Genomic DNA, 60,550 nt, shown 5'->3' with positions numbered 1-60,550 from the left:
CATATTTAATTTATATGTCATTATCTAATGTTGTAGGAATGGGGGTAGGTGTATCGTAGATATTAGAATGATGAAGGAGACAATAGAATATTATATTGATCTTACTCCTGCAATTACTTCTAAATGATATTTTATTATCTTTCTTATTTGTTGTTTTGGTGTAAAAGTATAAGCTACAATATTTATTATATTTTTGAGAAAATTATATAATTTATTTGTTATCAATACATTTTAGCCCTCAATTTTCAATCTAAAAAATTATTACTTTTTTTATTACTGAATTTTAGAATTCATGACAGATCTAAAGCAGATTTGGATTTTAATTTTTTTTTTTCGGATTTGGAGCAGATATAGATATTTATTTCTTTTTTGGATCTAGATATGGAGCGAAAAATATGGATTCATGACGGATCTGGAGCAGATACGGATCTTGATTTTTATTATGGATTTAGATCTGGAGCTGAGTAGATCCAACCCATATCTGCTCAATTGCCATCCCTAAACTAAACAACTAGTCGTATTCTGTGCAACTATTGTTGATTATTGCAGGGTATAGTACTTGATTGAATTATTGGCTGGTTCATTGGAATTACAAGTGAGATATTAACTGATCAGATTATTGGGAGTATAAGTAACACTATGTGACAGGAGCATTTTTTTAAATGAAAAGATTTATTGAATAAATGGTTATATGTTCAAGTGACTTTTGACTAGAAATTGAATGAATAAAAGGTATTATTGTTAAATATTTTCTTAAGTGATTATTTATTGAAAATAGTTATTATGTTATGACTTAACTCATTATAAGTTTTATCGTATTTATGCAATAAATTGTAAAATGATTACTATTTCCTAATTTTATGGTTCTTTATAATAATTATTATGTAATTGTTGGTCTATATATTTATATATCGTAACCATTATTATAAGTGTTCAAAATGATGTCATATCAATTTGTACTTGATATATGATTTCAAATTGCTTAATTATTTTAACGTCTGAAAGACTTAAATGCTTATTGTTTAAATATCTAAATGCTTCAATAAATAGTTATTATATAGTAGATAGATATAGGACAATGTTATACATGGATTTACTTACCAAATTGATAGCTCACCCCTTATCTTTAACATTTTGCAGATGCAGTTTATAAATGAAATTTTTTTGTTGGCAGCTTCAATATGTTATTGTGCTAGGCTCTTTGAATGAGTGAGTTTCCATGTAGATGATAATAACAAAATTTCTAAAATTCAGTCATGGGTCGGACGTCAAGCTCAGATTATGGTTTTTATTTCTATTGTTTTTTAGGTTTGAGGATGACCAAATGGATTGTTTCGTATATCTCAGCTCCCAATGACCCTGGGGAGCCGGGTGTTACATTATGTATGTAGGAAAGCATACTATGAAACAAAAAAATTCTAATTATTAGACATTTCCTATTATTTTTCCGGTGCATATTATTCAAAAATTAAGATTTTTTTTTGTGCAAATTCTATATTTGATAATCTTCATCTCATAAATAAGATTTAATATTTAATAATATTCACCTTGAAAGTAAGATTTATTTTTAGAAATTTCATATTTTAAAACTTTATGATATAATTAACGATTTTAACAGTTAATTATTTTTTATTAATCTTTTGAAGGAAACAAATTAAATGCTTTCCAAAAATGAATGTATCAAAATTATAAATGGTAGGATCTAAGCCAAATTAATTAGTTAAAATAGCTCTAAGCAGCCTGACTGTTCTCTGTCACAAAAATCAATTCAATTACGGAACAAACAAAGAAACACTAAGAAAAGTCTCACATAACAGTAAATAATAAAAAAATAGTAGAGAAAATAACAAAAGAAATCTATGTGGTACGGCTTCGTTAGGCTTACATCCACGAGGACATACACACTCTTGTCGAGTTTATTAATCACTAAGGATTTTACAATGAAAATACACTGAATCTCAAAAGTTACCCAGCTTACAATTTCCTCCTCTGTCCGAACACTATTCACCCAGTTCTCTCGAGTGTTTCCCATACCGCAACCACTTTAGCCTGCGGTTGCACCTTTGCCTGCCTCCTTGTCTCCAAATTGTACCTTGTCAGACCTCGTGGCTGCTCCTTTGGCTATCTTCTAACAACCCCTTTGGCTTGCCCCTTTGACTGCCTTCTTTGGCTACCCCTTTGGCCTGCCTTTTGGCCTCTCTTTGAAATAACTCCATAATTATTTAAGTACCTAAATAACTACCACATTAATTACATAATATCGTGGTCAATTATCCAACCATTGAGTGCTATAGGTAGTTATTTAATCACCATGGGCAATTCCAATTATGTCATAAAGCTTAAATAATTTATGTGCAGCTATTTAGTCATAGTGTGCGACGTAGATTAGAACTCCAATGCCAATCAACTTCCTCTAAAATTGGTGCATCCAGTTATCAATGTACCTCAGCTACCTGCCACATTACTATGGAATCTAAAATTTAGAACCATAATCTTATAATAAACGTTAGAATTAACATTGAATCAATAATAATCTCATTTAAAAATTTTATTACTCTCTTCTTTATAAAAAAAAATTCTTTTATATGAAATTTATTGCCATAATTTGATCATCGTATTGATCTCAATTAGTTAACTTTCTAGATGCTAACATTCTAATGTTAATATTTAAATTATTATTGATCTTATTTTTAACAAATTATTTTTTTAATATTGACATATGGCTTGTATAATGTAAAAAAGTAAAATAAATTTTGAGGTATGTTATATTCTTTATAGAGTTGATGTTGAGTGTAGCAAGGCCTTTAAAAAAAAAAAATTGGCTGAAGCTCTGAATCCCTTAGAGCCGAACCTGAAAGCAGTCCCATTAAGAGAATCATCACTCATCACTTCATCAGAATAAAAAACCTCGAGGAGTTGAAATGAAAATCTAGCGAAAAAAAACTAAAAATATGAATGAAAGGAAAAGGACGTTGGCTGGAGCGGGGAACTCCCTCCCCGACTAGAAACAGTGGTTGCTTCTGGATGCATTTTTTTTTGGGGGGGGCTTAATTAAACTGAAAGGGATAGGACATTGAGAAAATATGTTGATAAAACAAAGCAATTAAATATTATATAATGGGAAGTTTCTTTAAAAATGAAAAATAGCGGGGGGGCCGGGGCCTTTTAACAAATTTGACTATGATATTTTACACCATAAAAATAAAAGTTTATACCAAATGTGGATAATTTTTTTATAGTCCCCGCTGGTCATTCATTGGGTCTGTCACCGGGTGCAACGATAAAAAGATGAAAATGATGAGGATTTTTGGCAGTTGGATTTGCTGTACGTTGATCAATGGTGGAAGTTAATAGATTTTCTTTAACAACATGAGAATTTTGATGGTTTTAAAATACTTATAAAGAAATGATGAAGGCTTCATCTGTGTAATTTTTTTAAATATAGCTTATTTAATTTGATTAAAAAATTAGTTATTTAGTTGTCAATGAGAGATTGTATTAAAAAAATTATAAAATTACTTTAATCGATAAGTTTTTTTTAAAAGTTAATTAAAGAAATAAAATAAGATTGACAAACAAGTGAAAGTTATTTAAGATAATTTAACATTTCAAATAAAAAAATTTCAATATCTACTCTCAAAATTCTAAAATTTTAACTTATTTAGTTGATAACTTATTTAATTCCCAACACTCTACTCAATATATAACTAAAGAGTAATGATATAGCCACAAACTCTTGTACAAATTTATTTTGTACAAACTGATGTGGCATGATAAAATTGGTTGAATTAAATATTAATTGGCCCACATGATTTGTTTTTATTATTTTATATTTTCATTCGACCAATAAATTAATGTCACGTCAGTTTATACAAAATAAGTTTGTACAAGAGTTTGTGGCTGTATCATTACTCATAACTAAACAATATAAAAAATATTATGTAAATAGTTTTTTAAATTAAATAAGAACTTTGGCTATTAGACAAGTCGTACTAAATTTGCATTTAGTAAAACAACTTTGAGTTCAATCATTTTGCCAATAAAGAATCTTTTGGAATTCTTTCAATTGCTCGTAATTACTATTTGTATATGATTATATTTATTCTACATTTTCTCAATGATTTTTTACTTAAAAAAAATTCATTTTAGTGTTTTGAAGATGAGATGATTTATTTTTTTCTTGATTTCTTTTGAAACAATAGATTTTGTATAATGGTGTATTGACTTTTTAGCTACCTAGAGGTTTCTGACAAATTCTTTGTAATTTTGGAGGAGGAATTCGATGATTATTAACAAAAAGTTTATATGTACATTTTTTTTATTTTAGGAGAGAAAACGAGAGTCTGCTCATATTTCAATAAATTTTCTCAAAAAAATGACTAAATTTATACACATAAAGATTATAAATATGGGTCCGCCTATGTTACTACTGTGGTAACGTACCACACTTTTTGTCTCCATTGTAGACAGCCGTTGGATGTAAACTAAACAAATCTAACGCTTCAAATTAGGTATGTGATAAAGGCAGTATCAACCAGTAACCGTTGAAGCCAGTTCCACAAAAAATCATCCAATTAGATGCAGATTTCTTATGAAAATAGAAATTAGGGTTTAACGGCTCGTGGTTGAGAAAGAATATACAAACACCTAAATTGATTTCCTTACATATGTTGCAATTTGTTGGGGGAGAAGATCTTCATGATTCGTGTATGTTGCATCCTGGGGTGGGTCTGTAAGGCATATGAATTAAATGGCGAATTTGTTTGTGCAATGGGTGTAATTGATTTTATTTGATAATTGCATCGTTGACAGCAAAATTGTAAGAACACAATTGCAAAGCACTGGGGGAAAGGATTTGGATGATTAACATATTTTTGTGTGTTATCTTACATTTGAGTTGAAAAGAGCTTAGATATATTTCATGCCTGCTACCTGTTTGACAAAATTCCACAGAGAAGAAAAAACTAAAACAAAAATAAAGAAGAAAAATACAGTTTCAGATGCCATTCTTGCTAAAGAGAGTTCAACAAAGGAGATATATTTCGGGTATTAAACATAAAAAAAGCAATAAATAGAAAATTAATTAATGACAACTTCTGCAAAAAAAATCTAATTGATCCAGTGCACGCGAGAAATTGACTCTATTATGAGGCAAGTTATGAGGCAAATCGATGTTTGTAATTCCTAAACTCACACGACCGCCCAATATCTTTTCCGATTAGTTGCCACCGTCATATATCGGCCGTCAATTTTACTTACGTCATTTATGATTTTATCGGGAGACACCAAAACTAATTGCGATTTCTGGGGATGAAAAACACTTCAATCATCGGATTTTTTGGGGGTGGAAAAGATTTCGATGATCTCAATTGCAGGGGTGTACAAAATCTTTGGATGGACGACTCTCAAACTAGAGTCAATATTTCTTCAAAAAACAAAAAAAAAAAACTAGAGTCAATAAATTTTATACAGTACATGTCTACAACCGGCTATAGACCTTTACTCCTTTTTATTTTCAACCATTAGATTCATTTAGTTTACATCCAATGGCTGTCTAGAATGGAGACAAAAAGTGTGGTACGTTGCAACTATTGCAACATAGGCGGACCCTATAAATATCATGGATAAGAAGTTTAATGCTACCAATTTATAACAACAAAAAAATATTTTATTTTATTTTATTTTCGAAATTGAATATATTTATTTATTTTTGAGATGATATGAGAGATTTTTAAGTTGGAGGCTTTTTGGAATCAAGATTGAGACAAGATTTGATTTAAATTTAAGGATATTGAAGAAAACAGACTGCTAAATCCTAATTTAAGAAGCTTCCATTCAAAGTGGTGAAAAGCATTCCCGTTCTAAGATTGCAAAGATGAGTTTTAGCCTTTTAGGTGACGTGGCGTGGAACATTACATAGTGCGCGTTGTATTGAGTTATTACGCATTTGAATTTTGATGACGTGGCCAAGACTAATTCAAATCAACACCTGGATTCTCACCGAAAGTTAAATCAAATGCGGCAACTGAACTCGCCTTAAATTCATTTTCTACCGTTGATTGTCTCGACGGCCATCTAAAACGTTTATTGAATTGAAAAATAAAATTAATTAAAAAAGGGTTATTGACATCCAAGTTCTGCTGGTTTTCTTAAACCTATAAAACCGAAAGTTTTCTTGAATTAATCAATCAGGTCCTTACTGTATTATGCTGAGATAGGAACTAAAGTGATCCTTCTATACACAATTTTAGCACATTATGTGCAAAATTATATAGTAGATGCCAAATAGCTTAACTGGTACACTTTTTTGAGTTTTTTTTATCGACTCATATTTCATAAGATAGAATGTTGTTTCCACTCAATTATGAAATAATTAAAAAATGAATTAAACCCCCACAATATTTTATGGAGACTCGAACTACTACTCTCACATATCTAACCACTCGGTCAAAGGTCTCAAAAGGCTATCTTATATCTAAGTCTATTATGACATAGTCTAAATTTCTGTCCTCACATTAGTGGAATGGTGAGAGAGTTATTTACTTTACTCATACTAGTGAAAGATATATTTACTTCTATCCAATTAAAATTAGGAGAAGAATATGAGTCCCAACTATTGTTGTGACTCAATCATGTGCCCTTAAATCTTGAAAGCACAAGTATTGCCAATCGACTTCGTAAAATTTCTTGAGTTGATAGGGGTTTTGAGTTTTGAACTTTAATGATCGGGATTATCATTTGTCATCTTATTGTTGAATTTACTAGAGCTATATTAGTTGGACTACAAAATTTTTATCTTAAATCTATAAGTATATTAGTATTGAAAAAAAAGTATTGTTTAACATCTTTAATATTAATTTTAAGTAGGTTATACAATAATTTTATGACTCATTCAATAGCTTAGTTCTTAAGTAGTGTTTTTTTTTTAAATTTGAATAAGTTTGAATTTGGCTAAAGAATAAATAGGTTTGAATACCGATATCTTAATTACATACTTTTTTTTAATGCCGGAATATAAGTGGCATTTTTTATTTTTATAAATAAAAGAATTTAAATATAAATATATTTGTAATATAATGGGTCAGTTTGAGATTGCAATGATTGATTAAATAAGTTATTTCTTTTGTGTGGCCGAAATAAGTTGCTGATAAAAAAAAGTAGCTTGGTGTTTGGTAAATGATGTTGTTGAGTTTATTATGAGTTTGAAAAGCAATATATATGTGTTTAGTAAATTTTATTATAAAAATATATTTTATTATATAATGACCAAAACATGCATAAATTTAAATTATCTTTTATTTTTTGTGTATGTTAATAATGTTTAGACATGCCTTTTTCTTTTAAAATACACAAAATTATATAAAGTGAACAAAATTAATTAAATAAAACCTAATGAACTTTATATTCTGGTACATAAAATATGATAAAAGTTCATATTAATACATAATCCAAATGAAATAAAAAAAATAATATGCGTTACATTCACATTAAACTTATTATAATAAACACCATGACTATAGAAAAAATACAAATATGTTGAAAGTTAAAAGCCATGGTTATGAAATTGATTTTAAATGTTACGGTTAACTATCATGTAAAATTATTTATAGTTCAAAGAACATTTATGGAATTATATATAAGTCTTATTTAAAATTATAATAGAAAATAAAAGTAAAATATAAAAAAAAATGAACCTACTGGATCAAATATTTAATATTGGAGAGAACATAAAGTAATTGTGGGGGTAATTTAATTGTAATGATAATATAATATCTAGTGGCTTATATGTTATGGTGTGTAGAAAAATAGGACATAATTAAAATATTAAAGTTAAAATAGGAACTTTAAAAGGGATGGTCACTTATTTAATAAACTACTTATGAAAAAAAATTCTTTATTTATTTTTAAAAACTGCTGTCAAAATGAAAAAATTATAAAATAAGCAGATTTTACTACTAAATGTTATTTTTGTTGAAAATTATGAAATAAACAGTTTATTGATTTTTAACCCCAATTCTAAGCGAGGTCAATATTTATTTCCATTCAAACATTTTTTCATTCATATAAAAGTAACAAAATTTTATTTTTATTTATATGTAAATGTTTGAAAATTAGACATAACTTACAAAAGCATACAATCAAAATTAAAAAATAATATAAACTAATAAAATTTCACATTTCAAACATTTATCAAACAAGTTCTTAGTCTCCTATAAACTATAATAGTATATTTAAGTAACCCATAAACAAACATTGAAACTTAAAAATAATGATTTTGATGGGGAAAATCTAATTCGTACTATTATTAACAAAAATATAATTATGATTGAATAATTTGGATTGCTAAATCTTCTTTTTGTGTTTATTGATCATAAAAGTCTAATTAGCTTTTAGATGGGAGAAAAAAAAACTTGTTTATAATTTTGTTTCCAATTTTTTTATTTGAATTGTAGAGGATAATACTCATTTTAAATTCAATTAAATAAACTATCAATTTGATCAAAGGTAAAACAATGAGAAACTTCTAAAAGTTTGTAGTAAAATGAAATTAAGAGGGACTTCACTGTAAATAACCCACAGCAGCAACAAACACTAGAATAGTCTCCAACCGTCCTCACAAGTCACAAGCTCCACCGGTCCACCGATTAAGGAAACTGAAAATTTGAAAAAAAAAAGAAATTAAAAAAAAAAAAAAAACAATCGCGTTAGCACAAGATTCAAAAACAGCAGCAAGAGAGAGTAGAAAATTCAATTCAATTTCAAAACACTAGAGAGAGAAAAGAAAGAGAGAGGATTCTTCTTCATTTCTTCGCCTTGTACGTCGTCGTCTTGTCTCTTCTCTTCATTTCATTTCTTTTCTGTTCCTTTTCCTCTCTCTTTCTCGCCCTTTTCAAAACTTTCACAAATCTTCCCCAAAATCACCAGATCTAGGGTTTCTGATTCGATTCGGTTCGATTTGATTCGATTCAGTCGAATTCGAATCGATCGATCTCCTTTACTGACTTTGAACTATCAGATTTGGAAGCTTCAGTAACTTAATCAATGGAGGCGATCGAGGAACTGAGTCAGTTGTCGGATTCGATGAGGCAAGCTGCGGCTTTACTTGCCGACGAAGATGTTGATGAAAACTCTAGTTCGAGTTCTAGAAGGAGTTCAACTTTTCTAAACGTCGTCGCTCTCGGCAATGTTGTAAGTTCATATTTCTAAGGGTTTATGAGTTGTTTGATTGAGTAATAATAAGGATTTTTGATTGGATCTCTGCTGGAACTGTAAATATCTGATGCGATCAAGTGAATCTAACCGTTTTACTTAAGTTGATTTGATTGTAAGTCATGAGAAATTACTTTTAGTTGCTGCGGTTTGGTTCGGTAACTGCTGATTAGTTGAGTGTTTTATATTCACTAAAATTTTGCTTTGGACTGGTGATGCTTTCAGTAATTGGTGACTCTGGGTATTTTTTTCTTCTTTGTTTTTGCACAAATTTGTTAGGGAGCTGGGAAATCTGCTGTTTTGAACAGTTTAATTGGCCATCCGGTTCTGGTAAGTTCGATTTCTTGAGGGGGTTTAAGCTAGTTTTTTGAGTTTTACTTTTGATTTGAGTTTTTATTTTTGTTTCTATGCAGCCCACTGGTGAAAATGGTGCTACACGTGCTCCGATAAGCATTGATTTGCATAAGGATGGTGCTCTGAGCAGCAAATCAATTATTTTGCAAATTGACAACAAATCTCAACAAGTTTCTGCAAGTTAGTAACAGCGCACGATACATCTTTATTATAGTAACAGCACATGATGTATCTTTTTTACTATGGTTCTTATTTATTGATTTATTTTTTTCCAATTTGATTTTTGGTTACTTGACGCTAGGAATATCAGACACCTCCTTTGAAAATTCACACTGTTCTGATTTGCTTTCTGAGCCACTGGGTTTCAAGTTGCAACTTGTCTCTACTGCGGTGTTTGTCTTATGATGTCGGCATTTCTTATGACTGCTACCTGAAAATTTTTAACTAGCCAATACAACCTTTTGGATTTTCTTGATTGATTTTATAATTGAAGCTAAACTTTATATGCATATGGCCAGAATTTTAATTGCAGTTGATCTCTAAGGAAAACAAATTTGATGGAGGGGTCTGTGGTGAAGTTAGGAGTAGTAGCAGATATTTTTGTGTAGGTTTCATTCAGTCATTTTCACATTCTATATTATCATTGTTTTGCAGGTGCCTTACGGCATTCTTTACAAGATAGGCTTAGCAAGGGTGCCTCTGGCAAGAGTCGAGATGAAATATATCTGAAGCTACGGACAAGTACAGGTGAGTCATTTGCTATTTACACTATTTTACAGCCTTCTCTCTTTCTCTCTCTCTCTCTAATCTTATGCTACTATCTGCATTATAGTTGTTTGATTATGTTTCCAAAATTAATTTGGCTGAATAGTTTTTTGTGCTGCATTATATTAAAAAATAGATGATCATAAAAGATAAGTTACTGTAATTGCTAATTGTTAATTGCTAATATGATTACAATATGTTGGTGCTAAGAGAAATTTTAAAATTAAAACACCCACAGAATAGAATGACCAGGTACCCTTGATCCTCTCGGCAAGTGTGTTGAGTGGGAGACCACGATGATGAAAGCACTAGAAATCTTGCGAATAGATCAATTTAATTTTAAGTCTTATTGACAGTTAATTTGTCATAGGCCTTGAACAAGGGTTTTTCATTTTTACATTTTAATAATTTGAGAGGTTGTTTTACGACAAAAAATATCAGATCGCGTCAGGGTGAAATTTATAGAAATAGAAGTGAATAGGGATTACGGAAGTGAACCAGATGTCGGCAAACTAAAATCTTCCCTATAGTGTAGAAGACCAAAAACCATCAAAACTTTGAAACAATTACATCAATGATGAGAATCTAATTGCAAATGACCTCCATTTTTGGAGATTAGATATTACCTTGTTTTTGATGTGTGATCGTTCATTTGCAAATGATCTGCAATTCTGGAGATTAGATGATACCTCATTTTTGATGTGTGATCATTCATTAGAAATACATTTGATTTTGGCTGAGTACTGGGTCAATTCTATTCAAATTGATAGTTGAGAGGCAGATTTTTACTAATTTTTAATAGATAATAATCATACTGAATGGAAGTAGACTGTTGAAGATTGTGAAATACTGCTTCCTCTTGGCCATCCTTTGCACTGTTGTTTCTAGCAGACCAGGCCACATGAGAACCTGCACGGGCAATCAAGGCTGCTTTACCCTAAGATGATTCTAGTGACCTCAAACTTCTGCAGACTTGATTTTTACATGGTTGAAGAATTGATTAGGGACTTCGATATGTGCTATATTGATGGTGATGATTAGGTCAGCTAATATTGATGATTCTATAGCTAAAGTTCTATTTGAACCTTAGAGAGCATATTTTTATTAATTTTTAATAGATAATAATCATATTAAATGGAAATAGACTGTCGAAGATTGTGAAATGCCGCTTCCTTTTGGCCATCCTTTGCACTGTTGTTCCTAGCAGACCAGGCCACCTGGGAACCTGCACTGGCAATCAAGGTTGCTTGACCCTAAGATGATCCTAGTGACCTCAAACTTCTGCAGACTTGGATCTTCCTCTTATGTTATCTTGAGCCAGAGGCTTGACTTTTTATATGGTTCAAAAATTGATTAGGAACTCTGATAAGTGCTATATGAAGGGCAGCTAATATTGATGATTCTATAGCTAAGGTTCTGTTTGAACTTTAGAGAATGTCTTGGACCATAATGCAGGTCGTTGCGAGCTGTCAGTGTTCTTTGTCTATATGTGCTAAAATAGGAAGTAGAATACCTGCTGGAAGAAGAGGTGGGGTTTATATTGCTATGCCCTAAGCCGTTGTCCTTTGTTGAGTAAAGACATTCTTCATGTGTTTGAACCCTTCTTCTTTTCTTACACTGAATTCTCTTGTTCTAATCTTCAGCTTGTTAGCCATCAAAAAGGTAATATGGGAAGGCTAAGCAATAGGTTGGGAATGTGGATGTTGGATCGGGCGCTCATGATGGATGATATTTCATGCTTTTTAAATTGAAACTTGTCTCATTGAAACTTGTCTCTTAATCATGTCTTGAAATTTTGTTTGAAACCTTTAAGAACAGGATTCTGTATTGCTTAAGATTTTTAATGAGTAGAAACTTTGAATTATGAGGGAGGAGGAGCTTCCACCTTGTGAGTCATCTATCACATCAAGGGTTCTTTCTTTTCTACAGGGTAAAATAACCACGTGACAACATGAACATTGGTGTGGTTTGAGGTTTTAAATAAGTTCTTAGCTAGCATCTTATTTATTCAATCATTTACAGAATGCAATGCTGATAAGAAATTCAAGTAACCATCATTGAATTGGAATTGACAGGTTTGGCCGCCAAATATTTGCTTAATTTATTATTCTAGTCCGTGCTTCCCCCACGAGAGTACTGCCCTTTATATAGTAGTTCTTTAATCATTCGTGAGATCGAGCTGAGAGGAAAAAGGAAAAAGTTGCATATTGTTAGCATGCCTTAGAAATTCAGAATAATGTCCAAGTGCAGTTGATAATCCTTGAATTATAACTTTTAGCATGAGAGATATTTTATGAGCATAATTTCCATCTTATCGTTTTTTTTTTTAAAAAAGCTCCAATTTTGGGGGCTCTTGTAGGTTAGCTCCATGAAGCATATCATCTTGTAGAATATCTGTGGTTTGAGTATTTTATAGAATGACTTTGGAATTGGGATGAACTGGCTTTGTTGTCAAGGTACAATTTATACTTTGAAATTTGGCAGTCTGAAATCATGTTGGTTCGGTTCTCTTCAAAATTGCCATATTGCATGCAGCTATATAAAGCTTTTGTAATCTGCTGTTATAATCATGCTGAATTTTAATCACTACAGGGACTGAGCTCCTTGTATGTGCTGTGGATTACAGTTGCTTGATTCGTTTAATGGCACGGTGTTTTGCAAATGGTTTATTAACTTTTTTGGTGCCTTATCTAATGGTTTTTTTTTTTTTTGGGGTCTTGATTTTGCAGCGCCACCATTGAAATTAATTGACTTGCCTGGATTGGATCAACGAATAATGGACGATTCGTTGGTGAGGGTTTGTTTAATTTTTTTAGACCTTGATGCTCTAAATATTGATGTGTCCCATTATATATTTATTTGATAGATGTTATTTGCTTGTGTTTTCAATGATGGAAAGATGTGGTCTGTTCTTTGCTTGTGAATTATGGTTGGTAACTTATAAGTTAGTAACAATAATTTTGTGATGTCCCTCATAGGTTAGTGAATATGCCGAGCACAATGATGCAATTTTACTAGTGATTATTCCTGCTGCCCAAGCGCCTGAAATTGCTTCATCTCGAGCTCTTAGAGTTGCCAAGGAATTTGACGGAGATGGTAATATGCTTAACATTTTTATACCTCTAATTTTACTGTCAAATTTTTTGATTTGTAAATCAAAAGATGTGCTATTTATGATTTTCATAATCTTTGGCACACTAGTACATTTTTTGGTGCATCCTTTGAAGTTGGAGGAATGTAACTCTACCTTCTCCTTCCTATTGCTATCATGACTGTTTCCTTGTTAATTCTTTATCTCGCTAATTTGGGAGCTTATTTTGTTAACGTCAGGAACCAGAACTGTTGGTGTAATAAGTAAAATAGATCAAGCTTCTGCAGACCAAAAAGCTCTTGCTGCTGTGCAGGCTCTCCTGTTAAATCAAGGTCCACCAAAAACAGCTGACATTTCGTGGGTTGCATTAATTGGTCAATCAGTATCAATAGCTACTGCTCAGTCTGGATCTGAGAGCTCCTTAGAAACTGCTTGGAGGGCAGAAAGTGAGTCTCTTAAGTCTATATTGACTGGTGCTCCTCAGAGTAAGTTAGGCAGAATAGCATTGGTGGATGCTTTGGCTCAGCAGATCCGCAAGCGTATGAAAGTCCGGGTGCCAAACGTCCTCTCTGGGTATTAAATGATTTCCACATGCTGCACGAAATGTTTTAATTTTACACATGTTTTAGTTTATCTTTGGAAAGTTGTATTCTTTTTTTCTTTTTTTTTTCTTTTTTGACGCATGAAAATGATTTTCTTGAACACACTTAGATCTTTGGAACTTGTTTTACTGTCACAAATGGATTGTGAGAACTTGGCAATAGGAAGTTCGAGATACATTTAACCATTAAAATTTCTCTTCTGCCTGGTAGGCATGTCATTACTAATCATCATGCTTGTACTTGTCTTCGATGGTTAGAAGACGATGATTATTGTTGTTATTATATATTATTATTATTTTTTAACTTCTATCACCTCTATAACTCTTTGTCTTGCACTTTGCATTGTAGTTAATAAACGCCGTTCAGTGGGAGTTAAAATTGAAAATAAGGATATCTTAATTCATATAATTAATTATTCCTTGACCCTTTTTCATGACCCAGCTTAATGAGTAAATATGTATTCAGTTTTTCCTTTATGAAGGATATGGGTACTTCTTCCAGTTATGGTAACTCCTTTATTACGTATATCTGTGCAGATTACAAGGAAAGTCTCAAATAGTTCAGGATGAGTTAGTGCGGCTTGGTGAGCAGATGGTCCAGAGTGCTGAGGGCACAAGATCTTTGGCTTTGGAGCTTTGTCGTGAATTTGAGGATAAGTTTCTGCAACACATTACAACTGGTGAGGTGAGTTATTTTTGTTTTTGTGCTTGGTGACTTTCATGTAGCACATGTCTTCTTTCTTGGTTTGCTTATATTGTTTTGATTTCTCAATTTGTTTTTCAATAATAGTGTAAATTATTGTGTACAAGAAAAAGCTCTATATAGAGATTTGAAGGAGGAAATATTGTAAGAGATGGGATTGTGATACTATCACCTCTGGAATTGAAAGCCTTCCATAAAATTAGATGGAAGTGAGCTCCATTACTTTTATCAATTTGTAATCCCTCTCATTGTAGAAGTTTACCTGGTCCTTGGACCTCTAATGAGAAGCTTCTTAATGTATAATGTGGATACTGCTTCTACCTAATGGAATGTGTGAAGCTGGCAGAGACTAGGGGTCTTTTGTAGGAGAAATGATTTTTTCAAACCTATTCAAGTGCTTAGAGGCAGTGCTTGTTTTTACTAAGTCAGCTGAGGAGGGGTTGATGTCTGCTTTGCTGTCATTGTAACCTTATTAGTTCCAGGTAGCTCCTCTAAAGTTGTTTTTGCTCTCTGAAGCTTTTTCGGTTGACGAGTGTGTCTGGTCATGGAAATGTAGGGGTTGGATTCCAAGTGTTGGAAGTTCATATGGTAGTATGAGGAAGGCCCTTTTTATGATCCAAATTTGGTTAACTAAAAATGGATCTAATTGGTAATTCATGCTTGTTCTGTTCCTTTGGTCTTTTATTATTTTTCCCTTTTTCTTACTTATAAGTTTCAGGCCATGTCTAATTGATAAATCTCTAAGTATCAGTACTTCTTCTAATTAAAATAGTTAATGTATCCAAACTTTGTTTAGTGTCCTGCTCTCTGTTTTTATTGGCTAGTGATTCTGGTCTTGCTTTTTTGAGTGGCCTACGGTATTTTCCTCCGTCACTAACTGAAAAGTATAGGATACTGATTTTTTGAGATATTAGTTCTCATAACATTATATCAATGCAGGGTTCTGGTTGGAAAATTGTTGCCAGTTTTGAGGGGAATTTCCCGAACAGGATCAAACAGCTTCCTTTGGACAGACATTTTGATATTAATAATGTCAAGAGGGTATGTTGGTGCTCTATTGCTTATATCTATTGTGTTCCTGTTGTGTATCTCATAATTTTTTAGATTTTGCATTTGCATTGATCTTCTCATATTCATTTCTTATCAGATTGTGTTAGAAGCGGATGGCTATCAACCATATCTAATATCCCCTGAAAAGGGTTTGAGATCTTTGATCAAAGGTGTCCTGGAGCTTGCAAAAGAACCGTCTCGTCTTTGTGTTGATGAGGTAATGGAGCCATGTATATAAAGATTTTACCCTTTTTCTCTTTTTATGATGTTGAATGTTAAATTTTTTGATTTGGCCTTAACATATGGTTCCTTCATAGTATTGTTAGTCAATAGTATGCTCTCTGTTGGATGCATGATATGGACATCCAAATGATACACCTTTTAATATTTTTCTGAGGCACTACATTTTATGTTCTTTTTGTTCCGCAAGAAAATGCTTAACTAATGACAAGGACTTCAGGTTCAATAAGAAGGATTTGTCAACTTTTATTTGACTTGAGAGGTCAGATATTCTTAAAATTTGTTTTTCTAGAATAGGTACATCAGGTCATTTGATGTCTTTTACCCAATTTTCTGTATGGATGGCAGTGAAAATCTCAAGCAATTATTGTTTCTGCTGACTGATATAGTTCCTGGCTGACTGGTAAAACAGGTACACCGTGTTCTGGTTGATATAGTTTCTGCTTCTGCAAATGCTACACCAGGCCTGGGAAGATATCCTCCTTTTAAGAGAGAGGTATGGCCGCTTTTGATTATGTGTCACAATAGTTTTTCTGCATTTGTACATGATTAGATCTATATGTGGTTCAAATTTCCTTTTCCGTGTGACAATAGTTGAATGGTTTGAAACTTTTACAAGGTTGTGGGCATTGCAAGTGCTGCTTTAGATGGGTTTAAGAATGAAGCAAGAAAGATGGTGGTTGCACTAGTTGACATGGAGAGAGCTTTTGTCCCTCCCCAACATTTCATTCGTTTGGTGCAGAGGAGGTATTCTCAAAATGTTTGGCTGGTTTATTTTACGTAGTTATGTCAAGCTGTGATATGATTGTGGTTTATTTTACGTAGTTATGTCAAGCTGTGATATGATTGAACTTCTTTGATATATTTGAGATATGTGCAACATTGTCTTCCGGATATCTGGATCTGAGTTCTTGTTGTGGGATGGCTTGTCAATATTGATTTCTGGAACATCATGCTTAGAAAATGCTCACACTACGAACTTTTCTGAAATTAATGCCATAGAGTTTATTTCTTCTCTCTCCCCAATTTTGCATGAGCTGAGTTTTGAATGCATGCAAATGCAACTCCACGAATTTAGAAAATTTGGTATTTATTAGTTTAAATACTATTGTTGGGTATTTTCCTATCAACTTAAAGCTAGCAGTTTTGTATTTGACTTTTGTTGTCAGTCGGCCTAGTGTTTAGATCCGATTGTGTTTGTGTGGGTTTGGTTCCAGATGATATCAAATTCTCTATGCATGAAACCAGTGTTTTTTAGTTTAAACTCAGTTGTTTGGGCCTCTTCTATTAGTTTAAGCCTTTGGGACTAATGGTTGCTTAGCATTACTATTTATTTCTTCTCTAAGTTCTTTCCTGAAAATCCTGTGCACCATGCTTATTGCGTAATCTATTTATTTTTTTAGGATGGAAAGACAGCGGCGAGAGGAGGAGGTGAAGACGCGATCTTCGAAGAAAGCAAATGAGGCAGAACAAGCAATACTGAATAGGGTACGATGTCCTTTTCCTGATGTAATTGGAGTATGACATGAGGAGGATGGGACATACTGAGGAGGCACTAGTTACTTTTAATTTCTCCTTAAGAAACACATTTAAATCTCTACTTTACGTTTTTCCATATATTCTCCTTCAGGCAACCAGTCCTCAAACAGGTGGTCAGCAAACTGGTGGAAGTTTGAAAGCAATGAAGGATAAATCCAGTCAAGCAGAGAAAGAAGCAAATGAAGCTTCTGCTTTAAAGACTGCAGGCCCTGAAGGAGAAATAACAGCAGGTTTGTGGAAAAAACTGTCTGCATCTTATGTTATTAGGCTTTACTGAATTTTTCTTCTTAATGTTGTTTTTGCTGTGTGTTGTGTGGTGTTTCATTATTGTGTCAATGATTACTGAATTCAGAAGGCTGTCTATCTTTTCCTTTTATTTGAGTGAAAGATCTTTTAGGTCTGGTTAATAGTCTCTTGACTTTCCGGAATTGTTATGATTTTAAGTCCTGATGGAGGCCTTCATTGAAAGATATTTAAACAAACATTTTTAATCTATTGAAAGAAATGATCATGGGTTACTAGATGGGCTTGAGTCGTTAGTCTATTAACCTTGAATGCATTTGATCTATAACAATACCTGTGGTACGTCATTGACTGGAATCTTTTGCATTCATAGTCATTCACCAGAATCATTTGAATATCACTATACTGCTTTCCGATTCTCTGGGGGTAACCTTGCTGTTGCTTGTGTTGAAATAAGCCGAGATTCATGGGGGTGGATGAAGTTTTGAACATCAAACTCTTTCTTGGCTGTGTCATGGTCTTCTAGCTTATGCTGCATTGGCTTGTTCATTTTGTTCCTTGGACTGCATTTGGAGGAATAGATGCCTGAATTCAGTATGAGCAAAGTTAAGAGTAGATAAAATACATCATATATTGCCTGGATGGAAAATTGTAGATTCCAATTTGTGGGACAAGTCTCTGATTGCTAAAGTAGTATTAAGTGGGGTTGGTCCCGGATGTGTATCTTGACATTGTCTTAAACCTTCATTACTTTTTCATCAAGCCATAAAGTGCCTGCATACAAGTTGAAAACCAGGAAACTTGCAACTGCTGCCCAATACTATATACTGTTGTAGCAGATAATTAGCTATTTAATAATTTTGGTATATCTCATTAGTATTTGTGGAATGCCTTTGAAATCCTTGCATGCATGCTTCATATCCCAGCAGTTTATGGATAAAGGCATGTTAATCCCCCTCTAGATGAAATTACTTAATTGCTTAAATGATTTTTTTTTCACAAATTTATATTTAGAAGTTTGTGACTATTTTTTGTTGTCCAGGTTTCTTGTTGAAGAAAAGTGCAAAAACTAATGGATGGAGCAAGCGATGGTTTGTTCTGAATGAGAAGACTGGAAAGGTTTGTAATTAACATTTTGTCCCATACGCTTACATTTTTTAGACATGGAGTAGTAATGCTATTCAGATGTTTTAGGTGCTTTTGGGCATGGTATCTAACCTTTGTTAAATGATTTTAGCATTATAAAATTTTTAAAATGAGTTACATTCTAGCCTCCATTCTCTTATTTTTTATGTTTTTGCATTAAAGAAATATAGGACACTGTTATGATAGGCATGATTTAATCTCAATCATCCTTTGTTTGACAGCTGGGCTACACCAAAAAGCAAGAGGAAAGGCATTTTCGTGGTGTCATTGCTTTGGAGGTATGGAGAATTACTACTCTGTTTCAGTTTTGGTATTATATTATTTATTCTATTGTCACAACCTTTTTTCACCATTTTGTAGTTTATTTCCATCTTACTGGCTGGGCAGGAGTAAGTTGTATATGAATAGGCCTATAAATAACCTTTATCAATGAAGTTTGCCTTATTACTGCAATAGGAACACTTTCTAAGTTAAAATGGATAAAGATGGCCAATAATAAATTTAACAAGTTAACAGTTGCCTCACATACTAACGAACTTCAAGTAAAATATTTTAAGCTTTTTCTTAGTTTTACAAACTGCTAGTAAAATTTTTTAAGCTTTTTCTTAGTTTTCTTTGGATACATGCTACCCAGTGTTCATTCCTTTGGATGTTACTTTCAATATTTTACCAAGTAGCTTCTGTTTTGAGCTGTTTTTCATCTTACTTCGCAATAATCTATGTACATTTGCTGGCGCAGGAATGTAATATTGAGGAGATTCCGGAGGAGGAGGAACCTCCAGCAAAAAGTTCGAAGGATAAAAAGGCTAATGGACCTGATTCTGGGAAAGCACCAAGTCTTGTATTTAAGATTACTAGCAAAATTCCTTATAAAACTGTTCTGAAAGGTATTCTTTATGTTTAAATCATGGAGTTCCTCTGGCGGTAAATTTTCTTTTTTTATTCATTTTTTCAAATTGATCTGCCTTTATCTTGCAGCCCACAATGCTGTTGTTTTGAAAGCTGAGAGCACCGCTGATAAGGCGGAATGGATAAACAAGATAAGCAAAGTTATTCAAGCTAGGGGAGGACTTGTTAGAGTTGCTGAAAGTGGTCATACGATGCGTCAGAGTCTTTCTGATGGTTCTCTTGTGAGTTTAAACTCTCTTAACTTTGCAATACAAATTTTGAAGTAAAGAGCTATGTACCTGTGAAGGATGTTGTTCCTTTTGCATATGCATAGAAATTGTGATCGAGTGTTAATTTCTTTTCTTGGTGGTTTTTCTAGGATACAATGGCTCGAAGACCTGCTGACCCTGAGGAAGAACTTCGATGGATGTCTCAAGAAGTACGAGGTTACGTTGAAGCAGTTTTGAATAGTTTAGCTGCTAATGTGCCCAAAGTAAGCTCATTCCTTAACTTTGCCAATTTAATATTTTCAGTTGGTTACTTAATAGATCTGATATTTTTGTCAATGGTTGAGCAGGCAGTTGTACTTTGCCAAGTCGAGAAAGCGAAGGAAGACATGTTGAATCAGTTATATAGCTCCGTCAGGTTGATGGCTTTCTTATTTCTCTCTTATCAATTAATGATCATTTTGTTTGTAGTAATTGTGCATGGATTCAATATATGGTAACATTATTGAAATTTTGTTTAGAAAGCTGATTGATGCTAACATAATTTGTATTTTACCTTGGGTAGTGCACAAAGCACGGCAAGGATTGAAGAGCTGCTTCAGGAGGACCAGAATGTGAAGCGTAGGAGGGATCGCTATCAGAAACAGTCTGAACTCCTGTCTAAACTAACCCGCCAACTTAGCATTCATGACAACCGAGCGGCTGCTGCCTCTAACTGGTCGGACGGTGGTGGTGGAGCAGGTACGTGGTCTTTTGTTCATATACCAAGTGGAAAAAATTGTTCAATTTAACATTTCCCTTTTGTCTGTTTAAAAAATTATAACATTGAACTTTTGAGTAAATATCTATAGTCTAATGACAGTGGATCTTTTCTTAACCTAATTGTTTGCTGATTTTGGAATTAAAAATTTTGTTCTGAACTTGAATTAATCTACTGTTTGATTATTGGAAAGGTTTCTCAGGTGACACTCAAGAAATGCTAACCAAACCTATTAATTGCTTGAACTGTCTTACTATTGAGCTACTTTCTGACAAAAGATTGTTAGATTGATTTGTTTGTACCATTGGATTTTAAAATTTTTATTTATTTGTACCATTTAATTAAAAATGTTTTTTTTTATAAGACCGTCATTTTGATTTTAAAATGTTTGTTAAATCTCTATTTGAAACATTTTGATGATGGAAGTATTGGGTTATGTAATATGCAGAAAGCAGCCCTAGAACAAGTGCCGCATCAGGTGATGACTGGAGATCCGCATTTGATGCTGCTGCCAATGGACCTGTAAGCCTTCGCAGCTACTCTCGGTCTGCATCCAATGGTCACAGCCGGCGTTACAGTGATCCAGCTGAGAATGGTGATGTGAGATCTGGTTCAAACTCGGGCAGTCGTCGTACTCCTAATCGGGTGCCGCCGCCTCCGCCACCAACACAGTCAGGCTCCAAGTACTTTTAGGTGGCTTACAGATTTTGGTTGACAATTCATATTTTCTCTGCATATTTTTAGTGAGTGAAGGCCTGCTTAACCACTCATGATTCCAGTAGTTGGTTAATCACTTCTTTAGAATCTTCAAAAGAGGGTGCTTTGTGTAAATAGGACTATAGTTCCTGAGCTGAAAGTCAGGATTTTACGGCTTGCCCCTTGTCAGAACTATGAATTCAAAGTGTATTTGAATTCCATTTATCATATTCTTCTATTCATTATTTTGTTTTTGTTTTTGCTTTTGCTTTTTGCTCCTCCCCTCATTTTTGGACGACGGTATAGTTGTATTTGTTTGTGTCAGTTCTGGATATATGCTTTTGGACTTTTGGACTTTTGGCTTTGTATCATTTGGAAAATTCTTGTAAGGGGAGAGATATAAAAATATTTCATATATCTACTTCTCTATTAAAGATGCAACTTTTTGTTGTATTTCTGAGTTGGGATGTTGCTTGGCGATTAGTTTTTTTTTTTTTTTTGACAGTAATTGGTGTCTCATTATAATATAACTAACTCTTTTGATTGTTATTGATTTAGTGAATCAAGGTGGCCATCATACGGGGCATATTTAATATGTTTTCCCTCTACATTATTTGTTTAATTTTTATTTTATTTTTATCAACTAATTTTTATGCACCTCAGTTAGTCTGTAACTGTACGAGTATAATGGTTTATTTATGTATTTCTTTTTTAAAATTTTGAAGTAATCTATCTCTTATCAAACTGCAACAAGTTAATAGATTATTTTCGTTAAGAGCCCGCGGACAGACGCAAAAGCCTATACACTAGACAGTCATTGCCGATGGTTATGACTTATGGTGCGAACAATTTGAGAATGACTGTAGCTCTTAGTGTTTCTCTCTTAATTTGCAATGATAGTTACAAGTAAATTTGAGATTTCTTCTTATAAAATGATTTGTGAAATTAATGTGTTCACTTAAATATTAATCTGGTATATTCTTTTAATATAATTGTTTTTTAATTTAAACATCCAAATTGATTATAGAATAAATGTAGTAGACTCCAATTAATTTTGTATTATATATATTAATATTTTTGTAACGTAATTTCGTGACTTGTATATGAACATTTTCCTTGTACAATTTCTTTTAATAATTGCAATATAGTATTGACTCAATCCTATTAGGGATTTATTTATTTCTTTTTCTTTTTTTTTCTTTTTAAATCTCGGCAAAGCTTAAAGAGGAGAGCCAAGAGAGCAAATTTGTTAAACAAACAAATTAGAAAAACGAAAGGCATTAAGGTAATAGCTGAAAATCATAAATAATTGTACTTTCTACATTGCGGCGTGGAAATATACGAATAAATTATGAAGCAAAAATTTTCAGACATACTGAAGCTAAAATTTTTAGACACATTGAGTTCAGACCGTTAAATAAAATAAATTAATTTGATTCCTTTTACTATAACCTTTTTTTTCGCAAAATTTTTTAAGGAATATGCACTAAAAAATGTAGCCATATCTATGATGGTACCTGAAACTTTTTCTCTAATCTCTCCTATTTTGTTCTTCAATTATTGCAGCTTTATAAATATTTGTTTAAGATGATCGAAAGAAAAAGTTTAGGTACTACAGATACTTTTAGTCATTAGATATAATTAATGTAATTGTATAACTGTAGATTTAACGACTAAAAATAATTGTGGTACTATACCACAGATGCAACATAATTTTACCCCGCTAATTGAGTGTGTTAAATAGGTGTTCAGAGTAATCATGTTATATTATTTACAATAAATTATTTTTAATAATTATTATATTATAGATGTTTTTATAATAATTTTTTAATTAAAATATAAGTATTTTTAATAATTTTTCAATTAAGTCAATCAGTCAAAGATCCAGTGGTTAGAGCAGCAACTGTTAAAGAGAACCGATGTATTCTGCATAGTCGCGATCATTTTGATTCAGTAATTGTTTTCATCTCATCAAATATCTTTCTAGTCAATTGAATTTTTGTTATGGCTGCTTATTCTTCTTCTCCTTCTTCTCCTTCTTCTCCTCGAAACCATAAGTATGATGTTTTTCAAAGTTTCAGAGGAGAGGACAACCGTGACAACTTTACCGGCCATCTTTATTCAGCCTTGTCTCAGAAAGGCATTGAAACTTTCATTGATGACCAGCTTAACAGAGGAGATGAAATTTCACAGTCGCTTGTGGATGCAATTGAAGCATCAGCTATTTCACTCATCATTTTCTCTGAAGCGTATGCCTCTTCCAGATGGTGTCTCGATGAACTTGTCAAAATCCTCACACGTGAGGTGGCGAACTGGGTCTTTTGGGGATTCATTTTTGAAGCTTGAAGAAATGTTCAAGGAGAATTCAGAGAAGCTGCAGACTTGGAGGAATGCTTTGAAGGAAGCGGCCGGTTTGTCCGGCTTTCATTCTCAGAACATTAGGTAATCAAATTTCTTTTCTCATACCATTATGGTGATGCAACAGAATGTTATTTTCTGCTTGATTAATTACCAGCGCCCCAGCCAGTTATAGTGAATTTTTTTTTGTCAAGTATGCTGAATTATGTACTTCAATTTTATTAGGCATCCTAGTGTCTTCCGGCAAGTGATTTGTGGAATTGATATTTGACGGTTACATTTGGTGTGCTAAATTCTGTATGTGTTAAACTCATTTGAAAGAATTTTGACAGAGTTATTGAAATCAGCATTTGTGTGTTTTCATTGGGTGTTCTTTCATATTTCAAGTAATTCCAATCTGTCACTCATATTCCTATTTAAGAGTTATTGTCATATTTTCGTGCAAATCCCTCCTATTTGAACTTATTATTTTACATATTTGCTAGGTCTGAATCGGAACTTGTAAAGGAAGTTGTTAATCAAATTTTGAAGAGGCTGGCTGAAGTCTCTCCTTGTAGTAATAAAAACCAGTTGGTTGGAGTAGAATCAAGAGTTGAGGAAATTGAATCTCTACTAGGTGCTGAGTCGAAAGATGTTTACGCTTTAGGGATTTGGGGCATTGGTGGTATAGACAGGACAACAATTGCTAGAGCTATTTTCAATAAAATCTCTAGTAACTTTGAAGGTTCTTGCTTCCTTCAAAATGTTAGAGAAGAATCACAAAGACCGGGAGGATTAGGTTTCTTGCAACAAAAACTTCTTTCAAAATTATTGCAGGATGGCATTGTGATTCCTGATATTGCCCTGAGCTTTAGACAGCTCAGCCGCAGGAAGGTTCTGATTGTTCTTGATGATGTGACTTGTTTCAGACAAATAAAATCCTTAATCGGAAGTCTTGATTGATACATGGCAGAGAGTTGAATCATAATAACAACAAGAAATCAACAAGTGCTTAGAAATTGTTGTGTCAAAGAGAAATATGAGATGAAGGAATTAGGAGATGATCATGCACTTGAGCTTTTTAGTCGACATGCCTTCAAACAAAACAATCCTCATATAGGTTTTGAGGAACTGTCAAGCAGGGTCCCACAATATGCTCAAGGTGTTCCATTAGCTATTGAAATTTTGGGTTGTTTTCTATTTGAAAAAGAAAAACAATTTTGGGAAAGTGCAATAAACAAATTGAAAAGAATCCCTAATATGGAAATCCAGAAGGTGCTAAAAATAAGTTTTGATGGTTTGGATGATGAAGAGAAAAATATTCTTCTAGACATTGCTTGTTTCTTTAAATGGAAAAATAAAGACTTGGTCATAAAATTTCTTAATGCTTGTGGCTTCACTGCACAAATAGGAATAAGTAGTCTTGTTGACAAGTCTCTTATTTGTATGCACGGCAACAATATAACAATGCATGATCTTCTACAAGAAATGGGTAGGGAAATTGTACGGCAAGAATCAACGAATGATCCAGCAAAACGTAGTCGGTTGTGGCATCATGAGGATATTATCAAAGTCCTGACATCTAATACGGTAAGCATTTTGTTAGAGAATATATTATTTTGGAATGCTATTTAATATTCAAAGTTTACTTATAATCGTATAAATAGATGGGTTTATAAAATTTATAAAAGATTGGCAATGATTAAGTGGGAAAAAAAAAAGAAAAATTGGAAAAAAGGAAACCAGTAGTACATGATGTAGCAATAATGTATAATTGCTATGTCAATTTGTATATAACAGTTTGCGGACAAGCATTGATAGTTTATACGTTGTCTGCATTGATAGTTTATACGTTTAGTATTACTTGTATTATCCTGTTTCTTTGTAAGTAGGTTTAGATTTACCAGTTTGATTGCCAAACAATAACTATCTACTTGAATTGTATAAATTTGATTTTAACATTATGGTCTTTTTATTGATTATTAGGGGACTGAAGCAATTGAAGGCATTTGCTTGGATATGTCTAAAGTGAAAGAAATCCATCTAAATCCTGATACTTTCACAAAGATGAGTAAATTGAGATTTTTGAAATTCTATTGCTCAATCCATGGTGAGAACAAATGTAAGGCATCTGATTTCTAAGGTCCTGTATTTGCTGAAGTGAGGTATTTTCACTGGCATGGATATCCATTGAAATCACTGCCTTCAAATATTCATCCAGAGAAACTAGTTTTACTTGAAATGCCTCATATTCAACAACTTTGGGATGGTGTCCTGGTATGTATATCTTAACATATGCATGCAATGTTTAAGTCATAACATTTAATTATCATAGCATGCTAATGATTTGTCTTGACCTCTTTTTTGTCTCAGCAGCGTTGTGTTTGAGAAGTCTTCAGTTAATGTTAGATAAGGAGATGGAACTACCACAAAATTAACTCCAAGTGAGGGACTAGTAAAGCAGCCATATATTTCCACACGCATTTTATTCAATTAATTAATTTATGATCACATCCCATATCATATTATTATTGTATCAACTTGCACGGTCGTAACAATTAACAGAAATTTTCATTAAAATTATTATATTAATTTTTTAATAGAAATAAGAAAAAATTTCTTTAATAGTGAAAAAACATGAGATGAAATCGGGTGTCCTTTGTCATGAGTCAACTTTTTAGAAAGAAATATACAAATGAGGGAATGTGGCGTGTGAAACGTATTGATGTACGACAAACATTTTCATTTTATTTTTATTTAACTTTCATTTATTTTTGAATAAGCTGTCATCAATTATTTGTTTCTTGCTCTGCACGTACACGACAAGACCGACTATTTGCACCCTTTCAACCTTTTTAGCTGTCATGCTCTATTTTCTTTCTTCACTTGGGACACGGCTACCATGCAGGGCCTAAAATCCCTGTATGGTGCAGGGGCTGACATTGAGCCATTGGATTTAGTTTATTTGAATCCAACGGTTGGGATTTTAATTTGAAAGAAAAGGAAAAAAACGTGAATAAAAGCGTAAAAAGAAGGGCAACCGGAAGAAAAGCATTTTCATCTCCCTCTTTCTCCCCCACCCCCTTGTTCTTCCTCCCCCCCGGCGGGAAAATTGAACCAGAAAATCCTCATCTTTTTCCCTCTCCATCCCCACATTCTTCCTCGCTCTCGCGCTCCTGCTCACACTCATGTTCCCGCTCCCGCTCTCGCTCTCGTGTTAAACACGTTCTCAGATGAATCACAAATTATATTAGAAAAGAAATTGCAAAACAAAACCCAAGCCTAATCACAAATTCGAACCGGCCGAGAGCTTGATATTGTGATTTTGATGGATTTGGAGTTGAAAAAGATAAAGAGAATGAAGATGATGAAGATTGAAAGAGATTTTGAGAAGCAACTTGAATAAAAAACGGCTTGAGAGTGAGAAATTTAGAGAGAGAAAAGTTCGGTTAAACCCTAGGATGAATTTGAGATATAGAGTTTTGGATGTTAAAAATGAATTTTACGGATGATTTTGAGTAAATGAAGTGATGGGGAATCATTTTTGAGACTCAATTTGATGCAAAAAAGGAAGAAAATGATGGATTTTGGAGTGAGATTGAGTGAGGAGTAAACGGTTTTTAGAGAGAGGGGGAGATTCGGAATGCCGAATGAGAGGAAGAAGATGAATAGTAGAAATAGGTCCCGTAACCGGTTTGTCGGATTTCACTAACCGGCTAGCCGGTTGTGACCAGAAGCTTACAAGCCGTAAACGGCTTGTCGGTTTTACTGGAATCGGAAATTCGGTTATGTTCCAGCAAGTCCTTCACTCGAATCCAGTTTTCCAAATATCACAAACAGGCTTGCCGGTTGGATCCAGAAGATAACACGTTAAAACCGGCTTACCGGTTTCCTTAACCGATTGGCCGAATGAATCCAGAATGCTGGCAAAGTGCAGCTCGAATCTGGATTTCCGAATTTACAGAACCGGCTATTCGGTTAAATCCAGTGAAGGCCATACGCGAATCCGGTTTTCCGGATTGATAATCCGGTTATCCGAATATTGACCTGAGAGCAACCAAAGAAAATGCGGCTCACCGATTTGGACAATTCAGTTATCTGAAATTTGTCCCGAGAGAAATCAATAAGAAAAACGGTTTTCCGAATGAGAAGAAGTGGTATACCGGTTTAGACTTGGAAATCTTTTTGTCTCTAATTGGGCAAGCTCTTATACTTGTATTACACACCATTTTATTTTTGACCTTTTAAAATTGATTAATTTTAAATCATTTTGAGATTTAAAACCTTTCAATAAGCCATTTAATGCATGAAATATAAAATTATAAAATTACAAGCATATCAAGCTATCTAATTCATGAAGCATAGATTCATATAATAACAAACATATCAAGCCATGTAGTAAAATATAAATCAAGATGCAACATTCATCATTCCAACAAACATTAAACAACAAACATGAAACATCTTACTTAAAATAGACAACAACGAACATAAAATATGAGTACATTGGTAACAGTGAACATACAATGTCAAACATGAAATGTAGAACATCAAACATGAAACGTGGAACGTAAACATGAAACGCGGGCAAAAAAGAAAAAATTTGGGGTATTTGAAAAATTATTACATGAAACATTAAACAACAAACATGAAACATCTTACTTAAAATATGCAACAATGAAGATAAAATATGAGTACCACGGTAACAGTGAACATACAACGTCAAACATGAAACGTAGAATAGCAAACATGAAACGTAGAACAACAAACATGAAACGTGGAACGTAAACATGAAACGTGGAACGTAAACATGAAACGGGGGCAAAAAAGAAAAAATTTGGGGAATTTGAAAAATTATTACATGAAACATTAAACAACAAACATGAAACATCTTACTTAAAATATGCAACAACGAACATAAAATATGAGTACCTCGGTAACAGTGAACACACAATGTCAAACATAAAACGTAGAACGGCAAACATGAAATGTGGAACGTAAACAAGAAACGGGGGCAAAAAAGAAAAAATTTGGGGTATTTGAAAAATTATTACATGAAACATAAACAACAAACATGAAACATCATACTTAAAATATGCAACAGCGAACATAAAATATGAGTACCTCTCTAACAGTGAACATGAAACATAGAACATCAAACATGAAACATAGAACATCAAACATGAAACATAGAACGTAAACATGAAACGGGGGCAAAAAAGAAAAATTTTGGGTATTTAAAAAATCAGTACATGAAACATTGCACAACTAACATGCAACAGATCACTTAAAATATGCAACAACGAACATAAAATATGAGTAGCTCTCTAACAGTGAACATGAAACATAAAACATGAAACATAGAACATCAAACATGAAACTTGAACGTAAACATGAAACGGGGGCAAAAAAAAAAAATTTCGGGGTATTTGAAAAATCAGTACATGAAACATTGCACAACCAACATGAAACAAATCACTTAAAATATGCAACAACAAACATAAAATATATGTACCTCCGTAACAGTAAACATAAAACATAAAATATGAAATATAGAATATCAAACATGAAATTTGAACGTAAACATGAAACGGGGGTAAAAAAGAAAAATATTGGGATATTTGAAAAATCAGTACATGAAACATAAAACATAAAATATGAAACTTAAAATGTTAAACATGAGATACATTTTATAGAAAATAAATAAAATTTTTGTCTTTTTGTTAACACATATTTTATTTTATTTTTTAAAATAGTTACAATAAAAAATATTTTTTCCATTTTTACTTTAATTATCCTTTTCTACTTATTATTATTAAAATATTATTCGTTTTAAATATTTTTTATTTTAATTTATTGAAATAAAAAAATACATATTAATGATAGCAACCGGCTGAAAAACTGATTGCTGCGAGTTATAAAAGTTATTTGGCTGCCAACAATAAAGGGGTCAATAAATTGACCCCCTCTATGATACAGGGACTCATCATAGCCGTGTCCCTTCACTTGGGATCAAACAGTCAGTAAAGCTGCATCTTCAGTGGAATTCTTATCCGCAGTGCTTGGAAAATGAGACGAAATTGATTATTACTCGGGACAGCTCAAATGACAAGATAGTGGACTCCGCTACCATATTACTAGTTTCTACATGTTTTGTTTGGATTGTAAATTACTTAAGTTTCAGGAAGATTCCCACTTCCAAGCATAATATATTCTGCCTACTGCCTAGTGATTGATTTCGAAATTTCGAAGTTGGTAGCTGCTTTTGTTAATTATATCTTCATCACTTGCAACCTTTTATTGCTTTTCCAAGTTAATTTTGGGATAATTATCAGAAACCTATTTTGAGGTTTGGTGTATTCTCAGTTCGATATATTATATTCGTGTATTCTCATATGCCTCCTCTAATGTTGGTATTCCATTTCTTTAACCGTTTGTTGCATTACAAAATGATCAAGTTACCCCAAAAAAAAATAACTTGTATACTGAAAATAAAGAATTGTGTACCAACATGTTTGTTTTGGCGCCAAAGAGATGTAAATACAATTAAAATATCAAATCATCCCTACTATTTTCCAAAATGACTTTGATGAATGAAACAAACAAAAGATTTGATCCCAGTATTAAATAAATATATATATATGAAAGGAGTGAAAAAATTTTGAACTTTAGAAATACTTTTTTGACTTTAGAAATAGTGTAACACTATTCACGTCAAAGAAGGAAGATAATGAAGCCAATTCCCCATATATAAAGCCAACAAAATTAAATTGAGTGAAGCCTTGCTTAAAAAACCCATTCCATGATCCCAGTCCCACCACGCACTTTGTATAAAATTCAATTTATTAGAATAATTGGAATCATTAGGAGAGGAAATATATTTGTGTGCTTAGGACTACATATAGTTCCTGATGAACGTTGGGATTTTTACGCGTTCCCCTTGCCTCTATGTCAAAACAATGGATTTAATTAAATTGCATTTGAAATCCACTAAGCATATTCTTCACTTCATTGTTTTGTTTTTTTTTTCTCTCTTTTTTTCCCCATTTTTCAATCCTATCTCATTTTTGGATGATATAATGAACATGTTTGATCAGTTCTGGTCGGTTATCATTTGGAAATATTACATTTTTTTTTATCCCAATGCGATATATTTTCTTCTCCATTGAAGATTCTCTGGAGTCTGGACGCTATTAACCAAAAAATGCAACTTTTTTTTCTGTTTATAAATTGCTTCTGTACCCAAAGTTGTAAGTACTTACCAATAACTTGATAAACTTCAATAATAAATAGGATTTAAAAAATGAACTTGAAACATCTATATAAAATATTGGAATTCAATGAAAAGAGTAGGAATATAAAACCAAAAAGTTGTGGAAAAAAGAGTTGAAGAGCTTAACCTAAAACTCGGAAAGAATTATAAAAAATCTGATAAATCCAACAAGAAGTAAGGATCAAAAAATAAACTCGAAACATTCACAAAAATATTGGAATTAAGTAAAAAGAGTAGAAATATAGAACAAAAAAAATAGTGGAAACAAGAGTTGAAGAGCATAACCTAAAAGTTTGAAGAAGTTAACAAAAATCTGATAAAGTTTAACAAGTAGTCGAGATCTAGAAAATGAACCTGAAATATCCAAGCAAAATGTTAGAATTCAATGAAAATAGTTGGAATATAGAACCAAAAAGTGGTGAAAATAAGAGTGGAAGAAGTTAACCAAAAAATTGAAATAGCTTAATAATAATTTGATAAATTTAAACGCGAAGTAGGGATCTAAAAAGTAAATTTGATACATTTACCCAAAATATTGGAATTCAATAAAAATAGTAGGAATATTGAACCAAAAGTAGTGGAAAAATAAGTTGGAACAACTTAGTAATAATTAGATAAAGTCTAATAGAATATTGAGATTAAAAAATAAACTTGAAATATCAACCTGAAAACTAGAAATTTAATGAAAAAAATTGAAATATAGAACTAATAACTGATGGAAAAATGAGTTGAAACAACTTACTAAAAATTTGATAAATTCCAACGAAAAGTAGGGATTTAGAAATTGAACTTGAAATATCCAAACAAAATTTTGGAATTCAATAAAAAGAGTAGGAATATAGAACTAAAAAATGGTACGAACAAGAGTTGAAAAAATTAACCCAAAAGTTGAAATGATTTACCAAGAGTTTAATAAATTCAAATGAGAAGTAAGGATCTAAAAACTAAACTTGATATATTTACCCAAAATATTAAAATTCAATAAAAATAGTAGGAATATAGAACCAAAAAGTGGTAGAAAAATAAATCGGAACAATTTATCAAAAAATAAATAAAATTTAATACATTACAGAGATATAAAAATAAACTTGAAATATACACCTAAAAAATTGGAAGTTAATGAAAAAAGTGGATATATGAAACCAAAAATTAGTGGGAAAGCGAGTTGAAACAACGTACCAAAATTTAGATAAATAACCATGAAAAATAGAAATTTGAAAAATAAACTTGAAATATGCATTATAAATATTGGAATGTAACAAAATAAGTAGGAATGTAATCATTTTGTGATATGTTAATATTTTTTATATATTTTTTGTAATATTTTTAAATTTTAAATTATTACAATCTTTTTCCTCATTTAATTACAATTTTAACCTTTTTTCTAATTTTTTCATAATTTTTTTACATTAAAAACAAATAAAAATATAATTTTCAGTATATTATCCGTAAAAATCGGTTGTACCAGTTGCATGCATGCACTGTATGAGATACAGGGCTGCATGTAGGTCAACTCATTGAAGTCTCATCAAGATTGTCTTCATTCGAGAAAAAGCAACTATGTTTAAGACTTCATTCGAGAAAAAGCAACTATGTTTAAAAGATCTTTAATAAAGTACTAATAATTATTAAAGACATGTTTGACTAGACTTGCAGTTGGCAAGCATAAGAGGATGAAATTATTAATTAATTAGAACACATGAAAGATTCCTCTTTTTTTTTTTTTTTGAAAAGAAAGTAAACCTTTCATTAAACTAAACTTTCAGCCATATAAAAAAACATCAGCTGGTAAATTGTTTCTCCAGATAACAGATTCTGAGCTACACAAAGCTCTTTTAGCTAAAAAATGAGCAAAACTATTACACTTTCTTGGAACATGTTGGAAAGATATCAGTTGGAAATCTTGTGTGCTCTTGTGGATGTCTGACATAGTCCACCAAATCTCTGTCCTGTTGCTAACTTTCTTATTTGCTAAGTCAGCTACATTTTTGCAGTCGGTCTCTATAATCACATTTGACAGACTAAGATCCTTGGCTACCTCCATACCCCACTTGACAGCATGAGCTTATGCTATAGCTACGTTCCCCTGGAAATTCATGCTTTTTACTGCTGCTGCTAACACTTGCCCTCGATGATTTCTGATGACCACGCCCAAGCCTGCACTCTTCCTATCTTCTTCGACTGCTGCATCAACATTGACATTCACTTTGTTGTTTGGTGGTGGAGTCCATATCTGCATCTTTCCCTCTACTTTATTTCCATGGCTCTCCCGTTCTTTAGCCTGCTGAGCCTGATACACTTCCATAACTGCTTTGCCCCTAGCCACTGACCCTAATGGATCTAACTTTTTTTCCTTGAAAAAGGAGTTTGCTTCTAGCATGCCAAGCAACCCACCAAATCGTGGCCACGTAATCTACCTCAGACTTAGCCCAATTATTCATAGTCCCAATCATGACACTAAGCATGTCTTCTCTAATGACGCTCTTCACCTCATTCTCCAAGTGAGTACATTTCCAGATTCTCCGAGCCACTCTGCATTCCATCAAGGCGTGGAAACCATCTTCACAACCCGCTTTGCATAAATGGCATGTCGGTTCCTTCGGCACTTTCCTTCTCCACAGATTTTCTGCCGTTGGCAGCAGGTTCTTTGCAGCTTTCCACACAAAGATCTTAATTTTCTCTGGTAAGTTTAGCCTCCAAATATGTTGCCAGCCCTGTGGAGCTCCTGTAGATCCGGCTGGAGATTCAGAGAACTTAATTTTGAGAGTTAGTTGATATCCACTCTTTACTGAGTATATACCTTTCTTATCATAATGCCATATCACCATATCTTCTTGAGGAGTTCTCGGTAAAGGGATATTCCTTATGATTTCAGCATCTTCCTTTGCAAAGTTTTGATTGATCATTGTTTCATTCCATTGGTGATTTTGATCAAGAAGCTCTGAGACTCTAGATTCAGTAGGCAAGGACTGTACCAGGATTGGTTTGAAGGTTGAGGGCCTAGGGAAAGATTCCTCTCATTGATTTCGTTGAAACAGACTTAATTTGTAATCAAAGTGAAAATTCGTCATTTTTCAGCGGTGGTTCCAACTTCTAACAAGCTCTGAGCAGTAAGTTTTCTGACAGTTTTATATTTACATGTCTCTTGTATTTGTGTAATTAGTCTCTCACATAATTCAATTTAATAGGAAGTTTTGATCTCTTGCTTCCAAGGCTCAAAACTTATTGCAACATTGCTGGCAATTAGTGTGGGTTTCGGCTCTTTAATTCAGCTTTGCTAGGTTTAAGTTCGACATCGAATTTTATGCGTTTAGTGCAGTATTTTTATGAACTATTTTTAAGATATTTTTAATTAATTCTTAGGTACTTAAAATAAACTTCTTGTCGGCATACAAAGGACTAAAAGAGTAAAAATTAACTAGAACACATAAAATCTTCTCATTAATTTCACTGAAACAACGTAAAAATTCATCTAACTGTGGTCAAATACTTGCATGTGTCTTGTATTTTCAGCTTATTTTTTGAACTTTTATATGTATGTTTTTTGTGACATATTTTAATCTTATTTGCAATTGAGATATTGTAGCTTTTAAACTACAGCGGCTATGAAAAAAATTGTAATTATGAAACAAAAGTTAATAATATATAATAAATATAAATTTTAAATAATAATTTTAATAAAATTATTAGAGATATAATGAATTTTTTATCGTATAAGTGAAAAATCATATCAATATAATTTTTAAGTTACAGCAATTAGTATTTACCAAATATTTTTATATTGTAGCTTAAATATCCACCCCCTATCCCAAAAGCACTCTTTATATAATTAATTTTTTCACATAATTCCAAAAAATCAATTTAGAGGAAATTTCGTTCTCTTGTTGCCAAGACATAAAAACTGGTTCCAACTCTGCAGGCAGTGTGTGTTTCTTGGACAGGAAAGTTGGCAGTGCAGGTTTTAAGTCTTCTTCAATTCGGCATTGATACAGCATCTAATTCTAAATTAGTTCTTAGGGACTTAGAGTGCGACTGTCGTGGCGTCAATTGCTCGCATCATGAGCATCCACAAAGTTTCTCCTTTTGTTCCTTATCCTCTTCCTCACTGGAAATATGACGTCTTCTTAAGTTTCAGAGGAGTAGACACCCGCAAAAATTTCACAGACCATTTGTACACTGCTTTGGATCAGAAGGGAATCATAGTCTTCAGGGATGACAAAGAACTTGAGAGAGGAGAATCCATTTCACCTGGACTCTTTAAAGCAATTGAAGAATCAAAAATTTCAATTATTGTTTTCTCTAGAAACTATGCTTGTTCGACATGGTGCTTGGACGAACTTGTTCATATTCTTGAATGCAAAAACAAAAATCATCAACAAATGGTTTATCCAATTTTCTATGATGTGGAACCAACTGATGTAAGGAAACAGTCAGGAATTCTTGAAGCAGTTTTTGCTCGACATGAAGAAATTCTTGCTCAGAATAAAGAAAAGGTGCAAAAGTGGAGAGATACTTTGAAAGAAGTGGCGAATATCTGTGGCTGGGAATTGAAGGACAGGTAGTCTTTCTTATTCTCAAAGATTAATTACCTATAATAGATTTGATTTGAAACTATGTTTACACTCACTTTAATTCAACAACACCAATGTTTTCTTAATCTTTTGCAAGCTGCAGGAATCAGTCTGAATTTATTTTGGAGGTTGTCAAGGTGATATCAAGTAAAAGTCCTATAATATCAGGGATTCTTAAGAATCTAGTAGGAATAGATTCACACTTGAAGAATCTGAGGCTTCTCATGGATAAAGGATCTAATGATGTTCGCATGATAGGGATATGCGGTATGGGAGGTATAGGGAAGACAACCCTTGCAAGGGTTGTTTATGACTTGACTTCTCATAAGTTTGAAGGAAGTAGCTTTCTTGCCAATGTTAGAGAAATTTCAAAAGAAGGCGGCCTGATCTCTTTACAGAAGCAACTCCTTTCCCAGTTACTAAAGCTTCCAAATAATGGCATATGGAATGTTTATGATGGTATCAACATCATAGGAAGTAGGCTGCACCACAAAAAGGTTCTTTTGCTTATCGATGATGTAGTTGATATCAAGCAATTAGAATGTTTAGCTGGAAAGCGTGAATGGTTTGGTCCTGGCAGCAGGATCATAATAACATCGAGAGATAAGCATTTGTTGATGACGCATGGAGTAGATGAAGTATATAAGCTCAGGGAACTACATGATGATAACGCTCTTCGATTATTTTGTAAAAAAGCCTTCAAAACCCATCAGCCTAAGAAAGGATATGAGCAGCTGTCTGAATGGGTTACAAAGTATTCAGGTGGTCTTCCATTAGCTCTCAAAGTTTTGGGATCCTTTTTATATGGTAAAACAACAAAAGAATGGCAAAGCGCAGTAAAGAGACTGAAAAGAGATTCAGAAAATGAAATCTTGGATATACTTCAAATAAGTTTTGATGGGCTTAAAGAAACAGAGAAGGAAATATTTCTTGACATTGCGTGCTTTCATCGAGGGGAGAATAGAGATTATGTAACAAAAATTCTTGATTACTGTGATTTTGACCCAGTTATTGGAATAAGGGTTCTTATTGATAAATCTCTCATAGAGGTTTTATCCAACAATCAACTATGGATGCACGATTTTTTACGAGAAATGGGTCAACAAATTGTTAAGAGACAATGCCCTGAAGATCCTGGGAAACGTAGCAGATTGTGGAAGGAAGCAGATGTACGTCAGCTGTTAACAAGAAACACAGTAAGCAATGATAAGTCAAAAACATGTACTTCTAAGATTTCAACCCATTCACATTCTTATCTTTGCTTATTCTTTACTTTTTTAACTTTCAGGGATCTGAAACTGTTGAAGTCATATATCTCAACTTCCCTGCAGAAGCAGAAGTGCATTTCAGAGCAAGTTCTAATACATTTTTGAAGATGACTAACCTGAGAATGCTTCTTATCCGTAATGTGCAAGTGCAACTTCCTGAAGGCCTTGAATATCTCTCCAATGAGTTACGGTTACTTGAATGGCCTGGATATCCTCTGAAATCCTTGCCATCAAATTTTCAACCGGATAAAATTGTTGAACTTAACATGTGTTACAGTCACATCGAACAAATGTGGAATGGAATCAAAGTAAGTTTTATTTCATTTATTTTTTTTTCCCGTGAATAAATGTTGATAGAGTTATCATTCATCCCCTGAAAAATTGCTGAAATCATTGTTTTTGAACAGCCTTTAAGCAATTTGAAATTCATGAGACTTGGCAAATCCAAAAATCTGATCAGAACGCCAGATTTCTCAGGGATGCCATGTTTAGAGGAGCTGGATCTTGGAGGATGTACAAGATTGTGTGACATTCACCCAACATTGCTACTTCACAAGAAGGTTACTTTATTGAATCTAAAAGACTGTACAAGTCTCACGACTCTTCCGGGCAAGATTTTTATGGAATCTCTAAAAATACTTATACTTTCTGGTTGCTTGAAATTGAAGAACTTTCCAGAGATTGTGGGTAGTATGAAGTGTCTGTCAGATCTTCTTTTGGATGGAACCGATATTAAAGAACTACCAATATTACCATTTGAACTTCTATCTGGACTTGTTCAGTTAAATGTGGAAGGCTGTAATAAACTTGAGCGTCTTCCAAGAAATATAAGCGCTCTAAAATATCATCCAACTTGGAATCTTTCTGGCCTATTGAAATTCTCAAATTTCCCAGAGATCATGACAAATATGGAGCATGTGTTGGAGCTTCATTTGGAAGGAACTGCCATAAGAGGATTGCCTATATCAATTGAACTTTTCTCTGGTCTTGTTTTGTTGAATTTGAGAGATTGCAAAAATCTCTTGAGTCTTCCGTGTACTATTAACGGTCTGAAGTCTCTTAAAAAGTTGTATCTCTCTGGCTGCTCCAAACTTAAAAATGTGCCAGAGAACTTGGGGAAAGTAGAAAGCTTGGAGGTGCTAGAATTAAGCGGGTGCAAAGGACCACCAGTATCATCATCATGGTATCTGCCCTCCCCCATTAGTTTGAAGCGAAGCTGTTCAGATCCTACCGCTTTGAGGCTTCCTTCTCTGTCAGGTTTGTGGTCTTTAAGGAAATTGGACCTCAGTGACTGTGATCTAGGGGAAGGAGCAATACCAAATGATATTGGCAACTTATGGTCGTTAGAAGAGTTGTATCTGAGTAAAAACAGTTTCGTTACAGCGCCAGCAAGCATTAACCGTCTTTTTAATCTTGAAGAACTAGAGTTGGAAGATTGCAAAAGACTACAATCTATGCCGCAACTTCCACCCAACATAAAAGAAGTCGGAGTAAATGGTTGTGCTTCATTGGAAAAATTATCAGATGCCTTAAAATTATGCAAATCGGAGTACATTTCAATTAGTTGTATAGACAACCTGAAATTGCTCAGCAACGATGGTTTGGCATTTTCAATGCTAAAAGAGTATCTTGAGGTCAGTCTCTCTCTCTCTCTCTCCTCTCTCATTTGTGCAAAAAATTATGCCTAAAAATGATGCATTTTTATGGGCTCCTTTTTTATCCCCCTTTTTTCGGTTACAGGCAGTGTCACGCCCAATGCAAAAGTTTGGTATAGTTGTTCCAGGAAGTGAAATTCCAGAGTGGTTCATGCATCAGAATGATGGATCTTCAATAAAATTCATAATGCCTTCAAATTTATATTGTAAGAATAAGGCGCTGGGATATGCCGTCTGCTGCGTCTTTCATGTCCGTGAACATTCCCCTGGTATCCAAACAAGGCGTTCATATCCCACACATCAATTGAACTGCCAGATGAAAGGTTCTTCTACCAGTTATTCAATCGAGTTCAGAGAGAAATTTGCTGAAGCAGAGTCAGGCCATCTTTGGCTACTCTACTTGTCTCTTAAAAAATGCTATTATAGCAATTGGCGTTTTGATAATAATCTCATTGAGTTGTCGTTTCGGCCTGTGTCTGGCTCAGGGTTGCAGGTGAAGAGATGTAGTTTCCATCCCATTTATAGGCACAAAGTTGAGTTCTTCAACCAAATAAGAAACCAATGGACTCACTCACTACACTGCCTATAATATGAATGAATTCTATCCCGATTCTGTTTGATCAAAGATACTTGTAGCCACAACGTCAAGGTGAAGTGTGAATGAATATTTGGGCTTGAAGAGTGGGAATGGTGTTCTGTTGATGAGGAACCACAGCCTGAAAAATTTAATGCAGAAGCCTGCTTATTCTCTGAATTCATCGATAAGCATTCATCTTCAAATTCAGTTCATGTTCTTTGCACTTGGTAATTCATTTACATTAATTTTATTTATTTATTGCATCTCCTTATCGAAAAACATTTGATGTTAAATTACCAGAAATCCTCTGCTTGGATCAAAAGCAAAGAGTACCTATAGTTGTTTAAGAATGTGCCTTCATGAATTGAAATAGCATTACTGCTCTATTAGCCTGGCTCCTCACTTGAATTTCTTTGATGTTTGTTAATAATTCCAAATTCCAGTGAACATGGATTTTGATCGAGATAATCCTATGCTTTTGCCCTGTTGATAAAATCAAGCAGTTGTTGTGATTGTTGCAAGTGTTTCTTATTTGATATTTTTTCGTTTTTGTTGTTTGGTTTGTGAGAAGATGTGGAATTAGAACTGCACTAGAGTGAGAAGAAATGAGAAGAAAAAGAAAGCATGTAAAGTTTAGCGAATGTGTGTGTGTATTTTTTTTAAAGCCTTGAATTTTTTGATTTCTCATGAGTTGAAAATTAAGGATTGAAACAAATCTTCTGTTTTGTTGAATTCTTATTATATTTCTTCTCATAAATTTCTCATTTTTGTAAATAGTGCATAATTTGGTAGAAGCTTAACTGAAAGCCACTAATTTTACTACAAGAATAACTTAATTTTTAATTCAATCCAGGGATTCAAAATGACTCAGAGTTCTTTCGAACTTAAATAACATGACAACTTAACTATCAATTCCCTTCTTTTTGTGCAAAAGTTGGCAGATTCGGAGCCAATTAGGGTGAGTTTTTTGGTACACTTGAAGGGGCTGGTGTCATAGTTCATGAATTGCATTGCTATGAATGAATAACAAAGAAATTAGATTAGCTTATTGAATCTGTTTGAATTTTTTTATATAGCCTATGCAATCGGAGGCATTTAAATTATGTGAGTCAAAGTTCTCACATATTAGCTGTGCACAGTGCTTGAAATTGCTTGGTAACAACGGTTTGGCCTTTTCAGTTTTAGAGAGTATGTCAACAAATGCCAGCCTTTTCACTCTGTTTCTCTCGAATGCTCTTGAGCCTTATGCATACAAATTTATGCTGTGGAAAAGATTAATCTAAGGGCCAGGAGTTTCTATAGAAAGAATATAAAGATGATAAGGTTTGTTGTGTCAATCTCAAATATATTATGGGTGTTAGGAGTATCTGATGATGCTGATGATGTTGTGCAGTGATGTTGAGCTGATGGTGCTATGTAGTGATGCTGATATGGTGTTATGCAGAGTTTACAGAGCATGATGGAAGAACATGATAAGGCTGGTGGTTTAGCATGTAGCTTAGTATACCAGCTGAGAATTAGTTATGCTGAGCTGTCAAGTTGGTTATAACTGATTCAGTAGCCTTTAACCACGCATGAAGATTCCAGAACAATCTAGCTACTAGATTCTTGTATCCATCTTGTAGTATAAGTAGAGTGATCTGTAGATTCTGTACACATTGTTACGTATGCTATGATTGAATAAAATACATTTTCCGTCACTTTCAATTTCATTTTCTCTATAACCAAACACTGTTTTAGCCGAATTCAATCAATGGGAATTATAAGAAAATAAGCAGTAAAAGCAAATAAACATTAGGGAAATGAACACTCAACAATATACCTACATGTAAACATCCTCGGAAGATCTAAGAAGTTGAGCATAGTACACAAACGCACACACAGAGCAACTGAAACTTGTAGCAAGTCTGCAGACTACAGATACATGTCCGTATCAGCACTAGAATTTTGCTGGGAAGCGTAGCACTTTGGATTGAAGCAATACTTGTTGAGTTATTTCTGTCCACAGAATAAATAGGAACCTTCAGTTGGAATGAAATCAGAGATACATTCAGAACCACCTTGAGGAATTCATGCTCAACAGCAACTTCAGTAATAATCAAGATTATAAACAGTAGAGAGACTCCATTCAGCTTCAATCCCGAGTGTCCCGAGTGTATGGAAACTGGATGGAGACTACACTTCTTCACCTTCAATCCCGAACTAGTTTGAAACAACTAAACTTGGTCAGATCCAAACTTCCAGTCAAGATTATTGCACTGTTGAAGATCAAGAATATAATGTATACGAGCTTCTATTTGATCAGCTTTCATGTGGTAGTGGTAGTGATGTTTATGTTTGCCTCTGACAGGATGTGAATGTTTATTAACATGAAACGCACAGCAAATAGCATATCCAACCATCTTCTTCTTATCGTATGAATCTGGAGGACTTATTGTTATTGAAGATCCCTCATTCGGATAGTCGAACCTCTCCGGAATCTTACGTCTAGGAATAGCTATGCTGAAATCTGACTCCCAGGAAGAACAATGGTGAAAACTCAGGTACTTTGTGGGATCATATAACTCTATTCAATTATTTAATGGATGAATGACATATTAGTTGAGAAATTCAACATTACACGTGGATAAAATAATAGAGTTTTGGATCAGCCGTCAGCGTATTCTTTCTTTAATGTTAAACAAATTGTTGGTTATAAATAATTAGTGATCAAAATTGACTAATCAAAATTGATTAATCAGTTTATATAAATTATTGAAATTGATCTTGTTCATAAAAAACACTGCATATAGCTAGTATAGTTGATCTTCCTAATGATGGAGGTTGAAAAGTTTTGAGTCTTCGTATGTGCATTGTGGGAGTAATTTTTCTCTTTCTTTCAGAAACATATTAAATTTTTTCAAGCTATTTCATACATAACATCAAGGGTTTACTTTTCCAAAAGATAGATTAATGCAACTTAACTGGTCAATAAAAATTAACAATATGTTCAATTTAAGTTTTATCTTGACAAAAAGAAAAATTACATTAGGTTTAAGAATTTAATAAGCTAAAACAATTAGGAAATTAATGGGTTAAAGTAAACATGCAACTAAAGTGAAATTAGAAAAATAATGAAGATGAAATGGATACAAGTATTTTTCTTGGTTTCACTTGGAAACCTCCAATAGTATGAGTTAAATGTTAGAAAATTGATAGGTAAAGCTGACACACAACTAAAGTAAAATTGAGAAACAATAATCATAAAAGAACACCAGTGATAACACTATGAAATGAAAGTTATCATAATATTTTTATGCTTAAATTAACAATACTTAGAGAGTAAATGACATGTTTTCATTGCATTTTAGCTACATTTTGCATGGGTAGTCATTTAAGTTTAATTTTAATAAAATTCATGCGTTTTTAGATTATTGTGTGCTTTGATTACTTGCATAATTGTAGGTGACCAAGAAGCTCAAATTTCATGGATGGAACGTTGCTGTAGCAGGCTTGCAGAGTTACAAAAGAACTTGGATGAGAAGTAATTTTGAAATAATGAAAGATGCTGGAGCAATATGTTGTAGTACTATTGCTGCAGCAACTCCTGGAGCAACGATAAATGAGATATCACACGTTAAATAGAAGACCGCAATCTAAAGTTTCCAAAAATAAGAGATTCACTGCCATACGTTTCTGGTAACCCTAATTTTGATTTATAAAAAGAGCACATTACAATGAAAAAAGGAGAGTTGTCATTAGAGAAAAGAATCGAGAAACAATACAAGAGAAAATAAAGATAAAGAGACAGAATTAAGGGCTGCATCAAAGGATTTATGAAGAATATTAAGGGGATTCATAAGGACGAGCGGATTTCAACTCTTATTCTTACTCTCGTATTTTTATCTTGTTATGAAGATTTGTTTAATGGCTGAAACTATTTTGGTTTTTGTTTTATAACAAATTATGAACTAAAATTACTTATGGTTGAGTGATAAACAATGTTGATGGTTAATTGACTGATTATATATGTTGCTGCATGTTTGTTATAGCATGTTGTTTTTATAATACTCATTTCAATTCACTATTTCAGCTGACTACCCATTTAGTGGTACTAGCTAAGTAAAAGCCTAAAAAAGGTCTGTCTTAGTGGGACAAATCAGAGTAATTCTTGGTTTTAGGTTGGATTTCATGAGTTGAGTTTAACTTGATTAAAAAAAGGTCATGCTTAATCTAAAATTAGTGATGAACTAGACATAGAGATATACCTTGTAGGATAATTAGAATCTAAAACATGTAATGCTATATTTTATGTTAGCATAACAATTGGTCACTGTTAAGTTGTATCAAGATATAAGACATCCAATAAGTGATAGCTGAGGATACATAAGGATTCTGTATAGTACTGTAAAAGATGATGTAGCAACATAACCAAAAATTAGAAAAATAGTCAAAACCATTAAGAGAGTTTAATCACTCAACTACTCCATTCTCATTGATTATATCCTTGTATTTGACGTGATGATTTACCTTATTGCATTTCACTTATTGCATTTTTATTTTAATTAATTCATTAGTTTTATAAATTATTTTATTTTTAATTTTGGAACAAAATAAGGTTGCTGTAGCAATTCATATAACATCAATTCCTATGAAGACGATCCTGAATACTTATCATTATATTACTTGTTGTGTACACTTGCACAATGACACCCATAGCATACAACAATCAGAATTTTCATAGTTAAACTTTTAGCCTACATTCATAGGTGAAGACAGAAGGAAATGTTTTACTAATGAAAAGAAGTTACAAGTATTGTAGTACTTTATCTCACAATCCAAAAACCTTAATATACCTAAACTCTAAAAACATTAGAACAAGAGTTTAAAGCTCTCAACGCACTCTTAGTCTCCAATTCCTAGCTCTGTCACTTCTCAATTAGATAGAGAATTGAAGAAAATGAAATGAATGAAGAGGACAAATGAAGCCTTTATTTATAGGCCAAGCAATACCCAAAATCAGCAATGTTGGACTTTAAAATAATATATATTTTCATTCAACTTTCAACTTTGGTGACAAAGCCAAAAGTTGTGTGCTAGACAAATGCCTCCCACTTACTTAACAAATTATGCCAAAAGTCAAAAGTTGCATGCTAGCAACATATAATTGTTTGCCATATACATGCACATGTTCAACAATTCTCCCACTTAGAGACTTGATTGAGAACCAATCATGTCTCCACACCATCCATTCTTTTTCGTCATTGTTATGTTGCTTACATCTCTGTTAGGCTACAAGAGGATCTACTCCATACAAACTTGTCAGCATTGATTCGCTTGGTCAAAACATCTCCTCAGTTCTCTTTGGTATGGATTTTTTTTGTAATAAAGTGTATTGTACCTGATAACTCTAGAAAATGAGAGTTATCATGGCATTTTTAGGCTTAAATCAAGACTCCTTAGAGAGTAATTGATGTGTTTTAGTGCATTTTAACGATAGTTTGCATTACATTCATTTTAGTTTAAGTTTAATAAAGTTTACGTGAATTTTGAATAATTGTATGCCTAAAACATATGTTCAACTATAGGTCAATGGAAACCTGAATTTTATGGAAAAGATGTTGTTGCAATGGACCTATAAAGAGGACAAACGAGCATGGCTATAGAAGAATTGGAGCACATCTGGAATAGTGAAGATGCTATAGGCATTGTTGTAGGCTGTAGCAATCCTTGAACATTGACAGAGAAAATATGGGCAAGATTTTTAGAATATTGCGATCTGCAGTTTTCTAATCTGAAGATGCATGCCCTAGAGTTTCCAGTTACCCTAATTTGTGATTATAAAATGAGGCATACATGCAAAGGAAAGAGGAGGCCGTCAATCAAAACCAAAATAGAAAAGAAATGAAGAAGAAACAGAATTCCCGAGCAGAATTCAAGGCTTCACCAATAGAAGAAATTTACAGATTCAATTGGAATTCACTCTTTCTCATTCTTTTCTTGTTTTCTTGTCATTCATTGATCATGACTATGTACTCGATGGCTACCACTTAGTTGTTTAATTTCTATGCACAAATTATGAGCTAAATTTATTTATGGTTGACTGTTAAGCTATCTTGATGGTTGATTGACCGAAAATAAGTATTGCTGCATGTTTGCTATAGCATTTTGCTTTAATAACATTTATTTACATTCATTATTCTGGTTGACCACTTATTTAATGATACAAGTTAAGAAAGAGCCGCAAAATGGCCTATTTTAGTGGAACATATTAGAGCAATACTTAGTTTTAGATTGAATTTCCTAAATTGAGTTTAACTTGAGTCCAAAAAGGGTCATGCTTAATCTAAAGATTAGTGATAAACCAGATGTGGGGATTCACCTTGTAGGGTAAAGAGAACATGAACATGTAATGTTATATCTTATGTTGACATAACAATTGGTCATTATTAGGTTGCATAAAGATATAAGACATCCAACATGTTACTGCTGAGGATAAAGATGAAATATAAGTGTGCAACCCAAGAGGGGGGTGAATTGAAATTTTAAAAATTATCCTAGCAAATCCACACAACAAGCAATCTAATATTTTAATAAAAATTGAAAGCAATAAGTTCAATAAAAACACAATAACAAATGAGTAAGGGAGAAGAGAAACAAACACACGAATTTTTACGTGGTTCGGCAATCCCCGCTTACGTCCGCGCCTCCAAGCGATCCAAGCTTGAGGATTTCACTATCCAAGTCTTTCCAAGACTTCAACCGTTTACAATTGACTTCAAGGTGTCAATGAACCTTTACAACAAAGAGATTATCTCCCAATCTCTTCACTCAAGTGTCTCACACACTCAAACTCTAACAATTAAGATGAAGAAATGAAAGTTACAATAAAACTCACTCAAAGAGTAGATATTCAAAAATGAAGAACAAGAGATGATTCAATGTTTTGTGATTTGAAAATTGAAAGCTCAAGATATCTCGTGTGCTTTTTGTTTATGCTTGCTAGAGAGCTTGAAAATGAGTTGGATTTGAGTTTATATAGTTTGATCTAAAAAACTAGCCGTTATGCACATTTTGGTCATAACCGGCTTGTCATTTAGGAATCTGGTAAGCCGCTTTTATGTTGCCATTAAGGCAAAAATTTGAATTTCAGAATATCTGGTATGCCGCTTTTCATATCCAATAAGCCGCTTTTGAAATCCGGATTGCCGCTTTGCGAAATCTAGATAGCCGTTTATGCTCCAGAAGCTTACTGCCCAAAATCTGGTTTGTCGTTTATCATATCCGGTAAGCCGCTTGCTACAGAAACTTCTACAGTGAAATATTTTTAAAATTTACAATTTGACCCTAAAACTTTATAAAATTATATTATGGCCCAAAACGTTATATTATTTTGCAAATAGGTCCAATTTAAGAATCTCTAAATAATGCTTGCTATTCTCAAAATTTTTTGAAATTATGATATAGCCCAAAATGTTATGAAACTTTTTCAATAAGTCATTCTCCAAAATTTCGAGCAATACTTGTTGATTTCAAAGTTTTAAAAACTCTTTCAATTAAATCATAAACTTGAAAAACAACTAATTTCATAAAATTATTTTTCCATTAAATATAAAACCTTTATAATGTGAAAATAATGATTTATTTAAAATATATAAAAAATAATTTGAGCTTAAAGATTAATCATTCTTAATCTTGTTTGTTATCATCAAAATCAACATTATGCAAACATATATGTTAACAAAAGATGGTTTCTGTCCAGTGTTGTAACAGATGCTGCAGTAACCGTACTCAATATATATAAAACAGTTAACACCATTAAAATAGTTTAATCACTCAACCACTCTATTCCAATTGAATTTACTTTTGTGTTTAACATGCAATTTTCATTCATTGCATTTTCTTTATTATCGCGGTTTATTTTACGTAGTCTATTAGTTGTATTAGTTGCATTGATTTTTAATTGAGAATATAGATTACACTGTGAAATTGTTGTAGCAAGTTTGATAGCATCAATCCCTATGGAGACGATCTTGGATACTCACCCTTATATTACTTGTTGTGTACATTTGCACATTTTCACTACTAGCAATTGAGTTAAAGATTACAACAGTACCCCTATGTGCTTTGTCTTGAAATGAAAGGCTAGATTCCTTGCAATGTACAAGATACTCTAATTGTCACAAAACAGAAACATTTTCTCTTGTTTGTACCCAAACTCCTCCAACAACCTTTGTATCTAAAGAACCTTTTTGCAAGGTTATGTAGCTACCATTATTATGCTTCTGTTGTAGATAAAGTCACAACGGTTTTCAGTTTTGAAACGCAGGTTACAGCTTTTCTTGCAAGTGTAAACACATAGCCAGTAGTAGATTTCCTTTATCAAGGTCCCCTGCAAAATATGAATCCTCAAGGTCTCTGACAGTAAATTTTAATCCTCCATAACATAATGCAACATCTAAGATTCATTTGATGTATCTGAGAATCCTCTTTACAGTTTTCCAATATTCTTCACCAGGATTCACTCTATATCAACTGACCGCTCACACGGCTTGTGCAATATCTAATTTCGTACATATCATAGTGAACATTAAACTTCCTATTGCTGATACAGAAGGTATTCGAGACATCTCATTTCTCTCTACTCTGTTGCTAGAATATTTACTTGAGGATAACTTGAAATTAACAGGAAGTGAGGTAGAAATTAGCATACAATCTTGCATGTTGAAGCGTCACAAGATTTTCTTCAAGTAATTCTTTTGAGATAGCCAAATCTTCTTGTTATTTATGTCTTAGTGAATTTGCATTCCTATATTCTTGTTTGCTAGTCTTAAGTCCTTCATTTTAAACTACCTAGCTAATTGTGCCTTTAATTCTTGGACCTAATCTTTGTTTGGGCCTGCTACTAATATGTTATCCACATACAATAGTATAATGATAAAATTATTATCCTCAAACCACTTGTAATATGCACAGGTCTAAACCGAGTCTACTGTAGCCAAGGCTCATGATGAAGGAATCAACTCTCTTATACCAACATCTCAATGCCAGTTTGAGACTGTATAGAGATTTGTTCAACTTGCAAAAGAAGTTTTCTTTACTTGTTTCAGCAAAACCTTCTGGTTAGAGTATATACATTTTTTCTTTAAGTTCTCTATGAAAAAACACAGTTTTCACATCTAAGTGCTCTAGGTTTAGGTTAAATACAACACATATTGCAAGGACTATTTTGATTGTCGTGAGTCGAATTACTAGGGAAAATATATCGTTAAAGTTAATACATTCTTTCTGAGCATATCCTTTCATTACCAATCTTACACGATACCGCTCTACTTGGTCATTGCCATCACGCTTGATCTTGTAAACATATTTTTTTCCTATGATTTTTCTTCCACGTGGTAGTGGTATAAGTTCCCACGTCTTAAACCTATGTAGAGCTTTAATTTCTACCTGCATTGTTGTCATCCACAAAACAACATTTAAGCCATTTAAAGTTTTATGGAAAGTTGATGGCTCTGCATCCTCTGTTAGAATATAGTATACAACATTGATCCTATAACATACTCTAAGTGCCACACCGACAGTTGTCTCTCGCAAGTTGACCGATGAACTTCTGTAGCCTCAGACTCCATTGGTTCTTGCTTCTCATGCTTTAGTGGTGTTTCAGAATAATCTAAATCTTCTTTTCCTGGATTATTTTCATATACATTGGTACAATCTCTGACTTGTTCTTCAAAGTGCTATCATTCTCATTTTTCTTTTGTAGTCGATCTTCTACAAAGATAACATCTCTACTGATGACAATCTTGTGGGCAATGAGATCCTACAGACAATCTTGATAAGAATCTTGTAGTCAATCTTCTTTCTTGAGCATTGTAAGTACATAAGGCATCCATATGCATGCAAATGAGAATAATCAACAGGCTTCCTAGTCTACATCTCCATTGGTGTCTTTAACTTAATTATTGTAGGTGGCGATCAATTTACTACATAATAGGTGGATTTGGTTATTTCTAACCAAAATGAGTTGACTAGAGCAGTCTTCAATATAACTTGTATTCATTCTGTAAGAGTATTGTTCATTTGCTCTGTCACTTCATTCCGTTGAGGAGTGTATGCCACAGTGAATTGTTTTTTAATACCTTTTTGCTTACAGTATATAAAAAACTAACTATTTGTATATTCTCCACTATTATTTGTCCCCAAACACTTGATATTTTTCCTGAATTTAAGTTCCACCCGTGCTTTGTATTCTTGGAACACTGAAAATGCATTTGACTTTTTCTTAATTAGATACACCTAACATCTCTTGGAATAATCATCTATGAAAGTCATAATGTACGTTGCACCTCCTAGGGACATATTCTGATGTTTCCCAAACATTAGAATGAACCAAGTCTAGAATGCATTTACTTTTGGTATCAGATTTGCTGAACTTCAATCTATGTTACTTACTGGTAACATAATACTCATAAAACAGTAAGTTCACCAATTTGAGCCCCGAAGCAATTTTCGTTCTAAGAGAATCTTCAAACCTTATTTTGACATGTGGTCAAGTTTGAGATACCACATCATCACCGACTTTTCTCCATTTGACGAGACACATGCATTAGCTTCTTGTAATGTTTCCTCTTTAAGTATAAACTGACTAGCACTGATTTTCACATCTTCATCAATACAAGCATATCTCTTAAAATCTTCATGATTTTATTGTCCACATGAGTTTTATAGTTAAGACTATCTATTTATCCTAAAAACAATAGATTTTTCTTCAATCCTTTGATATGTTGTACCTTCTGAATTGTGCGAACTGTACCATTAAACATTTTTATTTTGACAGTATCAATATCAACGATCTCCAAGACATGATCATCACCCATATATTCTCCTAAGATGGGTTCATATCTGTGGAACCATTCTCTTCGAGAGGTCATGTGCCAAGTGATTCATAAGTCTATAAGCCATACATCAAATAATTGTTTTGTCTTTTGCAACCATTGCTGCCTTACTGTATAAAATGTCACCATCAACTGAGGTACTTGCTACACATCCCTAAACATTTGATGACTCATATTTTTTCTCTCTTTTCTCTTTTAGTTACTCCAAAACTCTTTCTTAACATGCCTCATCTTACCACATTCGTAGCACCTAATTTTCTTCTTGATTTTGATCTACCATGCATTGGAACCACGTTCCACTGATTTTCGTCTCACCATTATTAGTGTTTCTGCTTGCTGCAAACTTGCTTGCCTATCTTTATTGTTTTTGCATCTACCCACTTCCTCTAATACAGAGGCTATAACACCGTCAAAGACTAAATACTCTGTGCAGATATTATTTGTCAAGTTGATGATGATTTGATCATACCAGTCAGGTGAACTTTGAAATAGAAGCTTTGCATGTTCAATTTTCTCTATTTTATGACCTAACATTGTAAGTTGTAAAAAAAAAGTTTTCAAAGTGTTGATATAGTCGGTCATTGATATGGTTTCTACCATTTGAACACTATAAAAGTCTTCTCTTTAAGAAGATTTTGTTGTGTAGCGACTTGGCCTTGTTTACTTTTGCAAGAGTATTCCAAATACACTTCGCTGTCTTTTGCTTTGCCATACTGGATAACATCTTATCTGCAAGTGCCAAGTGTAGATCAATAATTGCATTGTCGTCCATCTAATTCCATTTGTCATCGGTGATTTCTATAAACCTTTCTGCAATTACTTCTAAATAATTATTTTTCCTCGGGATTGCTCACATCTTCATTTTTCACAATGAGAGATTGCTCCTATTGAACTTCTCAATTTCAAACTTTGTTGTCATTTTGTTAATAAATACCATACACAAGTTAGTGTACCACCTTGAGTAGTTATGAGTGATCTCACGTGTGAAAATGCACAGCAGAAAAGTTTCCAGGAATGACTGGAGGGATCACAATGGTGCCATTTAAAACCCAAACTCTCTAGGTTGTTATCGCCTTTGTGACAGAACTATCCTAGACATGTACAAGACCACGTGATTACTTCTACTCACACCAATACTCCTTACTTTACATTGTGGAATTCTTCGATCGCTCCCACTATTTTAAGTAAACAGTATCGTAGACATGAAGAGTATTGTATACGTGAACAACACCATATATGTGAACAATAGTTGACTCTAAAAACTATAACTAAATGGCTCTGATACCACTATTAGGAAATTGATGCGTGAAGCAGACATATAATTAAATTGAAATTGAGAAATAATGATCACAGGATGACACCATAATTTAGGTGGTTCTGCTTTTCGCCTACATCCACGAGCAAAGGCAGAAAGAAATATTTTACTAGTGAAAAAGAGTTACAAGTACTGGAGTATTTTGTCTCACAACCCAAAAAACCCAATGCACCGAAACTCTCAAGACACTAGAATAAGAGCTTAAAACTCTCAACACACTCTCAATCTCCAAATCTTGGCTCTTTCACTTCTCAATTAGATTGAGAATTGAAGAAAATGAGATGAATGAAGAGGGCAAATGAAGCCTCTATTTATAGGCCAAGCAATGCCCCAAAATCAACAACAGTGGGCTTTAAAATAATATATATTTTCATTTAACTTTCCCCTTTGGTGTCAAAAACAAAAGTTGTGTGCTAGCTAAATGCTTTCCACTTACTCATGTCTCCCACTTACTTAACAAATTATGCCAAAAGTCAAAAGTTGCATGCGAGCCACATGAAATTGTTTGCCACATGCATGTGCATGTTCAACAGTAAAAACCACAAGCAAGGATTTAACTAGTTTAAACGAGGACTACAAAACCTTCAACGTTGGTGGATTTCACTAGTTTAAACGAGGATCACAAATTTATATTTTCTCTAAACAGTAAGAGAGAACTATTACTCATTTTCGTAATAGTTGGGAGCTTAGGCCTAAGATGCAAAGGTATGTATGCAACTTAAATGACTAGTTTTTCACTAGTGAATTTGGGACACACAACTCAATAGAGAGAACACAGCACTCTCTCACAAAGCTTAGGCCCTGTTTGGTATTATTTTCTAAATGATGTTTTCATGAAACAAAAATGAGAATGGAAATGATGTTTTCAAATTTGTTTTTAAAATTTAAAGTGTGTTTTGTATCATTTAAAAAAATAATCTTGAAAATGAAAAAAAGTTAAATACTTTCGATAAGAAAATCTTCAAGAATTATTATTAGAATAATTTTCCTAAACTTAAAATTGAGTAATGAATAATTATTTTTATTATTTAATCAGTTTATTTTTTTTAATTTTAAGAATAAATTAGGTGATCCCATTATTTTTTTTTGTTTAAAGAAAAGTTATAAACTCTACATATTTGATTTAATTAATATATAAAAACATAAATATTATAATGTATATAAAAAGAAAAGATTATTGTGGAGGAGGGAAATCAATTTTTTGGGAATAATAATAATAATAATAATAATGTTGAAATATTTAATATTTTGTGAGGTGTTGGAAGAAAATTGTTCATTTTGAAACTTAATACTGTATTGGAAAATAAGGAAAACAATAAAAAGTTGTTTTCCTATTTCTTTTGTTAAAAATGTAGAATGAATTTTATATTTTCAAAAATATGTTAAAAAATGGTCTACCGAACAAGTATTTAGTGTTTTATAAATGCAAAAAACAAGAAGCAGGATGTGGAAACAATACTAACGTACCTTTACTTGCTCTCAAACAATGATCTTGCAGATACTTTATTTTATCGAAATGAACCTCAAACAACTGTATTTGCTTCTGGCTGTCATTGACTCATTGACCATTAGCAATACAGTATTAGGTAGTGCCCTCTCTTTTCTTTTTTGTCTTTTGTCTTCTCCAATTCGAGCTACAAATGTTGCGAAGAATTCCGTTTCCATCTCCTCTCCATTGTTTGGCTTCAATATTTTGGATTTGAATGGAATCACAATTTCTCACCTATTGTCATACAAAGTTTCGAATACATTATTATATAAAAGTGTAAGTTAAAAAAAATTAGAATAAAATCTAATAATATCATTAAAAAAATTTATATTTTGCACCATCCAATTTTTGACAAAAACTCAGGTATCACAAGTAACGCAGCACCAACATTGCCACTTCGGCCTTGGCCGAAGTGGTGGGCTTGTGAGGGCAGCGGTTCTAGTCCCCACAATGCTCTTTATATTTAAAAATTCTTTTCCCTTGTGAAATGCAAGTGGAGTATGGACATCCCTCTTCTATGAGGCGTTATTTGTCTGGGCATGTACTTCATAGAATTCAATGTAATAATGTACGTCTCAATCATGTATATCTGGGTATGTACTTCATAGAATTCAATGTAATAATGTACGTCTCAATCATGTATATCTGATTGTAAATATCAGTGTAATATCTCTGCTACAATAGCAGTTGTTGTAAATATCTGTGTAATACAGTAATTTGATGATTAATTAGTATTAAAAAAAAAAACGCAGCACCAACATTTGATTTTTTTTCTCTACTTTCGTACCCAATTTTCAGCCAGAAGTAAATAACTTTTAATTAATTTATAAAAACATAATAATAATATGAGATCGACGGGTCCCATCGAGATTTTCTTATCTCTTTAGTAAATTTCCTGCATATTTATTCTGCATCAACCTTAACATTGTATGTGAAAAATTTCTGCATATTTATTTTGTCCTACGGAGACAATATTTTGAGATTCATATACAATTAACATATGGAAGCTTCCAAGAAATTACTGGGTGGACTTCAAAAATGAGAAAAGATAACCACCATCATGAAATTTTAAACTTTGTGGACCACAATTTGCCTTTGTCTTTTCATCTGATTGGAAGCTACTCGATGACATTGACTGATCATTGACCATTGGGTGCTGTCTTCTCTTCGTCCTCTAATTCAACTTACTGTCATCAAATTGAACTGTCATTCACATAATATACGGCAGGATCCGCCTGCGGTACCATAGTTGTACCGTGCCATTTTTTTTTTTTTACAAATTTTTATATAACTATTTTCACTTATTTTTATTTAAATTTAATTTCCTAAATATTAAGTTGATTTCTACTGCATCCATATAAATATTATCGAAATGCTCATGCCGACCAACGGTGATCGGAATTCAACTGACAGCGACGAGAAACTCGAGTTAGACACTTCTGTCCGAGTTGAGTCCAACAGTGGCAGTAGTGACCTCCCACGCGTGGTGATGGCGCCGGATCAAGCTCCCAAAGTCGTGAATCCTTCAACGACCGATTAACTGCAAATTGGCTCCCTCAGTGGCTATGGTTGGTCGGAAAAAACCGAGGAAATTGTGGGGAACAAAACCTAAGTGGTGGCGTCATTGGAAAGCAGAGAAACTGCTACGAATTGAAGCGGTAATTTCACCATTTTTTACGGCTTCAATCGGCAGCTTTCTGATCGCTTTCCGGCGGCAAGGATGTCATGGAGATGACCGGCGTCGCACGATCTTCCGATCGGTACCAACCTTGGGCGGTGGAGTGGCCGGAAACGGAAATAGCATCCGGGTGGGGTTCTTGAGTTCGGGTTGACCCAATTCTTTTTCCCGTTAATTATTTAATCTCAAAATTATAAATAAAGGAGTATTGTGATATCGGTGCAATATAGAATAAAAATTTATAGGAAAATTCTATAATGCCGTAATTAAATTTACGGCATTGATGCCGTAATAGACATGAACCGTTAGATTAAATCAACGATTCACAATAATGATAAAATAATAAAAAAATTTAATTAAATTATATATAACCGGTTTATAACCGGTTAAGTACTTTTTAAAAAAAAAATTCCACTGATATAAATTTAAAAGAAAAAAAGATTTACTTTTTAAAAGAATAAAAAAATACAAAGGGAAAATTTGATCCCTAATTAACGAATTGCAAAAGATATAGTCACACCCACTGCTGCGTTAACTTCTGTTCGGGTGCACCGGCGATCCGTCTGCAGATTGCAATCATTCTTTGAGTTGATTTTGTCTCGTTCGACTTGTTTAGTCTCTGCCGTCGCTGCCTCTGTCTTGGTTTTGTCAGTCGTCACCTGTGCAAGGTAAGTTTAATCCTCTTTCTCGTTCGAATTGCTAAGCAATTTCGTTTTCTTTGCTGAATTTGCTAAGTAATTTAATTCCAGATTTCTCATTCAATTTTATATTAACTGACATAGTATCATCGTCATAATTTGTTCACGGAATTCTTAGATTCAATTCCGCTGGAATTAACAAGTCTCTGCACGCCGGATTTGTTCACGGAATTAAGAAGGTCTGTGCAAAGTGTTTGGGTTTGCTGGAACACATAGACATTGCCCACTTGCCTGGCAGTCTGTCACTATACCGGCTGGACCACATAGACAAGTCTTTGAGTGAATAGTAAGTTCATACTCTCCATTTTCTAGTGTATATATATCTCAATTGTGGGAAAGAAATCTGTAATAATTCACTGCTACTAACATATCATAATTTAGTACAAGTTCACGCTCATGATAATTTGTAATAAGATGTCTGTTTTCCAGCAATTGTTAAACTTGCAATCATTGTTCACAATTTCAGCCTGCATCTTTGCCGTATTTGTCCTTTTTAAATGGTTTCTTATCCAACCACTTAGCACCAAAAAAACTTCAAAGCAGGTTGATGTTTTTCTTGAGGTAGTCATTCAAGAACATGAGAATAGGATGAGTGACAATTCTTAAGTTGAAGATCGTAAGGACTTTATAGATGTCTTGTTTTGGCTTGAGAAAGAAAATAATTAGCTGCTGTTTTTAGGTTAAATTTCTGTTGTTTCTGGGTAAATTGGCTGCTGTTTTTCAGTTATTTTTCTGCTGTTTTTGGGTTATATTTTCTGCTGTTTTCAGGTAAAATGTTCTAGTGTTTTGGGCTTCATTTGCTGCTGGTTCTAGGTTAAATATTTTGCTGTTTCTGGGTAAATATACTGCTGTTTTTCAGTTAAATTTTCTGCTATATTTGGGATGATTTGCTGCTGTTTGTGGTTAAAATTTTCTGGTGTTTTGGGCTTCATTTGCTGCTGTTTTTAGGTTAAATTTTCTGCTGTTTCTGGGTAAATTGGCTGCTGTTTTTTAGTTAAATTGTTGGCTGTTTTTGGGTTATATTTTCTGCTGTTTTCAGGTAACTTTTTTGGGTGTTCTGGGCTTCATTTGCTGCTGTTTTTTGGTTAAATATTTTGCTGTTTCTGGGTAAATATACTGCTGTTTTTGGATAAATTCACTGCTGTTTTTGGGCTATATTTTCTGCTGTTTGCTTGGCAATCTGTCACTATGTCGGCTGGACCATATAGACATCTTTCTCAAAGTCTTTGAGTGAATTGTAAGTTCATACTCTTCATTTTCTAGTGTATATATATCTCAATAGTGGGGAAGAAATTTGTAATAATTCACTGCTACTAATAGATCATAATTTAGTACAAGTTCACGCTTATGATAATTTGTAATAAGATGTCTGTTTTCCAGCAATTGTTAAACTTTCAATCCTTTATCACAATTGCAGCCTGCATCTTTGCCGTATTTGTCCTTTTCAAATGGTTTCTTATCCAACCACTTAGCACCAAAAAATCACTACCACCTTCTCCCCCAAACCTCTCAATCATTGGAAACCTTCACCAACTTGGCTTGTTCCCTCATTGCTCACTTGGTGTTTTGGCACAATGCTATGGCCCCCTGATGTTGCTTCACTTAGGCAAAGTGCCAGTGCTTGTTGTCTCTTCTGCTGATGTTGCCTATGAGATAATTAGAAATGTAATCTTTGCAATCAACCAAAATTAACCCCATTTGTAAAACTTTTAAACGGTTGTGTAGATGTCTCTATGATACCTTATGGTGAGTACTTAAGAAAAGTTCAAAGCTTATTTGTTGTACAACTTTTAAGTAACAAAAGGATTCATTATTCTTTTCGTGATGTTAGAGTAGAAAAATTTAGTGATCAAGGTGAAGTTTTGTTTAGGAAGCAGTTTAAGGACTTTATTGAGTTGATGGCTACTTTTCATGTAGGAGATTATATTCCATGGCAAGGTTGGTTGTGCTATTTCAATAGCTTGAATGCCAAGCTTAAGAAAACTTCAAAGGAGGTTGATGATTTTCTTGAGGTAGTCATTCAAGAACATGAGAATAGGATGAGTAACAATTCTCAAGTTGAAGATCATAAGGATTTTATAGATTTCTTGCTTTGGCTTCAGAAAGAAAATATTTTAAACTTTCCTATTGATAAAGCTTCATTTGCTGCTATTTTTAGATTTAATTTTCTGCTGTTTCTGGGTAAGGTGGCTGCTGTTTTTCAGTTCATTTTTTTGATAAATTTACTGCTGTTTTTTGGTTATATTTTTGCTGTTTTAAGGTAAATTTTTTTGGTGTTTTGGGCTTCATTTGCTGCTGGTTTTGGGTTAAATATTTTACTGTTTCTGGGTAAATAAACTGCTGTTTTTCAGTTAATTTTTTTGCTGTTTTTGAATAAATTTTCTGCTGCATTTGGGATGATTTGCTGCCATTTTTGGTTAAATTTTTCTGGTGTTTTGGGCTTCATTTGCAGCTGTTTTTAGGTTAAATTTTTTGCTGTTTTTGGGTAAATTGGTTGCTTTTTTCAGTTAAATTGTTGGCTGTTTTTAGATAAATTTATTGCTGTTTTTGGGTTATATTTTCTGCTATTTTCAGGTAACTTTTTTGGGTGTTCTGGGCTTCATTTGCTGCTGTTTTTTGGTTAAATATTTTGCTGTTTCTGGGTAAATATATTGTTGTTTTTGGGTTAAATTTTCTGCTGTGTTCAGGTAAATTTTTCTGGTGTTTGGGCTTCACTTGCTACTCTTTTTAGGTTAAATTTTCTGTTGCTTTTAGGTAAATTTGCTGCTGTTTTACAGTTAAAATTTTCACTATTTCTGGATAAATTTATTGTTATTTTTGTGTTAAATTTTTTGCTGTTTCTGGGTAAATTTGTTGCTGTTTGGATAAATTTACGACTGTTTTTTGGCTAAATTTTTTGCTGTTTACATGTAAATTTTTTTGGTGTTTTGGGCTTCATTTGCTGCTGTATTTGGGTTAAATTTTCTGTTGTTTTTGGGTAAAATTTACTACTATTTTTTAGTTACATTTTTTGCTGTTTCTGGATAAATTTATTACTGCTTTTGGGTTAAAGTTTCTGTTGTTTTACAGGATCCAAAACTTGTGATATTTGACATTTCTTTTTGTGCTAAATCTTCATGTACAGGTTCTTGTAAACTCGAAAATGGCTGAAAATGTAGATGAGGGTAACGAGAATGATTTCAAGGAGAATGATAATGTGAGCCAGGAAAATGAAAATTTAAGAAGAAATCGGCCTTTCATTGAGTATTTGTAAGTCTTCTTACATTAAATATTATGTGTTTGACTGTTGGTAAATTTATGAATATTTAGTAAAGCCAAGCATAATAATGTTAACATGCACTGATTATATATATTTTTTTCAAAATATTTAATTGACTGCAGCAAGCAAGAAGCAAAAATATTACGGGAACAAGGAAAAAAAGTGGTGAGTGTAGGTGCGATAATTAATTTCCATTAAATTTGGGATGTGTTACAAGCAATAACTTATTGTCATATTTTTTTTTAATTTTTTAGGATAGAATTAAATTAGGGAAATGTTTCAAAAATTTGAGTGAAGAAGAGAAGGCTAAATTTAGAATGGTTGGTAGTGATATAGCATGGAATAAAGACAAAGAAGATGATTTTGTGAAGGGAACTCAAAAGGCCATGGAAACTAGATGTGCTCCAGATCGTTTTGCAAAACTGGTAGCAAAATTGTCAGAAAATCAAAAAAAAGCTGTTGTGGAGTTAGGATTTGAAAGTCTTCTGCACATAAAATGTGGTCGACTGAAACGAGATTTATGTTCATGGTTGGTTCAAAATTTTGATCCATTTACTTCATGTATTTTTTTGCATGGTAAGAGTATCAATCTGTCGCCTCGAGATTTTGAGTACATTATGGGTATAAAAGATGGTGGAGTCGACATTGATGTGGATCTTGATATTGATGATATAGATAAATTGAAGAATGAATATTGTGATGACAGTGGATACATTAAGCTGAAAACTTTAGAGTCAAAATTGGTGAATCAAAGAGAGGTGAATGATGACTTTAAAAGAAGCTTTGTTTTGTTTGCTATAGCTACAATTATTTTTCCTAAATCGGGGTTGAATTTAGCCCCGTATTACTTGGTTTTTTTGAAAGACACCAGTGCCATAAATAAAAAAAATTGGGCAACGTGGGCTTTTAAAGGGCTAGTTGAGGGCATACAAAAGTTCAAGGCAGGACAACATAAAGTTGTTAATGGTTGTGTACTATTTTTGGAGGTAATAATTTTTTTTAAAAATGATTTCATCAGTTTTATTGTGTTATTTTGTTTTTGATTTGTTTTGATCATTTTGTTAATATTGCAGCTTTTTTACATGGATTCTATATCATTTGCACGAAAATTTATTGATAAATCTTTGAGTCCAATAACAACTTGGACAAATCGAGATGTAACTAACTTATTGAGTTTTGTTAAGAAAAATGGCGGTTATGGGAGCTCAAAGGTATGACATCTACTTTTTACTAATTAAATATTAACGTATCATATTGAAATGACATGTATTTAATAGTATGTGGTATTTATTAGGTTAATTTGCGAGAAATCCATCCTCAACAAAACACGGCCCAGGAAACATTTGATGGAACAAGTCGGAAGAATGAAGAATGCATACATAATTGTCAACATCAGAAGGAATTATCACTTGTTCGAAAAGATATTGGCCGTATGGCATTGGAGCTTGATGGTTTAAAGCATTCAATGGGTAGCTGGATGCAGCAAATGCAACAAGTAATGGAAACCCTTAAAGAGAACTTAACGCAAAAGCAAGTTGAGCAGCAAAAGGAGAATAATGGCGCTGCTGTTGGAATTACTTCTCCTTCCCGAAAGCAACAAAAGAACGATGAATCAAGCCATGAAATTTTAACTTTTGCGGAACTAATGAAGAGAGCCAAAGAAAGGCCAGATGGAGATGATATTCTTGAGAAGAAATTACTGGATGAGGAGAATGTTGAAGAGAAACATGATGAGAGAATTTTGACGGGCGAGTCAGACCTAAATGAGGGAAAGCGTAAGCAAATTTTCTACAATGCAGCTATACAGGTATTTAGCAATAAACTGTGATCTTCTTTTTTGCACAAGTAAAACATAATAGTGCATAGATGAGTATTAAGTTATAAATCATAATTTTTGTAGGATAATGGCCGGAATGATGATTGTTCTATTGAAGAGGAATCATCAAACCAACTTAGTGTATTTGAGGTTAAAGATATGCGCTCCCGAAAGCGAAAGCCTGGTCCATACCAAAAATCCCCTTATAATCAGTTTCCCAAAAG

The 60,550-nt window shown here is 33.1% G+C and overlaps 6 protein-coding genes across 15 annotated transcripts in view; 5 read left to right on the top strand and 1 right to left on the bottom strand.

Annotated features, from left to right (window-relative positions):
- Positions 1–8,643: 8,643 nt before the first annotated feature.
- Positions 8,644–21,973, top strand: LOC102620454 (dynamin-2A-like). Of its 2 annotated transcripts, XM_052438977.1 has the most exons (22): positions 8,647–9,189; positions 9,490–9,540; positions 9,624–9,744; positions 10,219–10,311; positions 13,059–13,120; positions 13,308–13,425; positions 13,660–13,993; positions 14,559–14,706; positions 15,664–15,765; positions 15,872–15,991; positions 16,427–16,510; positions 16,634–16,761; positions 17,418–17,502; positions 17,645–17,783; positions 18,839–18,915; positions 19,164–19,220; positions 19,682–19,829; positions 19,921–20,072; positions 20,210–20,323; positions 20,408–20,475; positions 20,623–20,798; positions 21,266–21,973. In XM_052438977.1, the coding sequence occupies exons 1-22, from the start codon at positions 9,043–9,045 to the stop codon at positions 21,508–21,510; spliced, it is 2,769 nt and encodes a 922-aa protein (XP_052294937.1). In that variant the 5' UTR covers positions 8,647–9,042; the 3' UTR covers positions 21,511–21,973. The 2 variants fall into 2 exon arrangements, with proteins under 2 accessions (XP_052294938.1, XP_052294937.1); XM_052438978.1 differs by lacking the exons at positions 20,408–20,475; positions 20,623–20,798 and having other exon boundaries at positions 8,644–9,189; positions 21,266–21,488.
- Positions 21,974–23,379: 1,406 nt separating this feature from the next.
- On the top strand, positions 23,380–26,905 carry LOC112498267 (putative disease resistance protein At4g11170). Of its 2 annotated transcripts, none has more exons than XM_052438991.1 (4): positions 23,380–23,955; positions 24,357–25,440; positions 25,837–26,127; positions 26,224–26,905. In XM_052438991.1, exons 1-2 carry the CDS (start codon positions 23,573–23,575, stop codon positions 24,811–24,813), a joined length of 840 nt encoding a protein of 279 aa, XP_052294951.1. In that variant the 5' UTR covers positions 23,380–23,572; the 3' UTR covers positions 24,814–25,440; positions 25,837–26,127; positions 26,224–26,905. The 2 variants fall into 2 exon arrangements, with proteins under 2 accessions (XP_052294951.1, XP_052294950.1); XM_052438990.1 differs by having other exon boundaries at positions 26,227–26,903.
- Positions 24,895–26,238, top strand: LOC127898715 (disease resistance protein RUN1-like). Its single transcript, XM_052435927.1, has 4 exons — positions 24,895–25,440; positions 25,837–25,921; positions 26,012–26,127; positions 26,224–26,238. The coding sequence occupies exons 1-4, from the start codon at positions 24,895–24,897 to the stop codon at positions 26,236–26,238; spliced, it is 762 nt and encodes a 253-aa protein (XP_052291887.1).
- Positions 26,906–32,923: 6,018 nt separating the features above from the next.
- Positions 32,924–40,887, top strand: LOC112498282 (disease resistance protein RUN1-like). 4 transcript variants are annotated; one of them, XR_008053704.1, is made up of 8 exons: positions 32,924–34,233; positions 35,043–35,681; positions 35,798–36,890; positions 36,983–37,270; positions 37,370–38,596; positions 38,703–39,421; positions 40,374–40,517; positions 40,588–40,887. XR_008053704.1 is itself a non-coding variant. In XM_052438976.1 (6 exons), exons 2-6 carry the CDS (start codon positions 35,182–35,184, stop codon positions 39,204–39,206), a joined length of 3,612 nt encoding a protein of 1,203 aa, XP_052294936.1. In that variant the 5' UTR covers positions 32,924–34,233; positions 35,043–35,181; the 3' UTR covers positions 39,207–40,351. The 4 variants fall into 4 exon arrangements, 1 of the variants encoding a protein (XP_052294936.1); XR_008053702.1 differs by lacking the exon at positions 40,374–40,517; XR_008053703.1 differs by having other exon boundaries at positions 40,374–40,887.
- LOC127900721 (uncharacterized) lies at positions 33,189–34,029 on the bottom strand. The gene is made up of 2 exons (XM_052435926.1): positions 33,541–34,029; positions 33,189–33,476 (listed from the first exon to the last, which is right to left on the bottom strand). The coding sequence occupies exons 1-2, from the start codon at positions 34,027–34,029 to the stop codon at positions 33,189–33,191; spliced, it is 777 nt and encodes a 258-aa protein (XP_052291886.1).
- A 14,111-nt stretch (positions 40,888–54,998) lies between the features above and the next one.
- Positions 54,999–60,550, top strand: part of LOC102626655 (uncharacterized) — a 7,534-nt gene continuing 1,982 nt past the window's right edge. For 2 of the 5 annotated variants that reach the window (XM_052438983.1, XM_052438982.1), the window contains exons 1-8: positions 54,999–55,221; positions 55,370–55,537; positions 58,376–58,500; positions 58,633–58,675; positions 58,765–59,496; positions 59,584–59,721; positions 59,805–60,317; positions 60,411–60,550. The exon at positions 60,411–60,550 is cut by the window's right edge and continues 108 nt beyond it. In XM_052438983.1, coding sequence (XP_052294943.1) covers positions 58,394–58,500; positions 58,633–58,675; positions 58,765–59,496; positions 59,584–59,721; positions 59,805–60,317; positions 60,411–60,550 — 1,673 coding nt within the window. In that variant the 5' untranslated portion in view covers positions 54,999–55,221; positions 55,370–55,537; positions 58,376–58,393. The remainder of the gene's footprint in view (positions 55,222–55,369; positions 55,538–58,375; positions 58,501–58,632; positions 58,676–58,764; positions 59,497–59,583; positions 59,722–59,804; positions 60,318–60,410) is intronic. The other 3 variants (XM_052438981.1, XM_052438980.1, XM_052438984.1) reach the window with 3 other exon arrangements.

This window comes from Citrus sinensis, chromosome 3 (genome assembly GCF_022201045.2).
Source record: "Citrus sinensis cultivar Valencia sweet orange chromosome 3, DVS_A1.0, whole genome shotgun sequence".
Lineage (NCBI taxonomy): Eukaryota > Viridiplantae > Streptophyta > Magnoliopsida > Sapindales > Rutaceae > Citrus > Citrus sinensis.
The sequence above is the reverse complement of the archived record's forward strand: the minus strand, read 5'-3'. Positions and strand labels throughout refer to the sequence as shown.

Bases quoted from the DNA above. Each gene is read 5' to 3' on its own strand.
- LOC102620454 (XM_052438977.1), top strand. From the start codon at position 9,043: ATGGAGGCGATCGAGGAACTGAGTCAGTTGTCGGATTCGATGAGGCAA. The intron at 17,784-18,838 runs GTTTGTGGAAAA...TTTGTTGTCCAG, and splicing joins TGAAGGAGAAATAACAGCAG to GTTTCTTGTTGAAGAAAAGT. The intron at 20,324-20,407 runs GTAAGCTCATTC...ATGGTTGAGCAG, and splicing joins TAGCTGCTAATGTGCCCAAA to GCAGTTGTACTTTGCCAAGT.
- LOC112498267 (XM_052438991.1), top strand. From the start codon at position 23,573: ATGATGTTTTTCAAAGTTTCAGAGGAGAGGACAACCGTGACAACTTTA. The intron at 23,956-24,356 runs GTAATCAAATTT...CATATTTGCTAG, and splicing joins TTTCATTCTCAGAACATTAG to GTCTGAATCGGAACTTGTAA.
- LOC127898715 (XM_052435927.1), top strand. From the start codon at position 24,895: ATGAAGGAATTAGGAGATGATCATGCACTTGAGCTTTTTAGTCGACAT. The intron at 25,441-25,836 runs GTAAGCATTTTG...ATTGATTATTAG, and splicing joins AAGTCCTGACATCTAATACG to GGGACTGAAGCAATTGAAGG. The intron at 25,922-26,011 runs GTAAATTGAGAT...TATTTGCTGAAG, and splicing joins TGATACTTTCACAAAGATGA to TGAGGTATTTTCACTGGCAT.
- LOC127900721 (XM_052435926.1), bottom strand. From the start codon at position 34,029: ATGATCAATCAAAACTTTGCAAAGGAAGATGCTGAAATCATAAGGAAT. The intron at 33,477-33,540 runs GTAGATTACGTG...TCCTTTTTCAAG, and splicing joins ATAATTGGGCTAAGTCTGAG to GAAAAAAAGTTAGATCCATT.
- LOC112498282 (XM_052438976.1), top strand. From the start codon at position 35,182: ATGAGCATCCACAAAGTTTCTCCTTTTGTTCCTTATCCTCTTCCTCAC. The intron at 35,682-35,797 runs GTAGTCTTTCTT...TGCAAGCTGCAG, and splicing joins GGCTGGGAATTGAAGGACAG to GAATCAGTCTGAATTTATTT. The intron at 36,891-36,982 runs GTAAGCAATGAT...TTTAACTTTCAG, and splicing joins AGCTGTTAACAAGAAACACA to GGATCTGAAACTGTTGAAGT.